Raw genomic sequence first — 72,089 nt, 5'->3', positions numbered from 1 at the left:
TTCTCTAATTCATTCTGAGCTGTCCGCAAAATTCTTCCAAATTCAGCTGACTTGCACAGGCAGTTTTGACGAATTTGTTACTTAAAATTCCACTTGTGCTATTTTTCTATTCTTTACTTGACAAATCCTACAAAACACAAAAACAAAGTAAATAGCTCAAAAATATAACGAACTAACTAAGAAAAGACAAGTGAATTTGACGTAAAATATATATATAAATGTGAGCTTATCACCTAACTCATTTTGGCCTCTATTTGCACTGAACTTGCACTCCATATATTCTGTTTTTGATCAGCTTAGGCGAAGATCTTTAGAATCCAACACTTCTCTCCAAAAGTTAAGCTTCGCATTTACCCCTTCCTGAGTTTCATCTATCAACACTATATCGTCTGCGAAAAGCAAACACCAAGGAATATCATCTTGAATATGTCCCGTTAACTTATCCATTACCAATGCAAAAAGGTAAGGACTTAAGGATGAGCCTTGATGTAACCCTACAGTTATGGGGAAGCTTTCGGTTTGTCCTTCATGAGTTCTTACGACAGTGTTTGCTCTATCATACATATCCTTTATAGCTTGGACATATGCTACTCGTACTCATTTCTTCTCTAAAATCCTCTAATGAATGTCTCTTGGGACCGTATCATACGCTTTTTCCAAATCTATAAAGACCATGTGTAAATCTTTTTTCCTATCTCTATATCTTTCCATTAATCTTCGTAAGAGATAGATTGCCTCCATGGTTGAGCGCCCTGGCATGAACCCGAATTGGTTGTCCAAAACCCGTGTCCCTTGCCTCAATCTATTCTCAATGACTCTCTCCCAGAGCTTCATTGTATGAGTCATTAGCTTAATACCCATATAGTTCATGCAATTTTGTACGTCGCCCTTATTATTATAAATAGGCACCAAAGTGCTTTTTCGCCACTCATTTGGCATCTTCTTCGTTTTCAAAATCCTATTGAAAAGGTTTATGAGCCATGTTATACCCGTCTCTCCCAAGACTTTCCACACTTCGATCAGTATATCATCTGGCCCCACTACTTTTCTATGCTTCATCTTTTTCAAAGCTACAACCACTTCTTCCTTCCTGATTCGGCGGTAAAAGAAGTAGTTTCTACACTCTTTTAAGTTACTTAACTCCCCCAAGAAGTACTCATTTCATGTCCTTCATTAAAAAGATTATGAAAATAACCACTCCATCTGTCTTTGATTGCATTCTCTGTAGCAAGAACTTTTCCGTCCTCATCCTTGATGCACCTCACTTAGTTTAGGTCCCTTGTCTTCTTTTCCCTTGCTTTAGCTAGTTTATAGATATCTAACTCTTCTTCTTTGGTATCTAGTCGCTTATACATATCGTCATAAGCTGCTAGCTTAACTTCTCTCACAGCTTTCTTCGCCTCTTGTTTCGCTATTCTATACCTTTCACCATTTTCATTGATCCTATCCTTGTATAAGGCTTTACAACATTCCTTCTTAGCCTTCACCTTTGTTTGTACCTCCTAATTCCACCACTATGATTCTTTTGGTATGGAGCAAAGCCCTTGGACTCTCCTAATACCTCTTTTGCTACTTTTCGGATACAACTAGCCATCGAATCCTACCTTTGGCTAGCTTCCCCCTCTCTACCTCACATGCATTGGGTGATTACTTTCTCTTTGAAAATGGCTTGTTTTTCTCCTTTTAGATTCCACCATTTAGTCCTTGGGCACTTCCAAGTCTTGTTCTTTTTTCTCTCTCTTTTGATATGTGCATCCATCACCAACAAGTGATGTTGATTAGCCAAGCTCTCTCCTGGTATAACTTTGCAATCCTTACAAGTTATACGATCCCCTTTCCTCATTAAAAGAAAATCTATTTATGTTTTTGACGGCCCACTCTTGTAGGTGATCACATGTTCTTCTCTCTTCTTAAAGAAAGTGTTGGCTAAGAATAGATCATATGGCATTACAAAATCCAAGATGGCTTCCCCATCCTCATTTCTCTCCCAAAAACCATGGCCACCATGAAAACCTCCATAGTTGCCTGTTTCCTTGCCCACGTGTCCAATTAAATCTCCTCCTATAAATACCTCCTCTTTCTGAGCAATTCTTTGCACTAAGTCTTCAAGATCTTCCCAAAATTTCTGCTTCAAACTCGTATCCAACCCTACTTGAGGTGCATACGCACTAATCACATTGATGAGTTCTTATCCTATTACAATCTTGATTGCCATAATTCTATCTCCTACCCTCTTGACATCTACAACATCTTGTGTCAAGGTCTTGTCCACGATGTTGCCAACACCGTTTCTCGTTCTATTTGTGCCTGAATACCAAAGTTTAAAACCTGTGTTTTCTAGATCATTTGCCTTAAGACCAACCCACTTAGTTTCTTGTAGGCACATAATACTTATCCTTCTCCTCATCATAACTTCCACCACTTCCAAATATTTTCACGTTAAGGTTCCTATATTCCACATTTATAAACGCATTCTACTCTTTTGAACTCTACCCTTCTGTCCTAGCTTCTTCACCTTCGCCCGTCTAATAGGATCAAAGTATTTCTTTTGTGTGTCCTGTGTAAAGTTGATAGAAGCATATACTCCCAAACAACTTCAAGTGGAGTCGTTCAAAAAGAAGTTTCTATGACCCCCTTGCTCATTTAACATTGCATCCGGGTGCCGATAGAGATACAACGAATCTTGCTCACTTATCACTGTGCTCGGGCCACACAGCGTGCCACTTACGAGTTACACCCTAGCTTTAGCGCGATTTCGTTCTGGATTCATTTTCATAAGGATTCAATGTAGCCTAGGAGTGTCGGCTGTCGACTACCAGACGCCTTCCCCTACCTCCTTTATTCGAGCTTGGGACCGGTAATGTAAGATAAACTTACACAAATGGAGTTACCCCAACAAAAGCAAATTCAGGAAAAAGTAGAGAGTCTCTTGACCAAGGGATTGTGAGATTTCTAAATCAACGAGGTCACCGACGAGGCACTATGACCGTAAATGACCAACATAAGTAGGTCACCCTTCATAGAAGAGATCGAGCAAGTAGAGCATCCACACAAGTTTAGCATACCATATTTCACATCCTTCAAAGGAGATGAAGACCGGGAGAGACACTTGAAGCACTACCGAAGTGTAATGATCCTCTATCAAAACAACGATGATCTCATGTGCAAGATATTCGCTACCACTCTACAAGGCGAGGCACAAGATTGGTTCTACACCCTGCAGCCACAATCCATCCGGAGTTTCAATGAACTTTCTTTGGTTTTCACCAAAGAATATTCATCTTATCACTCGATCAAGAAGAAGTCCGACCGCTTGTTCAACGTCAAGAAGAGCCCAAATGAGTCGTTTCGCGACTATGTGAAGAGGTTCAAAGCAGAGAAGGCAAAGATAGGTAGATCAACCTTCCAAAAAGGCAATGACTCGATAGGTAGAGTAGCCTTCCAAAAAGGACTTCCAGCAAACCACCCACTGTTCAAAAAATTAATCATGAAAGAAGATCTAACTCTGGCAGACTCTTTCGCTCTGGCAAAGAAGCATGCACTTTGGGACGAAGCTCGTCGATACACATTCAAGGACTTGAAGAAGTACCTGACATCACCCCCCTGTTATTCAAATCAGAAGCAGCGGAGGACTTATTCATATGTTTGATGGTATTTGAAGCAGCAATAAGCTCTACCAATATAGAAGAAGAGCTAAGGGCCCGACCATCCAAAAGCTCTCCTCGATGTTGCCAGAAATTCAAAAGCTAACTTTGACGACAATTGTTGCAACCCGGAAGCTCAAGTTTTACCTTCAAATGCACGTAATCATACTCATGACATACTATTCCGCCCAATCCAGACTCATGACGATAAAAGCGTAGACACTAGCGGATGCAAAGTTTTCTTACGAAAGCAACAACTCGGCCCAAAAGGCGTGCTAAGGGTAGATGAACACTAGAAAGACATACTCGGTAGCAAGTTTTGTCCTTGTTGCCCCAAAAAATTCTACATAGAAGCAACATGTACCGGCAGTTGAACACCACCGCCTGCTACGTGTCACACGGCCCTAGCCAACCCTTGCTCTATAATTCAACTCTAAAGTGACCCAACGACGGCTCCACGGCTCCCTACTGCGCCTTCATGCCTAGCCTAGGCAACGCAATAGAGCAGCCTAAAGATACTTCGGAGGTAGCCGAGCATGCCCTAGCCACGCCTGCTCCACCCGATAGAGACTTCTGGCTTTTGCATGTCGATGGCGCATTCAACTACAAAGGTTCGGGAACAGGCGTGGTCCTTGTCACCTCAGATGGTTCAATGCCTGAGCAGTCAATCACTCTAAACTTTAAAGCATCCAACATGACGATCCTCAACTACCTCAAGAAGTCCCTTACTGACAAGAAGGGAAAATGGCTAGACGAACTCCCCAAATAAATATGGGCATATCGCACCACCAAAAGACAAGCAACCGGTGAGACTCTTTTCTCTTTGGCATTTCATTCAGAAGCAACCATTATTCTTAAATGCCACCGTGCCAAGTATCAGCACTCTACTGCCAATCATTAAGCAGAACAGTAAGGAAATGGCCACAAGCTTAAATTTGGCAGATGAGAAGTGCTAGTAGACCATCACCTGCATCGCAGCCTACCAGCAGTAGTTCATCTCCAGCTACAACAAAAGGGCCAAGATCCGACAGTTCCAACCTGGAGATCTAGTCCTAAGAAAAGCCTTCATCACAACCTGCAAAAAAGGCTCCAAAAAGATGGATGCCATTTGGGAATGTCCGTACAAGATTAATAGAGTAGGCGGCAAAAGTAGTTACACTTATGCCACCATGAACGACAAAGAGATCGAAAAGCAGTGGAACACCTACAATATGAGGAAGAGCCATGTATGACCTCCTGCAACACCATAGCCTGAAGACTCAAGCAGCTCGATGGGCACCACCTCACCAGCCAGGGATTATCTAGTTATTACACAGTTTTTACCTTACAGCTAAAATTCTCATTCATTTCACTTGTTTTTCAATGAGGAATTCAGAAGTAATCTACAACTTGGCTCAGCTGCATGCTTACGACAACTGATCACTTATGTACTTCAAAAGAAGACCATGCCCTTCTTAGAGACCAACCATGCTATCCAGTATGAGAGGGTAAACCAATTCCCGACATCCACATGGATCTGCTTTTCAATATGAGATGATAAACTAATTGCTCTCCAGTGCGAGAAGGTTAACCAATTCCCCGACACCCACATGGGTCTACTTTCAAAGGCGGGAGGATAAACTTATACTCTAAATATCCTGACGTGGATGAGTCGGGCTGCCATGGTATAACTAGATGCATGATGGCTTGCGCTAGGATTCCTAGACGTAGCCACAATGGCTTTTTTCAAGGCTTAGCTAGCTGAAGAATTTTGGGTCTCTTGGCCTAATCCGCGGGGAACCGAACCTCAGAGACAGATGAGGCACATTACATAGTACGCTTCATGAAAGGCTTCCCTGGAACCCTAAAGCTACTGCTAAGTGCACTAAGGTAGCCTACAATTTCCAGAAAACTGTCTGCAGCTTGCCTTCGAGCAGTAAAGCCACGTTAGACTTATACAACCACACATTCTTGTGAATGTTAAACAAGCTAGTGTGCATATACGAAGCTTTATCCACTGCCGACATGCTACGTAGTCAATAAGCTTCACCTTTGCCAAGGGCGGAATGACCTACACCAAGTCCTAAAATGTTATGATACTTGCTACACAACCTACGGAATTGGAGAAAGCCAAGTTAACAGCTTAGTGGTCACGCAGACTTGTCTGCTTCTGTAAGTAAGGCGTCTGGCTACCAACCCGATGGCTAACAACTTTGCAAAGTTCTACACCAACACCTATGGCTGTATAGGCTAAGCGACCTGTCTGCTTATAGAAAAGCAGCACTTCTGTCACTAGTCTATAAAGTCTAAAGGTTAGAGCATGAACAAAAGAAGCAAATATAGAGAAAAGCGAATGAAGCAAGTTTATTAAATTTTCAAGCAAGATTGATAAATGACTAGCAAAGACCGAATAAGTTCAAGCAAAAGCAACAAGGAAAACAAAGAAAATCCTAAAGACTACACAGAAGGCTACTCTTCAGCAGCTTGGACGCTCCACAACTGCTCGGTCGCCACATCTTTAGTAGCCACGACACCCTTATCAATGGCACCATCCAGCGGTTTATCTCTGACTGCCTCAACTTGGACACCAACTTCTTCGACTACTTCACTAATGGAAGCCACAAAAGAATAGGCAAACAAGTATTCTAGAGAAATAAAAAAGGTTTTGAAGTCTTTCCCAGAAACTCAAAGTTAGACGGCCTACCAAATAGATGATCTACACAACCCAGCTTGTAGAAATTAGCCTGACTTTGAACAAGCAAAGCCTCGAGCCCAGCTTCTCACCTTTCATCTGCTCGTTCTCCTCGAACAGACCAACATGGACGCGTTGCAGCTCTTCCACTTCTTTCTTCAAACTTTTGTTGATCTTCAGCACACCTTGGAGTTCCAACACTTGGGGTTCAAGCCTATCAATGACTTGCTTGAAGTGGATCACTCGGTTATAAGAAGCAGTCAACTTTTCATCCTTTGCATAAGCAGCTGAACGAAGCTCTGAAACGACACACTCAAGATCTTGAATATGAGGTATGTAACATCTGATCTCATTCCCTGCACTTTCATACTTAACTTGGATCGTATCAAGCCTAGTCTTCAAGTCAACGATCTCTAGGCGAGCGGTCTTAAGCTGCAGAGAAGTGAGGGCAGAGATATTAAACCTCTTCAAAGAGACGAGCTCAGATTCCAACCTCTTAATCTTATCGGTAAAAGAATAAGCTTCAGCTACCACAGCCTTTGCCACCTCATTGGCAGCCTTGGTATCCTCTTGGTCAAGGAGCATAAACTCAGCTGCCAGAATAGTCGTTTTCTGCATCATTGCAAGTAGAGCAGTCTTCCTATACTCGGCCATATGTTTCACAAAGGAACTTGGGCAAACAACCTTTTCTAACGTCATCGACAAACATGGCACAAACTTCCATGTCTTCAAGCAAATCTGGTTTCAAAAGCACATAGATCTCAGCAACCTCCTTAGAAGCAGGTTTAGTGGATTTCTCACAGCTACCCACGCGAGCAGTCTCCTCCTTCCCAGCAAGTGAATTAGTCTCAGCAGCAGGGGGAGTGGGCCTTGGCACCATTTTAGCAGTAGAGTCCACCTTATTACTCTTCATAATAGCAAGCCTTTCCAAAGGTGAACCGGACTTAGCTCTCAACGGATGTCTTGGTATAGACTTCAGCACTAGGGGTATGATAGGACCTCTACGCTGAGCAATCCTAGTAATAATCGTACTAGTCATTCTTGACACGGCAGGTGCCACATGCTCAGATCTAGCAACCTCATTTTTCTTCCCATTGGAAGAAGTCATGTCAATTACAGGTTTTTCGGTAGCAGACGGACCCTCACGAGCAGTGAAGGAAGTTTTCAATTTATTCTTAATTGGCATATGTTGAGCAGTCGAGGAAGATCTTTTCTTTCCATGTTCATTCATAGTAGGCTCCATGACGCCTCAATCTGCAGCCCTAGCTGCACAAGCTGCCCTTGGCTCTAGCCAAGCTAAGTAGCCCAACCAGTGATCCCTGCCATAACATCTCCTCGGCCCATGCCAAGCCGACTCCTGGCCTTTGCCAGCCGACTTGCCACACCACCCCAACGGCTACCCCGCGACAGCATTATCCAAGGAGAAGACGAGAAAAATTAAATTTTTCTTACCTCAGTGCGGCGCGGAGAAGACGAAGAAAGCAACGAAAGACGGTTCTTTGCACGAGCAAGTGTAGAAGATTGCTAGGGGAGGGGGAACAAATATCCTCTAGCTATCTCTTTCTTGTAGGGTAGAATAAATCGCTCTCCAAAGTTGATTTAATAACCCACTTAAGGTGGACTTAAATAGGCTTTGAGAGAAATTTATTTCCCTTTCCTAGAAGGATCTAATTTCCTATTAAAGAGGGAATCTACATCAAAATAGGAAACAAGCCTAAGTTTCCTAAAGCAAGAAGATCTCTACACTTGCTACCCTTTCTTGCGAGCAGCCCAACAGGTGTAGGGGCATTTGTGGAGCCAAAAATAATCAAGAAGAATATGGAGGTGACACGTGGATTCTTGGGTGAAAATGACAAAATTACCTTCGAGGCACACCGAAATTCCTACGCGCGAGTAGTGGACAATCATCTCTCGATCAAGTCAAAAGTGCCCAAAATAGGTATTTATTCATAACCTATTTCATCCATCCTCATCATATCTTCTCCACAAGGTAGCTCCCAAATCATTCCTCTTTATTATATTAATTAGCTGATTAATTAATTAATTAATCCATTAATTAGCTAAGTAATCACAAATCAAGAACCTAACCCATAAAACCATCCAAGTGGCCGATCCTTCCTCTCCTAAGGGGGCCGGCCACACCCCTATATAAACCCCCACATTCTCTCCAAAACTCAATTCCAATTCTCTGCTAAATTCTCTAAATTCTCCAAACACTTTTTCCTCAAAATTCTAACTTTAGCATCGGAGGTTCTTTGGCCAAAGCACCCCCCCTAATTCATCGTGAGCGCGTGAGGCTCTTGGCCTTGACTTAAGGTGTTATTTGTTTTGTAGGTGCAATTTTGTCCAAGAGCAAGGAGGAAGAAATTTGCATCCACAATGGGCTTATTCTTGGGCCTTGAGCTACTGAGAATTTTAACCCAAATTTTATCATTAAGGTCTAGGCTTAATCTTAAATCTCTCTTAATTCAACATTTGGGTTATGATGATAACCCATGCTATAGATTGCTACCAGATTACAAATACTTATTCACACTCCTAATTTGTCATCATACACTTCCAAATTCAATATTTGCACTTTCCCACACCCAAGTGCCATTAGTTGGCTAACTTGTGAGTTGTTAAGAGAGATGGAAATTGATGGGACTGCATTAGAGTGCATAAGCATGATTGCTTTTCACTACTGCAGTAACCGTCATCTGCCAATATACTAAATTCTTCAATAGCTTTTGTTTAGTGGTGAATAATATTAGGGAATTATTATTAGCAGTCCAAAATTCTCATTTTACACTTCAAACTTTGTATATTTAGAAAGAAAAATATACTTATGAGGAGTGTAGAATGAAATTTTTAGAGTGTTAATAACACTTTCCTAATATTAAAGAAAGACCAAATCCCAAATGAGTTCCTTTACACGTCGAAAAGTAGCAGTTTCATCTTCCGAGGAATAATAATTTCCAAAGGAAGTTATTGGGGTTAGCTCAATTGACGAGGGAGGCATGAGCATATGGAAAGTTGTTTATATCAGAAAATTAAGGAAGTTTACAGAAATTAAATGAAATTGAGCATTTTTTTCATTGTCAATTGAATTAAATTCAGGGTGCCATCTCAATTATCTTATGATATCAATACAAATTAGTTCATAAATCTGCACATCACAAGCTACGTATTTTTCAAGTGTTTGACTCAAGTATTAGGATGCGTGAGAAATATGTAGAAGTATCCCATATCGAAAAGTTAAAAAATCTAAAGGAGTCAAACCACTCTTCAATTACTATGGATTCTAAATTGGAACCCTGATCTGATCTCCTTTGTGTGTGTGTGGGATTGGGCGGTTGTGGTAGAGAAATATGGTTGGGTGGGCCGCGGGTTGTGGTCAGAAAGTAGACAGTGCCTAATATTTTTGGTCAAATGTAACTTTATTTTTAGGTCATATATATGACACCACAAAATCCAAAATTACATTCAAGATGGCTAAAGAAGGACCCCATTAACACAGTCGAGCCTGCTAGCTTCTTATTTTATTTATTTTTAATTATTATTATTAAAGAGAGAGAATGATTTGAAACTATTATAATATTTACAGAATAGAGAAAGTTTCAAACCTACGACGTATGAATAAAACTTAATACTCTATTTACTAGAATATTAGATCACATGCAACTATCTTTAGCAACTTGTATTCATATTGTTGCATCGTTTTGTGGCTTTAATTACGTATTGCACGTACGATGGCATAACAAAATTGTGACCCTTGTCTCCCTGATCTTGAATGAATGAGCACCATACTCTTTGATAAGGGATTTGTGTTCGTTATTGATGCTCATGGTTCTCAAAGAAATCAAGTGTGTGCATGCATCTCCATTCATCTTGTATTGCTTGCATGCTTCATGTATTTGTAGACTAATCGTTGGTAGTATACATTTGTTGTGTGTACGAATGTTAGCGATACGCATTGGGTGAAAGTAGCAATGCATAAGTAAATAAAGTTTATTATGCGTTCTATTTAATCAAATGCCAAGACGAATGAATTGTCGATATAAACATGCGAAAAACTTACAAAACTCTAAGAATATTGAATGCTTCCTCACTTAAATCAACTCCAACGACTATAGCATCGCCCATAAACATGACAAGAGATGTACTTTTAATTGGTTCTTTTTTTTTTTAAATTTATTTTTGGGAAGGAGGGTTGTTGGAGAGTTAAAACTTTGAAGTTGCATGGATGTATATTTTGAATGAAATCCTTAAATTCGGAATTAGATCTTCTCCGGATCTCCTCACTGGGGATCTCGGGATCAATTACTAACAACCATCCATAAAAAAAAAAAAAAAAAATTCTTTTTTATTTTTCAACAATAAAGCAACCTCGTTTTGCATAAACAATATAAAAAAGAAAAAAACTATGGTCACACAATTTTTTATGAACGGTTGATATTAATTGATTACTAGAATCCTTAAGAAGAAGATCCGAAGAGGATCTAGGTCCCTAATATTCTACGCGGGGAAGATTATAGAGACCAATCATCTGTTTAAATAGGAGAACAAGACAAAGCTATATTAGGCCAAACCATTAATGCCAAGTACATGGTAAAATCTAAAAGATCTTTCGCTGAATCATTCTCCAATAATGTCTTTGTATATGCAGGAGAGAGAGGGTAAGTAGTCTGAATTCAATAAATTAGCTACAGAGAGACATAAAATTGGTCATTTGAAAATTGCAACCAAGTTTTTCCGAAGGATCCTGAACATCCTCGGAAAAAGCACCATTTCGACGGCCAAACATCATCCGTCGGAAATAAGTCACTACAGTTCATATTATTTTGAATGAGTTTGGATGCGATTCCTATTTATCAATGTTTTTTTATTGAAATATTGTTTATTTTCCGTATTTGATTGAAGTCCTTGAAATTAATACAATAATGCATTTCTAAATAGGTTATTATAATTTTTAAACTAAAATTTGAAATTTATAGTTACTTTATATTAATGAAATTTTAAATAAAAATCCATGGTTTGTGGGATTGAAAATATTAAAAGATAAATGATACTCTCCAACATATTAGACATTCATATATATATATATATATATAAACATGGGTACATTCAGCAAAATTAACCAAAAGATTATTGTACCAAAACATGAGTACATTTTATATTAAAATAATAGTACATTGTACATATAACAAATTGGTATATTTCAAAATGGGTATTTTTAAGATTAAAGACTGAAAAATTATGTGAATGGGTACTGTTTGGACCCAAAATTACACCATCGGCCCGAGTAATCAAGGTCGTTGGGTAAGCATATTTCCAACCGTCGGATGAAAAGTGGAGGTAATTTTGCTATTATTGAAAGATATATTGTGGTTTTAATCATGGCATTATCTTTTAATATGTTTTAGCCCTTCTCTGCATGGGATAATATTAAGTAGAAGAATTGCAATTCATTTGCAATTCTTTAAGTCAGCACATGCATATACGTGGAAGGTTGGGAGACTATTTCCTAGGTAATTATACACCACAAGTTGTGATGGTTATCTCCAAAAAGCAACCAACCACATCGGTGTACATGGATTGGTGGTTATTTTGATGGGCATTATTTGATCAAATCCAAGCATGCAGGCTATCTTGGGATTTGATGTGATAGGGCTGCAGAAGGATTGAATTAGGTTGCAATTTTGACTAAATTCAGAGTTTTGGGAATAGGAAGGCTTATCTGACGCAATCAGTGGAAGAGTTCTAATGCATGGCGGAAGCCTATATCAGCTTATCAACCAACACGCATATGTCCCTATAAATACAGAGGTAGTGGCAATGTAAAAGGGACCTCCAATTCAACACACAACTGCCCTGCGCAAAACCTCTTAAACATCTTGAGATTTTTTTTATTTTCTTTTTTTCCGCCGACACATCTTCAGTTTGGATAAACAGCACTGTGAAGGCAACCGGCGAACATCTTCAGTTTGGATAAACAGCACTGTTGCCGTAGAATCAGCCGTTCCCGAAGCACCTTCAGTTTGGATAAACAGCACTGCGTCGAGGCCGACTGGTTATCTATCCAAGTCTCGGTCGAGAAGGATTTTCAAATCCTTATTGGCAGAGGTCATCTCATTAGCCTTCTCGGCGAAGTGAGGTGTTACCAGGTTACTACATTCGGCACCTTGAGAGCCGAATTTGATATTGAACTTCGTAGAACTAGCAGCCTTGTCTTCAGGCTCGAGAATCCAAAGGCCGAGATTTGTTCATTCCTCGGCCGCAGTCGCAAGATAAAGAAGTCAACAACGCGCTCAAGGCAACATCAACAAATTTTACTCCTCGGCCGACGAGTTGGCACGCCCCGCATTCAACCGAAGGACGTAGTTAGCTTATTAGTTACTCGGCCTGCGCGCCACATAGGCTTTGTAATTTTTAGGGTCAACAGGTACATTTAAGATTAAAAAATTGAAATTCATTTTATAAAAAATTAATGAGTCCAAACTTATTTTTATTTTATCTTGAAAATGTTTTGAATTGAAATTAATTAGGAGTTTAATAAATGTGTGAGTAATAAAACCCTAAATCAATTACTAATTTTTAGTTTAAAAAAATATGTAATTAACATGTAAATTCATTAATATATTACTATGAACTTCGATTAAAATTTGAAAATAAATAAGACCTCAATCAATGAACATTACTAACTAAGAACCGAATACTAATTTTTTATATTATTTTCGGTGCGCAAAATGCGCTTGAAAAAGGGCTTCATTGTCTGCGGAAATGAATATGTTTTGGCGGGAGTAGTTGGCGCCAGTACTATTCACGATCAATTTTATAGACCAATTTATAGTCGTCACAAATAACGAGTGTTATTTCTAAGGATATAGCCTGCCGTCCAAAATGGCCACCTACTTCCAAGGGGGCTTAGTATTTTTCGGAATGTCTACGTACCTTTGAGGGGGAATTTTATTTGTCGGAAATATATATGTAATATTTGCAAGGCAAATTAGAATTTGTCAGGAATGTCTACGTATTTCTGAGAATGGTTAGTATTTGTCAAAAATGTCTATTTATTATTAAACGGCTGTTGTAAACATTCCTAGTTTAAGTGTGATTATGTAAATCCTATATTAGACTTGTATTACTTGGGGAAGAAGGAATATATTCTTTCCTTTTACTACTATAAATAAAGGCACAATGTAGGAGAGATAACAACACATATTCCCCTACAATTCTACAAACACATCTCTCTCACTCTCTCTTCTCCTTGCCGCCGGCCACCCTAAACTTGTCAAATAAAATAGGTCACAACAGGTTATCAGCGCACTCCTACCGTTGCGCTTAGGAATCTGACGTTGAATAATTTTTTTTCTGCATCAAACCAAGTTCAACCATATCATCACGCAATCAGGTTCTTTCAAAACAACGGCTTTTATCTCGGTATTTTTGCAGTCCTGATAGCATGAACATTCACTATAATGCATGACCCAACTTTACGTTTTCCGAATTTTAGATTCTACATAAATTGTGTATGCATTATATTCATAATTGTTGAATTATGTGAATTTGATATTTTCCATGAATTGCATCAAATATATATATATATGTGCATCAATTGAATTATACATGAATTACATTAAATTATTTATTTGCATATAATTGGATTGAAAAAAAAAAAAAAAGCAAAAAATGGAATCGGGAAACCTAGGGTTCTTTGAACCCGTGCGTTGCACTACCCATGGCGATGGGCCATACCGTGCAAGCCACCAGTAGCCTGCGACGGCTTGGCAAGCCTAACACGAAACCACACCCAAGCCGCAAGCCTTGAACCGAAATGGTGCGTTTGATGCACCACCGTCCTGACCCACGGCTTGAAGCCCAGGTCTTCCATGTCAGTTTTTCGACGAAACACAACCGACAATTATGAAAATTGGACAAAACCCATCATTTTCACCAACGATTTCTCGAAATTCCAAAAGAATTCAAGTTTTTTTCTTTTTTTTTTTCTTTTTCAAATTCAATTGCATTCGTTTGGTTCTCTCTTTCTCGATGTTGAGAACTCAACTCCATCGACAAACATATGGTTCTCGGACGAACCATGGCTTGCCCCGACCCTGGAAACGCCGTCTGACGCGGCGAAACTAATTCAGGCATTCTTCCCTGGCAAAGCACACCTAGCACAGCTGGGTTTGTGACCCACGACCTTTTTGGGCCTGAACCTTCCTCGACCTGCTTTGCTTTCCTCCTTAAGCTCTCCTGCAGTGACCTAGAAATCCTTTGGGCCCACCTATCTTAGCCTAACTGTTTCCCGGGCTTGTAGAAAAAAAAAAAAAAAAACCACAATCCATGTGTGTTTTTTTTTTTTTTTTTTTGTGAGGGCTCGCTTTCAGCGACCCAATCTTTCTTCTTTTCCCCGTGCCCTACAGCCTGCACATGAGATCCCCCAGCCCAATTCTTGGGCCTAGGTCACATGGGCCACATTTTTTTCAAGCCACATGTGGCTTAGCTTTTTCCTTTGGGCCTCGAGTTTTATTCGCCTAATCATTTTAGACCCAATGGGTTTTATATTTTTTCACCCACACTTTAATTTGGCCCGAAGTCCAAATAATTTAATTCAATTATAATTATAGACCTAAAAATCCTTCTTTTTTTTTTTTTGGCATATTCTTGTTGCATTTTTCTGTGTATATATTTGTGTTTGCCTATAGGAATATATGAACCTGAAGTTCATAATTATATTTGAAACCTGAAGTTTCTTATAAATATGCCTTGTTTGAAAACTTGAAGTTTTCACTTTAAAAACATCACCCATGAAAACTCGAAGTTTTTTTATGCAAAATTAAGCCAATATATGTCTGTTAGAACTTGTATGTTCTACTCCTATGTGAATGGATTGATTTTTCTCTATTACACTAACCACATCTTGTCCATTTATTTTATGATAGGAACATGTCAAATTTGAACAAACTCGACTTCACCGTTTTAGAGGTCTCTGGCAGAACTACCTTAACTGGGTCCAAGATGTGAAGCTCCACCTCACTGCCAAGAAGTTGCACCCCGCTATTGAAGAAGAGACGGACAACTCTGTTGGCAAAGTTGAAAAAGCCACTGCTATGATCTTCATCCGAAGACATATCTATGATGCTTTATAAACTGAATATCTTGCTGAGGAGGATCTACGTGCACTCTGCGTTGCTTTGGCTGATCGTTTTGATCACTAAAAGGACATATTCTTGCCTGAAGCAAGACACAATTGGCAGCACTTGCACTTCCAAGACTTTAAGTCTATGAATGAATATAATTATGAAGTTTGTTAAATTTGATCACTTCTCAAGTTTTGCAATGAAACTTTAATCGAAGAGGATCTCCTGGAGAAGACCTATTCTAACTTTTTTGCTTCTAATATTGTCTTGCAACAACAATATAGAGCTCAGAAGTTCACTAATTTCTTAGATTTGATCTCTGTCTTACTTCTCGCTAAAAAGCAGAACCTAGTTATTGATGAAAAATCATTAAGCTCGACCTACTAGGGTAATTACTGTGCCTGAAGCACATTATAGCACAAACCAACACCTAAAACGCTGAAAAAAGTGTGGTAATGGTGGCTAGAAGCCATCCCACCAAGGTCAACAGAGTGAAAGCCTATCTAGGGAGGAAACAAAGCCTAGAAGCACCCAAACCTCGCTCTCAAGGCCCTAAACTTCAAGAATAAGGGCAAAGCACCTGAAACCATGGACGCGGATATGTGCTATTGCTGTGGTTCAAAGGATCATTGGTCCCGTGTTTGCCCTAGCTCCCAAGAAGGTTGTAGAGAATATCACTCTCGTCGTAAGAAGTTTGAATCAAACTTTGTGCAAATGGACAAACCAAAGACTATAAAGATGGAGGTTTTAGATTTTCAGGAGGATACCACACCTATGGAAGATTAGAATTTAGACATAAACAATTTTAGTTAGTTAAAATTGCACATTGGGGCCTAATTCCACCTAGTGGCCGAACCTTCCTTTTTTTGGTTGATTTTTGAACAATTTTCCTTTATGTTTGGATTAATTGTTGGTGATTTGTTTTTGGATATTGAATTTTAATTAGTTACCATCCTTGAATAAATGAAATTATTTTCAATTGATATTTGTTTTATGTACTTTTATGCATGTGACCGATTCAAATTAATTTTTCATTGTAGGTATGATTAGTGGGAAAGTTAGTTGTTTAACAGATAGTGCACATAGTTTTGCATGAACGCATCTATTTCACTAACTTCATGCCTAAGAATGCACCTCTGACAACCCTCTCAAGCTCATTTAACTTGATAGAAGGATACGGTAAGGCACGTATAATGTTGTCTAATGGCACAATCTTGACCATTGCTAAGGCACTCTATTCTCCATGTTCTGGAACAACTTTGTTGAGTTTCAAGGACATTAGAGATAACAATTACGACGCTAAAGCCTACTGTAGAAAACGAAGTTGAATTTCTGTGCATAACTTCTACGAATATCGCCAAAAGCGTATTCTAGAGAAGATGAAGCATATCTCGGGTGGTTTATGTACTACAACCATACACCCTATCGAATGCCACTATGTGGTCCGGCCCTACTATTGGGACCGCGCACGAAATTACACTTTGGCATGATCGTTTGGGACATCTTAGACGAATAACGATGTGCCGTATCCTCAAATCTTCACACGGACATCCACTAACCTGAAGTTTAGGTTCGATCCAAGGAATCGCATGTTAAACATGTTCAATAGGAAATCTTATTACCAAGCCTTCTTATGACAAGATTCGTTCGAATCCTCCCATTTTCCTACAACGGATTCAGGGGGACATTTTTTCCCCTCATTATGCAACATTTAGATACTTTATGGTTTTGGTTGACGCTTCCACATTTTGGTTACACATGTACTTGTTGTCCACAAGGAACGCTGCATTCTCCAAACTATTGGATCAGGATATCAAGCTCAGGGCCCACCACCCTAATTATTCGATCAAATCTATTTGATTGGATAGTGCTGGAGAATTCACACCTAAAATTTTTTATGACTATTGCATGTCGGTTAGGATTGAAGTTGAACATCCTGTACCCCATGTTTAAACCCAAAATGGCCTGGCAGAGGCTTTCATTAAGCGCTTACAAATGATTGCTCGATCATTGGTTATACATACCAAGCTCCCAATCGTTGCTTGGGGCCATGCAATATTGCATACAGCAAAATTGGTCCGCCTAAGGCCTATTGCGACATGACTATTTAGTGCCCTTCAGTTGGTTACCAGATACGAACCCGACATATCGCATCTGCACATATTTGGTTATGTGGTATATGTGCCAATCTCGCTGCCCTTATGTACAAAAATGGGGCCTTAGCGAATGATAGGAATCTATTTTGGATATGATTCTCCTTCGATTATATGTTACTTAGAACCTTTGACAGACAATCTGTTTACCGCTCATTTTACGGATTGTCACTTCTTTGAGATAGTCTTCCCGTCATTAGAGGGAGATAAGAAAGTCAATGTTCCTAAAGAACGACGCAAATTATCGTGGACGTCTCCCACTTTGTCTCATTTAGATCCTTGCACCGCTCAGTTTGAAACTGAAGTGCAATGCATATTAGATCTCCAGAGCATAGCTTAAAGCATGCCAGATGCTTTCACTAATCTAGCGCACGTGATATGATCACATATTCTAGTTGCGAATACGCATGCAAAGATGGATGTACCAAATTTACAACGGACTTCCCTCCTAGAGGTCCAGGACGCTAATATTGGTGATCCACGTACATTAGCGACTAGCCAATCATCTGCCCCTACACAAAAGTGTGGCAGACCCCTTGGTTTAAAGGATTCATACCCTCGGAAGATGAAACCCATGACACAAGGTCCCAAAGAGTCTACTGTGAATCTGACTATCACTTACTCATTCTATTCAACTCATGAGGAAATTCTAGATTATGGAAGCGTCCTTAAAGAGACAAATCCTCCTCCTAAGAATCGTGAGATTTCGGTCTATTATGCTAGCTTAGATGATGTGTGGCGTAGAAATGAGATGATTGTTGACAGTGCATTAGCATATGCAGTAGCTACTGAGATTATGTTGAGTGATGACATTGAACCGTGTTTCGTTGATGAATGTCAACGTAGAGTTGATTGGTCAAACTGAAAACAAGCAATCCAAGTCGAACTTGATTTGCTTACTAAACGTAAGGTGTTTGGACCTGTAGCTCCTACTCTTCCACACGTGAAACCCGTTGGGTACAAGTGGGTTTTCCTTCGGAAGTGTAATGAGAAGAATGAAATTATGTGTTACAAAGCTCGTCTTGTTGCACAAGGCTTCTCACAATGCCCCGAGATTGACTATTATGAAACTTATTCACCTATTATGGATGTGATTACTTTTCGCTACCTTATCAATTTGGTAGTTTCCGAAAAACTGGATATGCACTTGATGGACATAGTAACTGCGTATTTCTATGGGGACCTTAATACAGAAACCTATATGAAAGTTCTTGAATGACTTATATTGACTGGTTCAAATATTTCCAAACCCTGGAACATGCTTTCAATTCAGCTGAGGCGTTTACTCTACGGTTTGAAACAATTCGGAAGAATATGGTATAACCGTCTGAGTGAGTATTTGACTAGTCAGGGATATGTGAACAACGAATTATGTGTGTTCATTAAGAAGTCACATTCTGGATTTACAATTGTTGTAGTATATGTCGATGACATGAATCTTATCGGAACTCTTGAAGAGTTTGCGAGAACTGCCACACGCCTGAAGTTGGAATTTGAGATGAAAGATCTAGGTAAGACTCGATACTATCTCGGTCTTGAGATAGAGCACTGTTTGGATGGAATCCTAGTACATCAATCCTTATCTAAGTACGATAGGCGCTTTATTATACTTAGCTCAATGCACTAGACCCGACATCTCCTTCGCTGTTGATCGTTTGGCAAGATACAGTAATGCACCAACACGCAGACATTAGACTGGCATGAATGACATCTTCCGTTACCTTAAGGGTACTACGGATTTAGGTTTGTTCTATCCCTACGAATCCTCGAATAGTGCCGTAACCTATGCTCCTCGAGTCGATTCTCGCCTTGTTGGCTATGTCAACATTACTTATCTGATCCGCATAAGGCCATTCTCAAACGGATTATGTCTTTACCGTTGGAGGCACCGCAATCTCTTGAAGCAACTCGGGAATGCTTTAGGTTGAGAGCAGTTGTGGGCTATATTCAAAGGTCATGCAACCTTTATCCCGTCATTGATATCTCGACGACGATCTTTGAAGACAACGCAGCATGCATCGAACAGCTCAAGAAGGGTTACATCAAAAGAGACAACATCAAACACATTGTACCGAAGTTTTTCTTTTCACATCAACAACAAAAGCATCAAAAGATTGAAGTCACGCAAATCCGTTCACAAGACAATCTGGCTGACCTCTTCACCATATCACTGCCGAAGACGACGTTTCAAAAGCTTATTCATGGAATTCGTATGCATAAACTTTCTGAGTTGTAACTTTGCTATTTCTTTTTGGAATTATGTCAAACTCAGGGGGAGTATCCTAAAGATGCTTGATCTTAATGTACTCTTTTTCCGTACGATTAGTAGCATTTTTCTCACTGGGTTTTTGCTACCTAACTAGGTTTTAACAAGGCACCCACCTTGGGTTAGTCATATCCCTGATGACATCCCGTAGATGTTTCTTTTGACTTTGCATTTCTCATACATTTTTCCTTAGACTATGGATTTTGTCCCTCCTCGGGTTTTTGTCATAGCTTAGGGTTTTTTTAGAGAGACTTACTACTTATGCAAGTTCCTACCTTATTGAGAATAAACGTTGTTCCTTGGAATTAGTGCCGACAAGTCGACTTCCTCAACTTCTGCATGATGCTAAATCTACCTTGAGTATTTAAACACTTAAGGGGGAGTGTTGTAAACATTCCTATTTTAAGTGTGATTGTGTAAATCCTAGATTAGATTTGATTCTATTTATCTTTTCCTATTACAACTTGTATTACTTGGGGAAGAAGGAATATCTTCTCTTCTTTTACTACTATAAATAAAGGCACAATGTAGGAGGAATAACAACACACATTCCCCTACAATTCTACAAACACATCTCTCTTCTCCTTGCCGCCTGCCACCCTAAACTTGTCAGATAAAATAGGCCACAACAACGGTATATTTTTGCAGAAGTTGTGTACAGAAACTTATTAATAAACTTTGTCATAAAAATTTACATATTCAGCCATTGGTAGCAATGCTATATGGATGGTGTTACTTAGGAGATAGGATCCTCACCGGATCCTCTTTATGAGGATTCCAAGGATTCTTTAATCATGTTCGTTCATTGTACATCGTGCGGTCAGTTTTTGTTAGGTACTGTTTGTGCTCAATTTTAAATAATATAATTTAAAATAATTTTTGACCGCACGATGTACGATAAAATGACAAGATTAAAGGATCTCTGGGATCCTAGATCTAACGAGGATCCTGCAACGTTACTTAGAACCATCATGGGTTCAATTCCCCAGTACAGTTTGATTATCAATTTTTTTTTCAATATTTGTTTTTACCTTCAATTATTCCCAGCCTAGATAAGTAGTTAATAATTTTTTTTAATTAAAACAATAATGTCACATCCTCTCCAACATTGCTATCATGAAAAAAGACATTATTGTGAAAATATTTTAAAGAAAAAAGTAAATATATAATAAGTTAGAGGCTACATGAAGCCAAACCCTAACAAGAAAAAGAAAATTATTAGAAACAAAGAATCAATTAAGGGAACTTCTAAGAGAAATGAAAATTTGGAATCCCTGAAAGATTATAAACAAAAGCTGCAATTGCACACGGCGGACAAGAATCCTACCAATGAACCCCAACATGATTAACACCATAGTTTGCCAAACAATTTGCCACCTGATTTCCTTCTCAATAAATGTGAGAAAACAGAACTTGCATGGAAGAGAGGATGGTACAACAATTTGTCCAATCAATCGATAAACGCCAAGGCACCTAAGAAGATCCATTAGAAAGAAAATGCATTGCTAAACAAGAATCATACTCAATCCAAAGAGAATGCCAACCCCTCTCCAAAGCCATATAAACAACATGAATAATAGCTTTAAGTTCTGCCTCCAAGGCAGTAGCAATACCAAAAAATCTGCAAAGCATCCAAGACAATGACCCAAGTGGTCACGGAAAATACCACCAAAACCAACCATACTCGGAGAACCACGAGCCGCACCATTAGTGTTAACTTTAACTTGAAAAGAATAATGAGAAATCCAAATAACCTCATGAATTCTAGGTGCCCTTGAAGGCCTTCCATGCACTCCAAGCATTCTAAGAATGCAAAGCTCATCAATTGAATTTAACATAAAACCCAGATCCCAAGAATTCGCCTCACAAACTTGCAAGAAAATGCCATTAACCAACTGATCAATAGTAAACATTTTTCCTTCAAAATGGATTAAATTTCGAGCTTGCCAAAGTGTGTAAAAACCTGCCCCAATCATACCCCACCACAATAATTGAAGTTGAGTACCGAAACCACGGTGCAAAGGATAAGAAAAAATGATGTGATATCGGAGAATAATGTAGAAACTTGAAATAAGGCTAAAACCCTATGCCAAATTTCCAAAGAAAATGAGCACTCGAAAAATAAATGTTGAGCTGACTCAATAGCCTTATAATACAAAGAGCACCTCGACACAAAAGAGAGAATTCCTGATGAAGCAATAAATCATCAGTTAAAAGTTTACCGTGAAGAAAACGCCATAATAAAATAGAATTACGTGGTCGAAAACATCTACGCCAAACTCATCTATTCCAAAGAACAATTAGTTTATCATCCAATCTTGACAACGGAAGCTTAATTGTCAAAATTTCGGACCATATAGCAGAAAGGGTGGCACTAGTTATATCAATAGGGCAAAACCAATTTCCATTATGAATGAAGTCTGAAACAGGTGCAAACAACAATTTACCAAGAGATTGCGGAATATCCAACCTTTTAAAAATTGAATCACCAATCCAATTTGCATGCCAAAAGTAGAAGCACCATTGCCCACCAGCCATTTGGAGTTCTGACTAATATCTACAAATAAAGGTTGCAAATCACGCCAAATAGAAGACCATTTATAATAAGAGCACACCTGATTGGCACTAGTAAAATATTGTGCACGAAAAAATCTAGCAGTCATGGAAGAAGTAGTCACAAAATCCCAACATTTATAAATAATAATAATAATAATAATAATTAAAAAAAAAAAAAAGAATGTGCTGAAACAAAAAACTTATTAATAAAGTTTGTCAAACAATCACGCTCAACAAAGTAATCTCATGATCTGAAATGTTTTTTGTTTTTTGTTTTTATTCAATGATATATTTTCAATAATGAGGTGGGGGAATAAATTAGTTTCGAACTCGCCGTCCATGAGATTTGAATCTAAGATATCTTCCTTACAAGTAAAAAAGAATACCACTATATCGTAATACTAAGTGGTTCCGAACCATTCATTAATTTTGTAGAACATCCTTCAAATAGAAAATTATTGAGCCCCACTGTTAACAGTTCATGGGACATTGATAAGAATAATTGTCACACCCAGATTCCGAGATACTTCCAGGACCAACACGTGACGTCAAAATGTAACTATACCACAACACGCCTCGCTCCCAAGGCATGACTAAAACGACCCAATAGTTCAACAACGCGATATCATTTCCTTCTATTTTATGGCTGCATGTAACCTTTAGGTTAGATTGCCTACGTACTAAACAAGGGGATCAAGCCATTTATAGTTCACATTTTTGTTAAGCTTGAAATTTCTCATGACATCACTGGACAAAGACATAGAGTTCCAAACAACTCCTAACATGCGTGATGCATCAATATGTCATTTCATCATTCACATATATCACAACATTTTCCATCAACAAAACCACAATCAACAACATATAACATTTCAATGAACAAGCTATGCACAAATTACCCTTAACCACATTGATTAACCAATCAGATAAAAATAATTCATAAAACCATACTTTATAAAATCATAACTAAACTCCCTGGAAATCCCAAAGGAATCACACAACATCCATTGGCTTTTCTAAAACGGTTCACAAAGATTCTCAAATATTTCGTTCAGAAATATGCTAAAAAACAAGGGTTAGAGCAACACAATTCAGCCAAAGCTTATACATCCTGAGTTTTCGTTTCTAGACCAACTTAAGGGGACCCAAAAAGATTCCTAGGAATTTGGTTCCAAACCAATTCAAGGGAACCAAAAGACAATTGGATTCCGAACAAGCTCAAAGGAATCCATTGAAGACAGGGTTCCAGACCATTTAACCGAACTAGATAGGAAATGGGATTCCAAACTAACTCAATGGAATCCAGATAGTGGAGGGATCTAGACCAACTTAACTAAACCAAATAGGGAATGAGATTCCGGACCACAACAGAATCCTAACAGATTAAGGTTCTGGACCAACTCGCAAGAACCAAATATGAAATGGGATTCTGGACCACTTAATGAAATTAAATGAAGATAGGTTCCGGAGCACTCAACGAACCTAATAAGAAAAGGGATGTCAGACCGTTCAATGAAATCCAATGAAAATAGGAGATGAGATTCTGGACCACTTAATAGAATCCAACAGAGTTAGGGCTCTGGACCACTTAACGGAACCAAATTGGAAGACGGATTCTGAATCCTAACAGAACACAATTCTGGACCACTCAATAGAATCGTAGAGGAAGAGAGATTTCAGACCACTCAACAGAATCTAGATGGAGCAGGATTCTGGACCACTCAACTAAACCCTAGCGGAACACGGTTTTGGAATACACAACGAAACTGAATAGAATTTTAGGAATATAGTTCGTAAAAACTCAATGAACTAGACATGATAAGAGTTCGATGTGACAACTGCCCTTGACATTAGGTTAACGATCCTTTACTAACCTCTCGTTTCACAAACATTTCAGGTATGTATAGCAAACCACATTTCATAAAAATAGATCTATAAATGAAAAAGCAACGATTTTGCAGAAAACACATTTTATAAATCCATGCCATATCCATTAAGTGTACTAGCATGAGAATTTTCAGGGTATTAACAATTCCCACATATTTTAAAGTCACTCAAATAGACGTATATGTTCTAACGAATAATTCTATTATAGTTCCCAATTCCTCATTTCTAGCAATCGGACATTACCGTTACTCTCATTTCTAAGCCTAATAAACACATAAAGCCCGATAAGATGCCACTTGCATGCAAACCGAGATACACATCCCCCGACGTTCATCTTGCATTGCTTAGATGTTTCATGTATTTGCAGACTAATCGTTGGTTGTATACATTTTTTTTAAATATAAGAGTGTTAGCGATAAGGATCGGGTGACAGTAATAATGTATAAGTAAACTGAAGTTCATTACACGTTCTATTAATCAAATGCCAAGATGAATGAATTATATATACAAACAAGCGAAAAAATTACGATACTCTAGGAGTATTAAATGGTCCTCCATTTAGATCAACTTCAACGACCATAGCATCGCCCATTAACATGACAAGGGAGATACAATTTTTTTTTTTGGGGGGGGGGGGGGGGGGGGGGGGTGGTGGGGAAGGAGGGTGGTTGCAGAGTTAAAATCTTGAAGTTGCATGGATGTATAATTTGAATGAAACCCTAAATTCAACGAGGGGAAGATAGAGACCAATCATCTGTTTAAATAGGAGAACAAGACAAAGCAGTATGGGGCAAACCATTAATGCTATGTACATGGTAAAATGTCAAAGATCTTTCATCGAATCATTCTCCAATGTTGTCTTTGTATATGCAAGAGAGAGAGAGGGTAAGTAGTCTCATTCAATAAATTAGCCAGATAGGTAAGCTACAACATTAAACAGCCAAACCTAATTACTTCCTAACTAGAGAAAAGGGAAAAATCATCAGGAGTTGTTGTATCTGTTATTGGTCGTCTTAAGCTCTGTTCTTCTTCTACTTGCAAATACTTCTCCATGTCTCATTAACCAGAACCTCTCTATTTCTTCCGCTTTCCGGCCTGGAAGCCTCCCAGCTATAAGAGCCCACCTGAGCTATATACAAGTCTAGTTAGAACTCTGCAGAACACTTACATATTTTCCACTAGTTAAGACCAAAATAAGAGAACAATCAATGTATGATTCTTGCACAATCATTTGTGGATAAGTATATGATTCTTGCACTTGCACATTGTAATAGTAAGAGAATTATATATTCATGGTTCTTAATTTGTATGTTCATGTCACTGTTCTAAAAATCCCCGCCTAGACTGCCTCGGCATCCGCCTAACCCGCCCAAACCTGTCTAGGCACTCACCTAGGTTGTGACTCACTTAGACAGAAAATAAATAACTTTCATTTTGCATTTTATTGTTTTCAATAAATTGTAAAAGACTTGTTGAATACTTAAATGAACACACATTATATGTTTGTTCCCCATGCCTTCATTATGTTCCATTACTTCATAATATATATGTCGTTCTATTTTATAGTTTTTGCTGTAATTATATACATTTTTAAGGATAAAGAGACATTTGTTTACATGAAATATAATAAATTTACTTAAATATGCCTAGTCTCCTTAGGCACTAAGCCCCAACCTGCCGCCTGACTGGCACCTAGTGTCTTTTAAAACCTTGGTTCATGTAAATTGGTCCAAAGGTACTTCTGTCCCCTTTATTGGAAGAAACTCAAAATTTGAATACTCTCTCTACAATAAAATAAGAAGTTACACAACAAATATTTTGAAATTGCTATTAGACCCATTGCTTTCAGTGTTCTTTCGAACGATACAAGTATACAGGGATTCTCTGAAGGATGGGGGTGAACCAACTTAGGCTCGGAGGGGCACGTGCTTCTTCTGACCTACGGTTATTTTCCACTCTCTCAGTTAAATTGGTGGTCGCGTAGTCAATCAACCATGTTAGTGCTCCTCTCTAACTCTAGGGTGGAGAGAGATGATCCCCTAACCAAGATGTCTCCTTCCACCCAAAGTTCTTCTGCAAAATCTGCGAAAGAGCAGGGTTCTAACTTCTAAAGCATTTTCCTTAGGATTATGGATATAAGAGAACGAATTTTTACCTTTTGTCAACGAGAAAGTATGTTCGAACTGATGATCTCTTAATATTGATAAAAAAGTCACTAGACGAATAAAACTATTAAATGGTGAAAAAAACTTTGTACTAGGATTTTTTCCCCTCATTGTTTCATCTCTTCCTTTCACATTCTCTATCTTGTCTGTCTTTTTTATAAAAAAAATTAATATAAAATGTTAACGTAACTTAACCATAACCCTTCAAATAGAATCGGAGAAAAGACGAGGAAAAAAAAAGAGATGAGATAATCCTACTCCTAAAACATTAACTATGGTGGGTTGGTTGCGGTGGAAGTACTATGGTTTTAAAAACTCTTGCCTTTCTCACCAAACCATGGGACATAACTTTTGCCAAAAAATACTTAAATAACAATCGCAATCACATGATCAAGAACTATGGTGACCACATTTCAACAACCAAAATGATCTGCTTCTCATATATTTTTTGCCTAAAAAGGAAAAATAAACCCAGACTTCATAAGGGTGAAACTCAGAAAGAAGATAATTTGGCACATTCGTACTTACCTGTCTCCGACGAGCTTGTACATTCTGCAAATGAGATCTTCTTCTTGTTCAGTCATGTTTATGAACTCCCACTCAATACTGCTCACCTCTGCAAATTACATGCAACAAACAGATACAGAGACTTTATATATTGGAAATACCCAATAATGTATGAAAAACAATGGTGTATCATGTTAAAAAATTAAGTGGAAAAGATCAAAGAAATTAAGCCTAAGTTTTTGCTTCTTTTTTACTTTTTTTTTTTGAAAAGAAAAATTAACCAAAAGAAGAGTGAAATTTGAGCAAAAAGAAGAAATGAAGAAAACCCATTAAAGATTGACCAAAAAGATGAGAACCCAGAAAGTTATTTTTGTGAAAGCGAAAGAGTTGGTGGGTTTGCCTTCAGAGCAAGAAGTGCTAGTCTTGGCTTGTTTTCTGCGGCGTCTGTCCATGCCTTCTTTCTTCTCTTTTCTTTTCAAAAAGTTGGTGGTAGTGAATTTAAGAGAATTTTAGACCGAACAGAGGGAGAGAAAACCCAAGTAAAGTTTGATGAAGGACAAAACTAACAAGAAGAATTGGATTTTAATAGTTTCCCAAGAGGGATTTCAGGAAAAACAGATTCCTGGATTTTTAAGGAGCTTATTTTTTCAAAAACATGTTTCTTGAGAGAAGAGCTTGAATGCTTTGGAGAAGAAACCAATGGAAATATGGAATGGCAGGTCCTACCGAACAAACAAAATATAATTCTGTTGACTTGTAGTTGTCCCTGGAGTCTGTAGACAAGAGTTTACAAGGTCAATGGGTTGTTGAATCCGCTCTTGTTAGCTCTTGTTAGATTTACGTCAATACCCTTTAAATTGTAGGTGTAAATCTTTATTTTCTTGTGGTATTTGGGGCTTATCCGTATTTTGCCAAAGGGCTTTCTGATGGGTAATACTTATACAAGGTGATGTGTCACGCTCCCAAGCTAACTAGTGCCGCATAATTCCCCAGGGTGAAACATGAATGGCCAGATAATTGGAAAATAATCACCATTAACTAATTAACTGATAAGATGTTACTCCTTCAGGTATTAGTTAGTAGTCTGGACATCATTAATTAACACGTAATTCGATGCGGTTCTTGATTAGCACCATATCTAGTTAATCGGCTACTAAATTTATAGAAGTCTGATATCCACACATCCTATTTTACTTTCACACATTTTTTTTAATTTTCAACCGTCGAATTGGATGAACTGAAGAAGATCCACGGATAAAAATTATCAACAGATGTATGAGAAGTAAAATGAGATATGTGGATAGCACATCCTAATTTCTAACAGTGAAGCTGTCTTGACAACTAGTTATTGAAATTGACTGGCACACAAAATACCTATAAGCACAAAAAGACTACTTGCTAGAAAAGCTATCACAAAGAGAATATGTGCTCCCTGGGTTTGTATTGTGATCACATGAGGTGTGTCGTAGTTTGTTTCTTTTTGTTTTACATTCGTTGAGTTTGTGTTTCGTTTTGGTATTTTCTTTAATAGGTGCATATATGGTGAGGTTTTTTGTATGTTACTCCAAGTGAAATTTTGTGTTTGTGTGTTATTGGCTACTTCTGAATCTATTTCATTGTTTTGGTAAATATGTGATGGCGTTGAGCACATAATTCATGTTGATATTAACAATAATTCTTCTTTCGCAGTTTCTCTTTGGAGACAGCGATGCTTATATTCAAAGATTGTTATCTAGTTAGCTATGTTATGAGTATTGTATGCATAATCTCTCAAGTGCCAGTTCTCCAAGTGCTTGACTTTCTAGTCAAGAATAGAGTTAATGTTGACTTTAGAGTGCCGACTTAATCTAGTGAGTTCGGTGATTGATGATTTTAAGACTTTGATGTGTTTCTTTGCTTCTTATCCGATTCGTCATACCCACAAATTCATCATTATGGTAGCTACTAAATTGGCCAAGTTGGCTTGTCTAATACATAAGTCGAAGCCCTTTGATTTGAGGATCTCCTGAATGTTATCCGTAGTGTTCTTTTTTATATTTACATTATTTTTTAATGTTATAATAAAACTACTATCATTTCGCTTAAAAGAAAATTTCTATCATTATATATAGTGGGGACAATATCAATGGTATTAATGGTAAACTGCGGCTAGTCCCTCTAAAACTTTAACAAATTTTCAGGTGTCAGCTAGTGTATACAATTTTGTATTTGATTTACTATATGACTGGAGAAATGCTAAGGAGACTCTCAAAGTGAGATTCTCCACCACCTCATGTTTTCAGAACATTGGTTTATAATGAAGGCACGAGTATTGTGCCAAAACCATGAGGTTACAGGGACTTCATGAAAAGTCCCACTTTTAAGAGAGTTTCCTTAGCGTTTCTCATGTGACTGACTACAAATTCAATCACATAATAAATGAATCAAATACAAAGTAGTATACACTAACTGACACCTAAATATTTGTTAAGGTTTTAGAGAGACGGGAAGCAACCTACCACTAATAGCATCGACATTGTCTTCGCTAAATCACCCATGCAATTGTTGATGTGAAATTTTTATATAAAAGACCTCGTTATAATTAAAAGTAAAATTATTTGATACAAGTCTTGTGAGAAACGATGTGAGATTGTTTGACTTATTCAACAAAATTTCTCCTACAACAGCCACGCAATTTGATACTGTTTTAATCCAATTTGTTTGTGTAAATAATCTCTCTTTATTTCTTTTTCCTTTTTTCTTCCGGATGTTAATCTGTCAAATGTCTATACTGTTGTAAGTTGTAATCATGTTTTTTTATCCTAGTCAAAAGGACCAAAGGAGGGTGTGGTTGGCTGTTTTTTAGTTAAAACTTATTATCCACTTTGTTTGTAGTGTATTTTTGAGTAGTTGATCTTTGTTTTATGGCAACATCTTTTCCAGAAAATTGTACACTAAAAAAGAAAAAAAAAATAAAAAAAGTTATCACCTTCATATATATTAAATGTAGTTTACTTCTACTCTACTTTTTCACTCAGTGATTTAGTCGCTCCCCCTTTTAGCTTCTTTCTTCCTACTAGCTGACACATTGGGGAGCCAAAAAAAAAAATTGCATAAATCATGATAAATCATTCAGAAGAGAAAAACCAAAAAAATGATGTCTTTCTTGTTTGTTCTATTTGGTGAGGCCATCACTTTCAAGAATTAAGTATACAAAATTATGAATTTAATCAACAACATTTGATTCTGAATGCTGGTCACACTCTCAGTCCAAAAGGTAAAAATCAAAAGCATATCCAGTAATCTGCAAAAGCATTGTTGTTTTCACTCAATAGGAAGGGATTTTAAATTTTACCCAAAAGTTGAAATTTGGTAGGAAAGTTGATAAAAGTATAACCCTAAGGTTTGTGCATCACTTTGTAAAGTTTATACATTATTAGGATGCAGACCATACACAAAACTATATATTCCAAAATGTCTTTATAAAAGTTAAGGGTTAAACGTAGAGAAGGAGAAGATTCCTGCATGGGTGAATGTTTGGTAGGACAATTAGAAACGTCAAATGGGAGAGGAAAAAGCCGTATTAACTTTTAAGATTGTCTTATTCCTTCGATTTTATGCTGGATCTTTGTGCAAAGAACATCATAAATATAAAACCCTTGGTGGTTGGCCTTGAAAAGGGCTGCCTAGTGGAAATCACATTCGACAGCTTTTGCAAATCTTAATTTAATACCTTTCTGAGCCTTTTGAAGTTAAAAAGAGTCCTTGAAGTAGGTTTCTTGATGCATTTTCATGTTCTTGTTTCGAGCTCAGATCTTCGTGTTTGTTCTAAACCTACCTAACTGACACCAACATGTTTTTTCATCTCATCATAACTTCATATGTAAATTAATGGATAGCTCTAAAAGTAAATCTGTTCTGGTTTGAATTTTGGAATTTGGGTCGAGGGAACATAAATCAAGAGGGAGGGCTGATGGTCTCGGCCCAATAATGAATATTTAGTCCGAGTGACGTTTTCAGCCTAGAAATGAAATGCCAACGACTCGATGGAGTCCTAGTGGAATTGGGTTGCTAAAGGATCAGATCTAGGTGTGGCTCGGTTGAGTTCAAGATGAATTAGAATTCTTAAGGATCAGGATTAGTTTTGATAAGATTCGAATCATTTCAAGAATCAAAGCTTGTGGCTGATCAGATAAGAAATGAATTGGATGCATAAAGGGACTAGATTTAGAATCCTAGTTCTAGTCGATGTGGTCGAGACCTGATAGAGATAGTCTCTGTAGAAAAGGGGTTTGATGAAACAACATCAAGAATATCCAGGTACATGTTGAGGAGTCACAATTCTGATAGGGTTCTACCACTCAGCAAACTTGTTCATCACGAAATTCACCCCTATAAATAGAAGAGGTTTTGTAATGTAAAGAGGACCTTCAAAACAACACACAAATAGATGTTCGACTAGAAACCCTCTCCCACCCTGAGAAAATAACTAACTGCTTCACTAACTCTCGTCAGCATATATTCAGTTCGGTTGAACATCACTGAATTAACAAAACGACGACAAATGGAGTTTGGTTGAACATCATTGGAGTTGAAGAATAGTCGATCTAGGAATACCTTCAATTTGATTAAAAAACCCTACTTCCGTTTCGACTGATTATTTATTCCAATTCTTAGCTGGCGAAGAGTCTTTAATTCTTTCGCCGAACGAGGTCACTTCATTGGCTTTCCCAGCGATGTGAGTTGTTCTATGATTGATTACTCGTAAGTGCATTTCAGAGTTCGAAATTTGGATGGCCAAACCACTTTTACCTTCAAGATGCTCATCTCCCTTGAGTATCTTTATCCATACAACTTGATTCATGTTCGGAGCACCTATATTTTCACCAATTAATATAGAGTGGAGGATGCAAACCCGGTGCAGAAGATCTTGAACTTGGTAGCGATTTGCATAACCTTATCTTCAGATTTTATAACCCTAGGTCGAGAGGCCTCAGCCGAAGTCCTTGTCTTCAGATTTGCATAACCTTATCTTCAGATTTCATCACCATCACCATCACCACACCACCACATTCATTTTACTCTCCCGACTAAACTTGGCAACTAATTAGCATGCCAGCATCAGCAATCATTCACAACTCGTAGATTATTTCGACCTAGTCCGTATAATTTTCAAGGTTAACAAAATCAGTGAAAGCGAAGATTGGATTGCAAAATAAAACATAATTACCAGAGAATGCCAAATGCAAGTACACAAGTGGATATAAAAGATTTGATAAAAAGAAATGCACAGAAGAACATATCACTTCCCTAAACTTGATTTGTGAAACATATGTAAGATGAAATTCACTCCTAAGGTTCTGTTTAATAATCATTTGGTTTTCAGTTTGTAGTTTTTTATTTTATAGTTTTTACTTTTTTGAAAACTAAAATCTTGTGGTAATATTTTCAGTTTTTAGTTTTAAAAAAAATGAAAATTGAAAACCAAAAAGTGCAAACTCAATAGAAAATTTTGAAAACTTCAAAACGTAGTTTTTAGTATGAAAGCTAAAAGTAGTAACTAAGGAAGATTTCAGTTCTCAAAAAATGAAAACAAAAACTGAAAAGCGAAATGGTTATTAAATGGCTCCTAAATTTCAATACTCATGTAATCAAATAATATGTGGGACCATGATTTTTTAGGGCCAGAGTAAGGCTAATCCAATACAGTGACCTCAAAAATCTAGTTATGGACTCACCAACCCTGGGCGAACGGTATTAGACGAAGCAGCGGTGCCACCGTTACCTTATTTCGGGTTAATAGGCTGAGTCCTTATGACTCTGCTGGATGACCATGCTTATTAAGCAAAACATACGATTTGATCTGGATGGATTCAATCAGATCCTACAAGTCTTAGAGTTCCTACAATTTAAGGATTGGGGTGCGTTGCAAGTAATTACACTCCTAAGAGGGTGCAATATCTACTTCTAGATATCCTCTAGGATTCTCCTAACTTGGAACGAGGATTCCATCCTAAAAAGTCTCTCTTCCACAATATAAGTATACCCATCTAGGCTTTATCTCTGGTAACGCTATCTAAACACTTCAATTCTCTTGCCCACTGCTTGAGTCTAAAATCACTCACTAACTTGACCATTGGACAGCCTTTGGCCTGCACCCCCTCCCCCAACCATAGACTTGTTCATGGTTGTTTACTATTTTGCAGGTTGCTCGAGTTTGTGCACAACCACCATCCACGGCGGTGCACGAATTTAGTTTCAATATAATAATATTTACACTTTTCTATGCGCTCGGTTTGAAAAATTATTTGTGTAAAACCTTAGATTCGTCCCAAAGAATAACTAATCTCTATATGAGTTATCTGTATAAGAGCTATGTAAAAATGAAGTATGAAAAATAAATATAAAACTAAAATTTATCTTAAATGGTGTTTCTTTTTTTAAATTGTTAGATCATTATAATGGTATAATGAAGCGAAATGCAAAAATTTATATAGAAGAGAAATGTGGGAAAATATGTAGAAGCTAAATGCAGAAGTTCGGGATTCAATATTTTTCCTGCACTTAACGTATTATAATGTTTTTGAGCAGTGTTTAAAAATACCTTGGTTGCGTTTTGTGCAGCCTGACAACCACATCCATTATTTGGTTTGATATATAGATCGAGTACAAGAGAATGTCGGATTATCTAACACCAAACTCATATGTATGTCAAGTTTAATTACATAATTGATTTATACTACCCAATCAATCAGCCCGTGAATTCATTGATATGATGTGAAATATAATTTCAATATAATCTCAATATTTCTCTATTTATGTGTGTCATCTTGCGTAGGAACCATGCTAATTTTATCGCTCCAATTTTGTCGGATCAGAAATATAATCTTCAATAGCATCGGGTTTATATTTTTATGTTGTGTGCACAACTAAAAAATTAGTTTTGACTTTGGGTTTTGGGCAAGCAGAATGGTGGATAGAAAAGAGGGAATGCATGTTTTGCTCTAGCCTTTAGGAAAAATGTATACCTGTCATTGTTGTAAGGTTTGCAATTTGTAGTTTGTGGTGGTGTACTTTTATATAGACTCGGTCACCTGGAAGAATGAAATCACTGGTTTGGATTCTCAAGTACAATCTTTTCCCTTATTTATCTTCTGTCTTTTTATCTTTTACTCACATCCATTCTTTATACAATATGTTTTCTGCTGGCGTAGTTTTGTTCGATCTATCCAAGTCATGACGTGTTTAGTCTCAAATCCAATCAGAGTACAACAACAATGTAAAGTTCAAACGATGCTAATGTGGAACTTGCATATCATGACTTGTTATTGAGCTAAACTATACCAATAATTCTTATACAATTAAAGTACAAACAAGGGTTGAAATCTGAGCGTGGTTACGGGGGAGAAGTGATTAATTATAGAGAAATGAGAGAGAAATATATATATATATATATATATATATATATATATAAAATAGTGATCGGGAAAGACACTTTTATGACATTAACCTCCCGCAACAAACGACCAATTGGACCACGACCTTGCAGCTGGGGACTATAGGATTCAAGAGGGAAAACAAAATTGTGTTCAGGGATAGACATTAGAAGTTATGTAGTTGCTTTACTAACAAAGAAAATCATTGGTCGCGTTTTAAGGAAGAAATGTTGTAGTGTGGCATAAAGGGGAACATGAATATGTTGGCCTATAGTTTTGTGGCACATATGAACAATCCAAATGCTTGCCCTTGAAGAAATCTAACAAAGCACATAATCGCTTAGCCTGTTGGCCTTATGCGGTAGATGTTTATTGATTTTTGTGGATGTGGTTGGAGGAAGATCATATTTTTTAGATACTGCATACACTCTCTTGAAGTTGTATTGATCGTTTATGGTTGGATTATGAACGCAATTTCAATTGATAAGAAAGAACATAACTTTTAGGGAAATTTTGAAAAATAATCAAAATTTGAACTTCATATAGAATTATAGCCAACTTTTAAAATTTATGATAATTATAACCAAAAGTTGATATAAAAGTACTAATATACCCTTAATGACTATAACTTTTAACAAAACAAATCCAAGGACTCTCATAACCCAAATGGTTTTGCTGCTCTATGCTTCCCTATCTTCAATGTTTTCCTCCACACTTGATTGTTTTTGTTTTTTAGCACAAAATTTAGTCCAACAAATAGAAGAGTTGGATAAATGTGGGTTCTTGGGTAAAGCGAATGTGGTTCAATTGACTGAGGGTTTCCTCATTTGACTGAAACTCCTTATGCATATTTGAATCTTGGTTGCTGAGTTCGGAAGAAGCGTGGGATTTGAGTGATTTTCTAGTCTACATAAGGAAAAGAAGAATAGAGATTATATTCACATATCCCAAATTACTTCCCTCACACCTTTTTAATTTTTTAATGTTTTTTATCAAGTGTTAGTGGCGTGTAGAATATCTAAAAAATATTTTAAAAAATAATCTCTCAAGAAGAAAAAGGAGTGAACTTTAGAGTGTGGAAAACAAAGGAGTGAAATTTAGTTGTCCCTCAAGAGCAAAACCCGCTTCTCCTCCATCGACAAAGCGACGGCAACGAGGAAAACTGGTCATTGGAGAAAGAAAGAGAGAGAGAGGGGACGATTCGAATGTTGAGCCATAGGAGGAGGCCAAGGTATTTGTTGGAAATTTAGCTTTTGATGTTGATAATCAGAAATTGGCTGAGTGTTTTTTAGAGGGCTTGGTTTTTTTTTTTTTTTTTTCCCACCAAAAGCATATTTGCTTTAAAGTTAAGCAAAAAAGTGTTTTGTAAAAATAAAAGATCATGCTTATTTTAAAAGCAGTGACCTTCAGATAGGTTAATTTTAAAAGTTGTTTTCATAAAGAGCAAAGTTGAGCCTGTAATGAATATTTTCAATTCTTGCAATATCCTTTTTAGTTTTTTAAAATGACATTATTTATCCTTTTACACATTTTTTCCAATGGAGAATAAAGTGACCACTACTACCTTCCACTATAACCACTAATCGTACACAACCACCACAATCGTTATCATTACTGTCGCTACCACAATAATCACCACCGCCACCACCACACAACCATAACTATTGCCACAATAACCACAATCATGTGCCACCACCATCATGACCACAATCATGACGACTACCACCATAACCACAACCACCGCCACATGCATTACCACAAGTATCATTGCCGCCACTGCCACCATCACCACAACTACCACCTCCGCCATCGCTACCCTTACCTCTATCACGATTGTTACTTTTGCACCCCAACCACCGTACTCCGCTATCACCACCATACCCCCAAATATTGCCTCAGCCATCCCCACCACTGCTCACATTGCCTACACCACCACCACCATTGTTGCTACCATCTACAATTATAACCACCAACCACCAACCTCACACCATCGCCATCATCACCACCACCATATTTCAAATGCCACCGCCAACAATGCAGCGACACCTAGTGTCGTTGACACCATTGCTACCTCTATACCCCAACGTCCACACTCTACTATTGGCACCACCACCATACCTCCACCATTGTTGTTGTCATCACCACCACTACCCCAGCCAACTATTGTCGCCACAGCCATCACTAATGTCCATTTTTGTTATTATATACAATTTTAGCACTTTTACGTTAAAATTTACTAAACGCTTTTACACTGCTTTTCTTACTCGCATCACTTTTAAAATTAATTTTATCAAACACTCAACAGCTACATTTTACAGTTGATTATTATTAAAGCACATCAAAAGCAATTAAAAAAAAGCACAAGTCTCATGAGTTCCCTCGATCAGTGCTCAAATCCTCCTCGAGATCTTTCGAGCAATGCTCAAATCCCTGCTTTGAGAGGTTAAAATTAAGTAACAAAGATTGTGCATATAATTTATATAAGAAATGATATTCACACGCTATTTGTTTCACTCAATACTATTGTTTATTTTTTTGCCTCAATGTTTAATGAAACAAAAAAATATTTATGGATTAATAAACATGATCGGAAGGTGAAAAAAAATGTTGAAAAATTATTACCAATACCCCTTGGTCCATGCATTTATTGGCTCATCATGAACTTATCAGCAACTACGGATAGGTTAGGCAAAACTAGAGAACTGTATGAATGCCGACACTGATAAAAATTCAATCATAACTTACATACATGTTTTGGCGTATCTTTTCATCATTAAAATCTAATAAAAAAGAAATATACATACATGATGAAAAACCAGTCACAATTATTGATCAGAAAAGACCATGAGGTGGACCAATTCATGGCTTTATCAATAGAGGATTTGGTAGTTTAATTAGGTCATGGAATTCAAGGCTTACCAGCTTGAATCGACATATATTGAAGAAGCCACTTTGCATTTTATATATGGTGGGAGCTTAGCTCTGATTAAATTTATGAACACAGATAAATTATATATTGTGGAATCCTGTCACAGAATCTTACCTAACTGATGGGGGACTATTAAAGGGCAGAGAATAAACTAGACGAACAATAGCACAACTAGAGAAGGAGACTAAGATAAAGAGCCAAGCTCTATTCATAAATTCATTCAAATACCTCCCCCCCTCAACCTCTAGAATTCTAGCATTTTAAAAGGCCTAGCCAACTACTTAATTAAACGCTAACACAACTTCCTAGTCCACTAAAACTTCATAAATGATAATAAAGTCTCAACCCAAATACATAATTAAACACAACTTACCAAAATACAAATTACTAAATTATAAATTAGCCATTTAAATATGAGAGCTCAATGAATTTCTCTTTCATGCACTCCATCACTAGCTCTTAGGAAATCTTATGAATTTGTATTAATATCTATTGTGCTTATTTTACATATTCGTGTATGTCATAAATTTAAGGTTACGAGTCCACTAATATGAACTGACACACTTAAAATGTATTACGAACTTATCTTCTCTTTACTTTCTCGCACACCCTTATGTTTATAATATGTGACTAAGGTTAAAAGTCAAGAAAATACAAGCAGAGGATTCTAATCTCAACAAGACATATGCAATTGTGATACACATCATAGCAAAATCCTCTTTTCCATGAACACAATAGTTTTGTCTTGTGTCTCTAATTGTTAGCTTGTCCCCAAATGCTGAATCTGTTGATTGTCCCAATGTAGGTTTGCTTGCGCACATGGTGTACCACCAGGGCCAGTTCTGAGTTTTTGGGTGCCCAGTGCGAAAGCTCAAAATATGCCCTTTTTTAACATGGAAACATATGTTTAAAAAAAAATATTTAACGAGGGTTGGAACCCAGTCGAAGCTGGGGGGCTAGGCCCTCACGCCCAAATTATATTACTTGAGAAAATATACAACAGGGGGGACATAGTACCTAAACACCGACAATAAAAAATACAATCATATACAACCATTCCTAGCAAAATTCCTTGAAATTTCAACATTTAAGAAATTGTCTTTTGGCTTTTTTTGAAGCAAAATCATCAATTATATTATCATACTCCAAGTCTTCAATCTCATCCTTTCAATACATAAGATTGCAAATCCATTTAGCCTATCTTGAGTCATAGTGGTCCGCAAGTAAGATTTTAATAATTTCAATTTTGAAAAACTTCTTTGTGCAGATGCCTTGGTCACAGGTACAGTCAACAGTACACAATAAGCAATCAAGACATTAGGACACATGTCAGTTTCTTTTACAAAGTTTGCTATTTCCATGGATGTCCAAGGGTTATTAGAAAGAAATGCTTCTTTAGGTAACATCATTTGCAACACCTGTAATTCGGAACATAAGTCGGCTCCATCTACATCCATGGTATTTCCATGTTTCAAATGTGCTTCAAGATTCATACAATTTTCTTTTAGCTATTGATCATCCAATGAAATTTACTTTGGTGCATCAAACAAGAAGCCAAAAATAGATTCAAAAGCCTTTAACTGTTCAAACCTGTGTTTCAGTTGAGAAAGAGCAATATCCACTATAACAAGAAAATAATCTGTTTTAAATGATTCTTCAGCAGACTATTGTTCCCTCTCACTACCATCAACTTCATCATGATGTCTTTTTCTAGTTCTATGACATTTAGTTTGAAAAACAAGGTCAATTTCTGAATCAAGTGCAATTTCTTTAGCATCACGCATGTAGAAGCAAAACCAGTTTCTCTGTAGTTTCAAAAAAGGTAACAAGTGTTTCCAATGCCTTTACAGCAACATCAAGTCTCATGTCTTCAGATTGTAATTTTTTGCTTACCATGTTAATCTTCAACAAAATGTCATACCAAATAACCAAACTTAATACAAAATCAAAACTAGCAAGTTCTCATAATGCTAAACATTCTGCATCCCTACTCAATTGAGGATTCTCAGTAATTTCCACCAACGTAAACAAAGCATTTCTAACTTGGGCTATTTGGGATTTAATTGCTTTAACACTTTCAATGTGACTTTCTCATCGAGTATTTGACAATGACTTCAAAGTGAAACCATCAATAAGTTCAAGAAAAATATTCCAACGCTTTGTAGAGTTGGAAAACACCATATATATGCATTGACATGCTCCAAAAAAAGATTTTGATTTAAGACATGAACTTGCCATATCACAAACTATTAAATTAAGACAATGAGAATCACATGACATATAAAAGGCTTTGGGATTTATGTCCAACAATCTTTTCTGGACACCTTGGTGTTTCCCTCTCATGTTAAATCCATTATCATAACCTTGTCCCCTCACATTATCAATATCAAGATCAAGAGACTTTAGGACATCTTGCAACTCATTAAAAAGTCCTTGTCCTGATGTATCTTCCACACTTAAAAACTCCATGAAATACTTCCTTATATTTATTGACCTACTTGACAAGTCAACACATCTCAAAATTAAAGTCATTTGTTCCACATGACTTGCATCAAGAGTACATTAAAAAATGACAGAAAAAAATTTGGCTTTTTTTACTTTTTTAATGATTGCAGTTTTGACTTTTGAAGCTAAAGTAGCTATCAACTCATTTTGGATTTTATGGCTCAAATAGTGGTGATGAATCTCTTTATTCTCAATGAGTCGAAAATGCTTTTGCATTATTGGATCAAACTCCGCAATCATTTCAAGTAAACCTAAGAAGTTGCCATTAGAGTCTTCATAAGGTCTTTCATTTGTTCCATGAAATGCTAAATTACGTATGGCAAGACATTTCATAACAGCAATAATTCTAAGCATCACTTGTTTCCAATGATTTGTCTCTTTCTTGATTCGCATTTGAAGTTCTTTATCAATTGTTTGATTTGTTGTCAATCTACTTTTCAACTCAACCCAAGTTCTTGAATTAGTGAGATGCTCTTTACTTTTTTCATGTTGGTCAAGCTTCACACCAAGATGTCTCCAATCACTAATTCCATCTTTTGCTAACTCACTTTTTGAGGCAATTGTTTTAAACAATTTACAACAAAAGCAAAATACTTTATCCAACTCTTTTGAGTACACGAGCCATTTCCTATCATAAATTTCACCCGTTGGTAATTTTCGATCATAGTAGTGTGAGGAAAATTTTCTAGAGAGTTTGTCCTTAGGATAAGTGAGATTAGTTTCTCGAATTGGCCCCTTTTCTACAAGTAAGTCTTTCATTTCTGCATTAAGATCATCCCAAACTCTTAGATCATAAATGTTTAAATGGAAAATAGGTTCAGGAGATTCAATATTTTCCTCTACACCAATATGATCATCATCAAAATTCAATCCACATCACCACCATTTTCATGGTCTTGAGGCTCATCACCAACATTTTCTTCTAAATCACTACCATTTTCATGATCATGAGACTCCCCAACAACATTTTGTGGTTCTTCACCAACATTATTTTCTCTCAAATTTTCAACTGATTCATTCTTTGTAGAGAAAAATTTATTAAAAGATCCTCTTAAACTTTCAGCAATTTCGTTATCCTTTGCTTGTTTTTTCCTTTTCATATTACCAGAGAGTTATTTCCTAAAAGACATGGCTTTGCTAATTTGTTTGCAAAAATTACCTACACATAATATAACAAAAATTTCCTATCAAAATTATCATTCCAACACATTATATATTATAAAAACACAAACACATAGTCTAATATATTATAAAAATTGAACCTAAAAATTAGGTTTGAAATGAAATCAAATAATTCAATTAGTCAATAATTCAATTCATCAACAACAACAATTCTATACATCAATTATCAATTTATCATATAATTCTATATCAGGTGTGAGGTTTTATCACAAATGGTCTCAGTGTTAGTTAGAGTGGGGAAGGATATTTAAACTATTAGTTATCTTTTATTACGGCTGATGTAGGATTCAACATGCCCCCTCACGTGGGACCCAATTAGTGAGTCACACGCGGGAGATCCACACATCGGTAACCATGTGGAGTCAAGGGGGCCAAGGGACCCGCCATCATCGTGTGGGGTCTAGAGGACCCACCACTACAAGAAAACATGGAATAGATGACAACATTTTTTGTGACTCCCATAAATTCATCACATTTTAGTATAATAAGTGAGGAATTTTAAAAAAGCGTCATATACATACTAGTGTGGGATACGAAACATTTTCGGAATGTTGTTCGTCACATAGCAATCCTAAATTCCTCACAAATTTTTTGGCGCCAAATTTTGCCAGCCAATTGTTTTCATTTGGTGACAAAAAGATTGGGTTCTTCACAGAACCTAAGATTAGGCCATCTAGGTATGTGAGAAAAGTCAATTCATCACCATTTGTTTTACTAAAGGCAGAGGGAAAAAATTTAAAAAAAAAAACATAAAAACAATTAAAATCAAAAGCCCCAATTAGAACTCATATATTCTACTCCCACCCCACTTCGTCTCTTAGTCTCTCAACTTTGCCGACGACAGATTGTTGGTGGCCCAACTGCATCGCTCTTTCGTCTTCCTCAAACCTCAACTGCTTGCTCTCATACTCTACTCTCTTTGATTTAAGAAGACCTAGTTTCTCAACTATCCTTTCTCCCAATTTATTCCCAAAAGGTACTCAAATCTCTCTCTGTCTCTTGAAATTATTGTATTTTTTTTTATTTCTCTCGTACATTTGTCTCGATTGTGAAAATTTGAAATTTTTCTTATTTTTTGTATTGAGTTTTCAAGATACATAGAAACCCAATAGTAGAAATGTCACTTGTGTTATTGGGGTAGAAGATTTTTCTACTTTTGTTGTTTAATTAAATTTTAGGATGATGTTGATATATATTTATAAATTAGGGTTTACAATGTGGGAGTGAATACTTAAATGGCATGCTTTCTTTTCTTTTCTTTTTTTTTTTATAAAAAAAAATTGTAGTTAGATGGGTGCGAATGCTTAATGGTCAGCTTTCTTTGTTTTAGCATCTTGCTGATCTTGAATTTCCAATTATATGAAATTCATCTTTACTGTATTGTATGCCTATCTTAACAAATTTTTAAAAATTTCTTATGGCAACCTATTAGAATATATCAAAGTTTGTGCCCAATGCTAGTATTGAAGCGATTTGACGTCATGGATAGACAATTGATTCATTGTCGGAATCGCCTTAGTTCCGAATATAGAGAAGGTGTCCAATCATTCATTGACGGTGCTTGTCACCATGTGAACCAGAATAATCAGATACTATGTCCTTGTAGAGTTTGTCATAACATATTTTTTCACTCAGTTGAAGATGTTCATCTCCATTTATTGAATTCTAGTATGGATATGAATTATGATATATGGATAAATCATGGTGAGCATATTAATCAAGTGCAAGGAGAGTCTTCAATGTCTACGAACAACAAGCCGATCAATAATTCTAATGTCAACATGTTTAATATGATGGATGATGCATTTGGAAGAATGGATGATGACGATGATGATCTAGATACAATGGGGGTCCAAGATACCATGTGGGGCGGAGATATGACCAATGCTCTTATGGTAGATGTTGATACTTATGATATGTTACTTCGTGAACCACAAAAGGAACTATACCTTGGATGCAATCAATATACAATTTTGTCTTATGTTGTGGAGTTAATTCAAAACAAAGTTGATAATCACATGACAAACATGGCCATTGATAAGATGCTAGCAATGATGAAGAAGATGTGTCCCAAACCAAATAGTGTTCCAGAATCGTTCCGTGCGTGCAAGAATATATTGAAATGTCTTGGATTGGGGTGTGAGAACATACATGCTTGCTATTATGATTGTGTATTGTTTTATAAAGAATATGAAAAGATAGATAGATGTCCAGTTTGTAATGAGTCAAGGTAAAAAAATAGTTATTATGAGCAAAGAAAAAAGGTTCCAAGAAAAGTGTTACAATATTTTCCACCTAAACCCAAGCTACAAAGCTTGTACATGTCGAGACATACAAGTGAAGACATGAGGTGGCACAAGGATAAAAGAATTAATGATCCGAACATAATGAGGCACTCACCAGACTTTTATCACATGGAAAGAATTTGACCAAATGTACCCTGATTTTGCTCAAGACCCACGAAATGTCAGATTGGGCCTTGCAAGTGATAGGTTTACTCCATTTTCAGATATAAGTAATCTATACAATATGTGGCCAGTTGTTATATTTCCATACAATTTGCCCCTTTGGAAATTCATGAAAAAACCATTCTCTTTTATTAACCTTGTTAATTTTTGGACCAAAAGCACCTAGAAATGAGATTGATGTGTATTTGCGCCCATTAGTTGGCGAGCTCAAGGAATGTGGGAAAATGGCTTTCAAACTCATGATAAGATGACTGAGAGTACATTTAATTTGTGTGGAGCTGTTATGTGGACCATTAATGATTTTCCCGTTTACGAAAATTTATTAGGTTAAAGCACTCACGGTAAGTTGGCATGTTCGGTGTGCAATGAGGATGGATCATACACTAAGTTAAGAAGTAAGTATTGTCATATTGAACATCGTCGCTATTTACCTATGAATCATTCATGGCAAAATAATACTCAAATGTTTAATGGTCACCGAGAGATGAGACATCGTCCACGAGAATTCTCAGGCGATGATATACTTGATCAATTTGATTACCTTGTACCCCATAAGTTTGGTAAACATGATAGCAATAAAGACAAGAAGAGGAAGCGGAATGCTGAAGAATTCAATTGGATAAGGAAGAGTATTCTTTTTCGAGTTGGAATACTGGTCTAAGTTAAAAAGTAGGCATAATCTTGACGTTATGCATATTGAAAAGAATATATTTGATTATTTGATCGGGACATTGTTGAATACAGGGAAGTCAAAGGATACCCTCAAGGCGATGATGGATTTACAAGACATGAATATCAGGGAAAGTTTGCATTTGAAACTAAATGCACGTAATATATTGGATAAGCCTTTGGCTCAATATGTATTCAAGCTATCTGAGCGTAAAGATTTCTTGCATCAGTTGAAATCAATTAAATTTCCAGATGGTTATGCAGCAAATATATCCCATAAAGTGAGTGTGGATGAAGGGAATGTGTTAGGTTTGAAGAGCCATGATTGTCATGTGTTGATGCAACGTGTGCTTCCAGTGGAATTAGAAAACATTTGAAAAAGCAAATATATGGCCCACTTGTTGAGCTGTCAAGTTTCTTCCAACAAATATGTACAAAGACACTGATTGTTTCTGATCTTGACAAGTTTCTCCCGCCTGCATTCTTTGTTCCCATGGTTCACTTAACAGTGCACTTACCACATGAAGCAAAATTGGCAAGACCAGTCGGATACCGATGGATGTATCCTATAGAAAGGTAAAATGCCATCAGGTTTACTTTAGTTACATTAAGTGTGTGTTTCTACATATGATAATTGTTCATTTACTAGATTGTTTGGCTCGTACAAGAAATTTGTACATAACAAAGCTCGCCCCGAAGGCTCTATTGTGGAAGCACACTTGGCATACTAGTCTTCAACTTTCTGCTCAATGTATTTGTATGATGTTGAGACAGAATTCACTCACCAGAAAGAAACGATGACGGTGGTGATCCCAATGTGTTGCTCTTAGTGTTTGACAAAAAGCACATCCATTTGGAGCTCATGTATTGGTTGAACATTCGAGGGAAGATATAGAAGTGGCATATTGGTATATCTTAGACAATTGTGAAGAAATAGAAGACTTCAGAAGGTATGTGATAGTAATGGTTTTATATATATTGAAATATTTATAATTCTACAACTTTAACTTCTTTTTTTTAAGTATACAGTAAGCATATCCAGATTTTGGAAAGAGATAATCATGTCAATATACAACTGAGACATAAATAGTTGTTTCCTGAATGGTTTTGGCAGCGGGCCACGTCATTGTATTATAAAGAACCTAGATTGGTGAGTGAAGGAATTTTTTCATTAGCCCAAGGTCCGGATCGACGTATTGTCCAATACACAAGTTGTATTGTGAACGACATTCGTTATTTGGTCGCACAAGTTGATCAAAATCCTACAACGCATAATAGTGGGGTAATGACGCCAAGGTTCACACAATGGTAAACCATGTAACTTTTATGGCAGATTAATTAACGTCATTAAAGTACAATTTATAAGAGGTTATAAGGTGATTCTTTTCAAATGTCATTGGTACAATACAGATACCAAAGAAAAAAAATTTATTTAGGATTATCATCTTACATCAATCAAAGTAAGTAATCAATGGTACGATAGTGATCCATATGTGCTAGCTAGACAAGCACATCAAGTATTTTACAATGATGACTTAAAGTTGGGCCATCCTTGGAAAGTTGTGCAGAAGATTCAACATAGACACGTTTAGGATGTCCATGAGAAAGACGATGATAGTGAGGACCATGATAATGATGAAGACGTTGATGATTATGTAGATGAAAATGAAATTTTCATGAGACCAATCCTGAACTGATGATGATGAAGTTAATATTGAATTATCTAGAGATGATGTTGATTCTAAATCTTTTGATGCTAATGACAAAGAGGTGCGAAGAATGTTAGGGCTAGAGAAGGAGGGGGAGGAGGAGGAGGAGGAAGAGGTTGCAACTTGTAATACCGATAGTGATTAATGATTAAGGTGAGATCTGTACATTATAAATCAATATTTATATTCTCCTATAGTCTATTTGTTTATATTTTTACTAATAGTCATATTATTTATAATAAATTAATGTTTATTAGTTATATGGTTATAATGATAATTATTTATGATGTTAGTCTATTACTTATTTTTCTATTTCTTTTTTTAATTTATTAGATGACAACTCCTACTTAACGAGGAAAAAGGGTGAAACAGGTGAGGGATGCGCCGCCACCACCTCTTCCGCCACTACCACCTCCTCCACCACCTGCTTCTTCACTGGAAGAGCCAAAAGACATGAACTTAGGTTTTTGAGAAATGCTACTTACAATTATTTCAACGTTTTTTTTAGAAGTAGATCTTTTAATGCTGTTTTAAACAAGTTATAAAATTAATCAAACACATATATTCTTTTTTAATTTTTAGAGACAGATTTTAACTTTAATGCCAAAAAGATGACATGTGGAAAGTCATGTGGGAAAGGCCTCCACGATATTTTAGAGGTAAATAATGGAATATTGGTCAGACTCACTCACTAATTTGCTACAAGAAATGGATGAAGGTCCACCTTCAAAAAAGAGGACACTGCGCGAATAAGCTGCGTGTGTTGTGTTTTCTTAAGCATATTATAGCTAAAATGTTTGGAATGAAAGAAACTGAATTGTTTCTATTTAATTATGAAAGGATAACATGAAGACAATGAAGGATGAAATGAGGGAAAAGCTGATCCAAGAAGCACCTGGAGGTACACCATCAGATTCCGTACATGTGCCATTAGATGATGAGTTTGGAATCATGGTTGAAAACCTTGGGAGGAAGGGAAAATCGGTTAATGGTGTAGGTGTTTTTCCTCGTATGGATACCTCTAGTTGCATTTCTTCTATGACATCAAGTTTCGAGTTAACTGATATGAGATCTCAAATCAAGCTTTTGTCAAATGGTTTCCTCAAATTGCAACAAGAGAATGAACAATTGAGAGCTTGATTGGATTTACATAATGATGATGAAAATCTGTTCACAAAAATCAAGGCATTTTTTGCTACAAGTCAGGAGAAGACCAACAACTCTACATAATCTAATGGTTATATTTTAGAGGGTGAATATACTTATCCTGAGCTAGAAGAACATGATTTGGAATAGGAATGATGTCCATATTGTGTCTTTTGCAGTTAGTTTCAAGTATGCACATGGTACACCTCTTTTGTTATCACATGGAGCACCTCTTTTGTTAGCACCTAAATGTGCCTTGGACTTGTCATTTGTTAATACCCAAGATGTCTATATATAGATGTTACTACTCTTGATTATTCTGTCTTAGACTTCTCCTTTGTTGGTACCTCAAGCTATCATTTGTTAGGCACCTCAAGCTATCTTTTGTTAGGCACCTCAAGCTATTTTAAACTTCTCTTTTGAGATAGGTCACCAAGACTTTAATTTTTGGGATGGTACATTGGTGAATGTATTCAACTTATGAGTTTTAATTGTTGATTAATGAAAATGTGAAGTATTACCTTATAATTGTTATGAATTGCAATTCTAGATTACGAAACGAGAAAAACAATTAGTTCATCATTATTATTTCTAAAAAGGTATTTGATTTAAACATATGTGATGTAAGTTGCGCCACATATCAAATGAATATGTGACCTTTTTAGCATCACTTAGTGTAAACTATATCATCTGGTATCATATTGGGTGACTACAAAATCATCACTTATAAACCTGATACGAGATGAAAAAATAGGTCACATTGATAGGAGCATATTTATGCGACTTTGTTATCTTATTTCTTTGCATTTATTTAGTTAATTCCTATTTATTGTAGTAATTTAAGTTATTTTCGTATTATTGTAGGTCCAGTTGGTAAAGATGACAATAAATAGCAAAATGGAGCAATTTGGAGTAGTTTTGGACTTGGATTGGATAGCATGCGTGGATAGCATATGGGATGGACGTTTTTGGTAAATGGCGTTAGACATGTGCTAAAATCTAGAGAAATTAAAGTTGAGGCTTGGAAGGCAAGGAATTAGACAAGAGAAAGGAATCCTAGTTGGAGAGGAACATTATCTTATCCTATCTTATCTTATCCAACCTTATCTTATCTTATCTCCAGCTGCAAGAAGGAATCCTAATCATATTCCAACACTTTCTACCTGATTTTTAGAGTCCTAAAATAACTTTAAAATGCCAAAACCCTTTCCTCCTTGGATTTAGCCATTTCCCCCTATATATATGAAATTCTTGCAGAGATTTAAGAGTGTGCCATGCCTACCATTCATCCATTGAAGTTGCTGGAATTTTTAGAGTTCTTTCTATCTTTATTTTAAGTTTCAATATTTATTTTAGATTGTTTTTTAGTTATGATGAACATGTGTAACTAAGTTTCTTTTTAGCTAAAGGTGAATTCGAAGCCATAATCATATGTTTTATATAAATTGATTACATCCAGTTATTGTTTCATAAAGCATGAATGCGATTTACTTATTTGCTTTATAGAAAACTTATTATTGTATGTTTATTAAGGGTGCACACTTAGTTTGCATGCAGGGATTTGATGTTAGAATATAAGGGAATTTCACCTAATCGTTATGAACTTATATTTGTAAGTACTAAAAGTCACTAGTCATGATTGAGTTAAGTAAATTCTTGGCAGGAGTATCATGTTTTTCATAATTACGAATGCTTTGTCAATACTTATGATTTTCACAGAACTTCATCTTTGAGATGTATCTCTATCATGCTTTTCATAGTTAGGGAACTCGAGAAGAATAATTTGATTGCGTCGCTGAGTCCAATTCCATGAACTTAGGAAAATTAATTAGTATTGTTCACATTTAATTTAGGGCATTGTCATTCATGGTTTATAGGAAGAATAACTGGAAATCGATTTGTATGCATAGGTTTCATGTGTGGAGAAGAATCCTTTAGCTATCCTTTCATCCATATTTCATTCACAACTTAATTTACTTGCTGCCCTTTACTTTTGTTTTAATTAAATTCGTCCAAAATATCCCCCCTCATTGTTTTCATGTTAGTTTAACTTAGTTTTCAGTTTTATAAGTTTAGTTTGTGTTGATTAGCATCCCTTCTAATCCCCGGAATAGAACGATCCCTACTTACTCATACTACGATTGCATAATTTCAAGGGTTTAATTTGTGTGTTAGTTTCTACCACATCACACATAATTTTGTATTTTGTGATGTATAATTTGTCACACATATTATTATTAAGTGACGTATAATTCGTCACACATATGGTTAATTTGTGATGTATAATTCGTCACACATATTGTTATTAAATGACGAACGTTGTGTCACGTATGCTAAAAAATGTGGCGAAAATAAAATTCATCACATGGACTATAGGTGACGCAAGTGGTGATGCTAGAATTTCGTCACATATAGTCAAATGTGACGAATTTTCTTGTTTATGTGATGAATTTCTGTCACCACCTAAGCCATGTTTTCTTGTAGTGCACCCATCACGAGATCCACACATTGGCAACCACATGGAGCCAAGGGACCCACCATGGCTGACAGGGCCTAGGGGACCTCACCCATCACGAGATCTATACATCAACAACCATGTGGAGCCAAAGGACCCATCATCACCGACGGGGCCTAAAGACCCACCCATCACGTGACAGTGCAATACATGACCACTCCCTAGCTTTGATACCATGTAGAATTATAAGATAGATGGGCCGAAGGCCCAATTCCAACAACACCGGTACTGTCTCCAACTTAGAAATTACCACCTGCATAATCCGTCAGGTGTGGAGTTTTATCATAAAAGACCTTGGTGTTAGTTAGAGTGGGGTTAAGATATATAAACTATTAGTTATCTTTTACCACGATTGATGTGGGACTCAACACAACCCCTCACTTGAGTTTTATCACAAAAGACCTCAATGTTAGTTAGACTGGGGTTAGGATGTTTAAACTATTACTTATCTTTTACTATGGCCGATGTGGGACTCAACACGTCTCCTCATGTGCTACCCAATTAGTAGGTCACACGTGGGAGATCCACATATCAACAACCATGTAGAGCCAAGGGTCCAAGGGACCCACCATCATTGCGCAGGGTCTAAGGGACCCACCCATCATAAGATCCACACATCGGCAACCATGTGGAGCCAAAAGACCTACCATCACCGGCGGGGCCTAGGGGACCCACCCATCATATGGCGATACAATACATGCTCGCTCCCTAGCTTTGATAGCTTGTAGAAATATCAGAGAGACGGGCCTAAGGCCCAATTCCAATAGCATCGATAATGTCCCCCAACTTTGTAATTACCACCTGCACAATCCGTCAGGTGTGCAGTTTATCACAAAAGGTCTTGGTGTTAGTTAAAGTGGGGTTAGGATATTTAAACTATTATTTATCTTTTACTACGGCCAATGTGGGATTCAACAGGTACCAGTTGTCAAATGTCCATTCTGACCATCCTATTTCAAAGTTCTTTACTAAATGAATCAAAATCTTATAGCTAGAATTACATGAATAGGATACCAATTTCCGGTATGCAGTATCAAAACATTCAAACTCACGACCAAGCAAGGCTATAAAAAGATGTATAAAGAAATAAACCAGGAAAACGTTCTGGAAAATGAGTTTCTTTTGAGCCAACCCATGAATCTAGCTGATTACTTACAGAGCAAGTAACAAATACGCGTATGTAATTGACAGAAAACTTCTAATGCCTTGAAAAATTAAAAAATAAATTAGTTACGTTTATGGTTATGTGGAGAAAATTGAAAATAAATTGAATTAGGGGTATAAATTTTGAATGGGGAAAATGCGAAATCCCGTTCCTTGATTCGATTATTATTTATGTTGTATAATTTTTTGTTATGTGGAAAAGACGAAAATGCCCTAGTTGGTTTAACGTAATTATACGAGGATGTATTTTATCCTTATATATTTTAAACTATTTCTTGTCATATTTGGATAGAGCTTGGTCCCACAAGCGTGTAGGCGAAAATCGTTCGCCAAACGAAGTTATAATGAATGAAATGGAAACGAATGAAGATAAGGGCAAAATGATCATTTTGCCGTGAATCTAGAATGCTCCAGATTTGCTGGAGCTTCTTGGTGTAGAAAAGCCACCTAGCGGCTGTGGGAAAAAGAGGGGTGGAGAAAGAGACCAATTGGGGAGGGGGTGAAACAAAAAAAAAAAAAGGAAAGGAGGAAGAAAGGGAGGGGGTTGCCCAATTGGGGAGAAGGAAAAAGAGAGAGTGACCAATGAGAAGGGGGAGCAAGGAGGGAAAGGAGGGAAAGGAGGGAATGAAAAAATAAAATAAAATAAAGGAAGAACGGGTGTTCTTCCCGACTTGATCCGGCGGCAAACAACCCGACGCCATTTGCCGCATTTCACTACTAATTGCCGCCATCCATCACTTGGGAACACCTACCCAACCTTCCCTCTACCATTTTTGCCCAAAAATCAGAAGAAATTCAGTTGAAGTTTGGTGGAAAACCCACCCTGGGTGCCACGGGAAACCTTGGCCGAGATCCTCCATTTATGAAATGATTTCCTTCAATCACCACCATCAAGACACTTCTCTTGAGGCTTGGAACAAAGCCCAAACAGCTATAGGGGTGGCGGAGCACCGGAGGTGAAGGATCGAAGCCACCTATTTCTAGGGTTTTTGACGAGTTCGAGTGAAATTAGGGCCCTTCCCGGCCGAATTGGACTTCGGCCCAGGTATGAAAGTTGTTCCACTCATTGAACTCTAATTGCCTATAAAATTTGGTAATTTTTAAAGTTAGTTGGAAAATTGGGTATTCATTCGTCAGAAACCGCCAACTGTGGAGGCACGTGGCCAATGGGCCGATGCTGCCTTTTCATGCAAATTTTGATATTTTAAATCCATAATTGGTACCCATTTGAGGTGATTCAATTGTGAAAGCTAATGTTGAATATTTCCATTACTAGAATATTTTTAGAAATTGATAAAAGAATGAATGGTGAACTACGAAATGCTTGATCCCGCATCAAGGGTACATAGGCAGTCTAACAGGGGCTAGATGCAGCCTTAAATAATTGAGATTAATCTTTTGTTGGGAATTTGATTGAAGAAGAGAAATTTTGCGGAATTATTTGAGATTTTAATCTTAGGTTTTTGGTAAGTAAATTATGGTTATAGATTTTGTGAGTGATTAATAAATTTAAATAAAGAATTGTGATTAACGGTAGTTAGTTAAACAAGAGTTTAATTTTGGCCTATCACCAAAATTAGTTTCCGAAATAAAATTTTCAGGTCGGGGTGTTACAAAACTAACAAGATCAGGATTAACTTTTATAACTAATAAGTTGATAACGAACCACATAAAAATCATACTAGAAGGTTATAAATTCATCCTCATTCACATTTTGAGGTCCACTATCGGAGGGAAATTACAGGGAAAAAAAAAAAGACTACAGTACAATCACATGCCAAAGATGTCATAGTGCAAAAATGTGACGATTAGCAACACGGTGTAAGAACACGGATGCTTAAACTAGAACCTGGCACATGAACCATCCTTCCGGATTTATACAGATATGATACGAGATTGGTGAACTCATTGCCACAGGCCCACAATGGGATAGAGGGATATAAGGTAAGCCATCAACATTCTAAAACGGCATCAACTCTATTCATCCATCGAGATTGTACGATAAAACATGAACGAATTTGCTAAGCCATCGGCATTCTAGCTTATCCCGTTAAGCCCTACTTAAATCAGTTCGCCGTCTGCAGAACCAATCTCACACATTATCAAAGTTTTCATCCCAACTTAATAACTTCAAACTGACTTAAGCCTACCCCTCAAACCACTCAATTTAACATACATGACACTCTTGTGCCCGACACAACAAAGAAAACAAAATTATCCAACAATCCTCGTTCTATATGCGATCAATCAATTCGACGTCAAAAAATGCAGGATCATCACAAAACAAACTTAACATATAAACAATGAGACCCAGATAGTCTACCAAATCAAATCATCTCATAACAGACATCATCAGAAAAAAACATAATGGTCAACCACATTCCAATCCTAAATCACTGATTCACTACCAAAGCAAAAAGGTGTCTTAATGTTCTAAATCACCTTCTGCTAAAAGGGGAATAAAAAAGAAATCAAAACCAAATAAGAAATACTGACAGACATCATCCAATCTTAAACATTGCCTCCACGAAGACGAAGCACGAGGTGCAGGGTAGACACTTTGTGGATGTTATAATCAGCCAGCGTACGCCCATCCTCAAATTGCTTCACAGAAAAATGAGTCTCTGCTGATCGGGCGGGGTACCCTCTTTATCTTGGATTTTAGTTTTCACATTGTCCATTGACCTCAAGAGTGATTGTCTTCCCAGTCAGAGTTTAACAAAGATCTGCATACCACCTCGCAGACGAAGAACCAAATGCAAGGTGGATTCCTTCTGGATGTTACAATCTGCCAAAGTCTTTCCGTCCTCCAACTGCTTCCATCAAAAATTAGCCTTTGTCGGTGGGATTCCTTCTTTATCTTGAATCTTCGCCTTTACATTGTTTATAGTATCAGAGCCTCAAGAATGATAAGTCTTTCCAGTAAAAGTCTTGACAGAGATTTGCATCCCACCCCACAATCGAAGAACAAGATGCAAAGTAAGCCAAAGTCCTACCATCTTCCAATTGCTTTCCTGCAAAAATTAGCCTCTACTGATCAGGAGGAATTCCTTCCTTGTCTTGGATTTTCGCCCTAACATTGTCTATAGCATCAGAGCTGTCCACCTCAAGAGTGACAGTCTTTCCAGTTGATGTCTTCACAAAAGATTTGCATCCCACCGCGCAATCGACAACAAGATGCAAGGTGGATTCCTTCTGGATATTGTAGTCTGCAAATGTCCTACCATCTTCCAACTGATTTCCGGAAAATATAAGCCTATGCTGGTCTGGTGGAGTCCCCTCTGTGTCTTGGATCTTTGCCTTAACATTGTCTATAGTATCAGAGGTCTCCACTTCAAGAGTGATTGTCTTTTCTGTCAACGTTTTAGCAAAGATCTTCATTCCACCACGTAGGCATAGTACAAGATGCAAAGTAGACTCCTTCTGGATGTTATAATCGGTGTCCTACCATCTTCCAACTGCTCTCCAGCAAATATGAGCCTCTGCTGGTCCGGTGGAATCCCCTTTTTGTCTTGGATCTTCATGTTAACATTGTCTATGGTATCAGAGCTCTCCGCTTCGAGAGTAATAGTCATTCCTCTCAGTGTTTTAACAAAAATCTGCGTTCCACCACCCAGACGTAGAACAAGATGCAAAGTCGACTCCTTCTGGATGTTATAATCGGCCAAGGTCCTTCCGTCCTCCAGCTGTTTTCAAACGAATATGAACCTTGGTTGGTCAGGCTGACTCTCCTCCTTGTCATGTATCTTAGTCTTGCATTATCGATAGTATCTGAGCTCCCTCCCAACCTCAAGGGTGATAGTCCTGCCGGTAAGGCTCTTCACAAATATCTGCATGCCGCCCCTGAAGGGCAGAATCAAATGCAGAATGGACTCTTTCTGGACGTCATAGTCTGCCAGTGTCTACCATCTTCGAGTTTCTTCCCGACAAAATAACACTGCTGGTCTTACGGTATCCCTCCTTATCCTTAACCTGGGCTTTGACATTGGCTATGGCATGGTGCCTCTCAACTCCGAGAGGAATGCTCTTTCCTGTAAGCGTTAACCCGTATGCTTGCATCTGTAGAAGAGTTTGTTTCTCGCTTGCGGTTATGAGGTTTTGGAGAATCTGGGGGTAGAGGCGTAGAGGTCTGGTACAGCTAACTAGGGTTTGAGTTGGATAGCGCTGGCGGGAACTCAGGTCTTTCTGGACTTTCTGCCAAGTATTCTAAACACGTTTGTACGCTTAATTACGTTTATACAGCAAATATGTTTATACAGGAGTTACCTTTGTACCCAAGTTACAATATCCTTTCGAAAATTACCACATATGTCGAATTCAATAATACTTATAATCTATTAGCAACTCGAATAACACTTTAATCCCAAAACGATGAATGATCGGTCCACCAATTGCAATAACCGTCCTATCATTGAAATCTGACATGGAAATACAGATGATTCGAACTACTATGAATGAAATCTGCCTACTTCCTAGTTCTGAGAATTTCTAACTGCAACGAGAAAAACAAAATACGGCTACCGTGAGAGAGCAAATGCTGACTGTTTCTAAAATTGTTACGATTAGTGATTATGGAGTCAGTTACTGTTGTCATGCTCTCACCAGATCCTCCCCTTCCCTCCAATCCGACGAGCCAACTCAAAATCCTTCTTCACTGAGGATACGAAAGTAAAAGAAACAGGTTTGTTAACAATTATATTGTACAATAATGGTAAAAACTGTCAAAGACTAACTGAAACTTGAAGTGGAAGATGAAACAGTAAACAGACGGTTAATCCAAGACATACAATAAGATAATGCATCTGAGGACAACCCCTTTGAGTTTTGTCAAAATCCACTACCCCAAAGAGTGCAGTTTTTTTCATTGTTTAGGTGTTATCTCACTACAAGCATCAGTTGGTTGCAGCTTGCAAATTTACATAGCATTAGGGGATTAGGGGAAAATAACATTTAGTTATGCAGATATTAGATCTCAAGTTTACTTACTAAGAGTGACCCGCTTTGCATGAATTGCACAGAGGTTGGAATCTTCAAACAACTGAATGACATAATCTTCTGCTGCCTGCAAAAGAACAAAATTCCAATAGGTATGACTGATTTGTCTCAAATAACTCATAGTAACTCCTCCAATGGACTGCAATTTAGAGGGTGATGGTTAGATGGTATGCTTGGATTGGGATAACAAGACAAAATTCCGGCAACCAAATCCAAGCAATTCATTCTATAGGCTTCATTTGTTGAGTTGATTTGATGACGAAGTAGAACAATAATGGTGGTAACAAGAAACTGTTGATTGTTATCAAGAACAGTTTTTATTGCAATAGAACGAGTAAGTCCTCAAAGATCTTGGGTTAGCACAGCAATGCCATTGTGTGATCAAAGCATAGCAAGAAGCAGATGGGCAGCTGAGGAAGCATCCAATGCACTTCCATAGATGTTAATAATACTTATGGCATTATCATCACTCATCCAGCCAGCATATTTTAACGGATGGATAAACAAAGATTATGGTACAACTCACTAAAATTACAATGCAGAAACATACCAGTTTATCAAACAGACAGAAAAGGAGGTGGGGTAAGAAAAGTAGTATTTGCAAGGTTAATCTCTTACATACAACTAAATTCACTTGCCATAAAATAAATAACAACATATATTCACCTCTTGAATTGCTAGTAAAGCATCAGGCGTCCAACGCTTAGGCTCTCTAGACACAGAGTTGGTGATTTCTCTTACCTACAAGGAAATAAAAGATTGTCAACTTTGTGTGATCAAACCTTGCGCATAACTAGTGCTTAAAATCTAATAGATAATATCACCAGACGTGAACCACACAAAAACGAAGCACATTCCATTTCACAATCCAATTCTAGCCTCACTTAAAAAAGCTTAACTCTGAGATTGCCAAGATGTCAAGGTCAACTTGTTTATACAATACGAAATGAGTTAATCAAATCGACATCAATAAATTGGAACTATGATTCTGGGTTTCCATGCCAACAAAAAAATACGTTCTCTTGATTGTGTGAAGAGAAAATTGCCAGAACTAGCAATAACACTACCCAACATTTCTTTTCTGTTTGTTGATATCCTTCGGTGCACGCCCTCATGTATATCTATGCGCACATGCATGTGTGGGTGCAATTCTGTATGCATAACAAACAGGGAGATAAGAACTCACAGTTCTGATGAATGGAGCAGCTGGGATAATCATCTCAACTGTCTTCTGGAGGTGACGAATCTCCCGAAGAGCCACTGTTCCTGGCCTGTAACGCCGCTTCTTCTGCTGCGTTCCTGGACCTATAGACATAACAACAATAATCATTCAGAAACAACTTACTTCCACTATAGCATCATCACCACCAGCACCAATGAAGAAAACATATATACTTGTCGGATTTGCCTTGGACCTCCTCGTGCCTCTAGAAGATTCCTTCAGTTTATTGAAACAAAAAGTGTTAAAATAAAACACATTAGGAATGCCAGATTTAAAGATATGAATTGTCTTCACCAGATTACAGATGAGTGACAAGTTTAACAGTTTCCTGCTATTTTCAAGAAATTAAACAACAGAGAAAATAACGAAAGGGGTAAGGCTCCGTTTGGCTGATAAGAAATTTAAGCAAAAAAATTAATAATTTTCAAATTTTCCAAATCAAATTTCTCCCAATTCCCCTCCTCCCAATCCTCATTCCCACAGTTTCTCAGTAACCAAACATAGGACAATAAAAAACCGAAATTAACGAGAAATTGAAGAGTGAGAAAGATAGAGGGAGAGGGGGGAGAGAGAGAGAAAGAGTACCGGTTGAGCAGGTGAGGCCACCGAGCTTCGGCCTGCAGCTGAAGGCAGAGAAAATTAGGGTTTTTAAAAGCGCAAAAATCACAATCGTCAACAAAATACACATACATGCATACATTGTTGAGAGAGAGAGAGAGAGAGAGAGAGAAGTTTGTGCGCGAGTAGCTTTCTTGCCTTTTCTTCCGGCGGTGTGTTTGACTCTCGCCATTGAAGTTCTGGTCAGAAGGAGGAGGAAGGAGCTTCTTCGCTGGTGTAAGAAGCGACGTCGTCTCGCTGATTGTTTCTAACTGTTGCAGATCCAGAGATGCGTCGTCGGCTCCGACTATAAATTTCAGAAAAATTATAAAGCTTCCCGCTCCAACTGTGTGTCGTTTCGTAGCCGGTGAGGCATAAAACGACGCCGGACGAATTATTTGGGAGCCACCGCAGCAAAATCGTCTCCAACGGTAACATTTGGACGTTGTACGAAACGACATGAGTCAAACGGTAAGTCTTTTCAACAGTGACTACAGCAGGAATTGGATCCGCCCCAGACTTTAATGTCCAGAGCCTAAGGAACAACATATCTAGGTCATAAAAATTGAATTTGACGGTCTCTAACTCATTTTGCTGGCTCACCACACACAATTAACAACTCTGATTTCTTTTACAAACCAATCATCGACCCAGATGTATTGATCCTTAGGCTTCGGACACTAAGGATCCAATTCCAATTTTTTCAAAGTTTGCATTCACAACGTTGTAAGCTTATTGCGGTAGAAAAAATTGAATTACTGACACGTGATATTATTAAATTATTAATGTTGTAATACTTACTATATAATAAGCCTCAGAGTGTGTAGTTCATTCATTCATATTATAAATTTGAATTAGTAAAATCATGCGAAGATATTTCAAAACTTTCTTAGTCTCACATGTGACTTGGTTGAATTTACAGTTTGAACTGCTAACATGCAATTGACATTAGCAAAAATTCTTTTTTCAAAAGACCAATGCCTCGTTTGGTGGCAATGATTTGATTAAAATAGATAATTCACTAGATTCATTATATGCTTACTGAAAAAAAGAAAAAAGAAAAAAAAAAAAAGAAAAAAAGAAAAAGGAAAAAATAAGCTTAGTTCCCAACTTTTCCATCTTCTGCTTTTCAAGTTAGACAACATCAAAAAGTTGGCGTTCATTTCTTCATTTAACTTACGCTGAATCTCATTTCTCAAAAGTTGGAGCTTATTATTTGTCTTGATCCAATAAAATATTGTTGTACTTCTTATTATTTTTAGTATTGGACCAGAATAACAAACAAACTAGCTCTTAGGCTAGCAATTAAACACACATATACATTCCAAAAGTCCTAAAGATGTCATATTTATAGTCAATCCAAACAGAGCTTACCCATGAATCACATCTACCCAGAGATCCACCTGATTACAAACAGTACATTTGAAGTTAAGCAGTAAAAAGTCAAAAACAAAAGGGATACTTGGGGAAAACTATTTTATCCAACTCATGACAGTGAATTATCTTCAGACAGATGTAGCCTCCAAAATTTCATGTATCACACTATCAGGAGCAAAGCTAAGAGTGTAGCCTCCAAAATCGTTCGTAAACAGCTTGCTGTCGAAGAAACAAGGTTTAAACAACGCCTCTAGGGCTGCGACGGTCTGGGAGATGCCGGAGGCTTGAAATCCGGATACTGCAACCATAAAAAAACATGAAAGAAAGAAAGATTTGGTTAGTTCTTGCACAAAATAATTGATCATGAGGGTTGATATAAATGAACATAAATTCAAATAGAAAATAAAGTGAGCAATTACATAAGGGAATGGGGAAAGTGGTTTCGAAATCCCAGGAAGTGATTCTGCTTTAACTTCTGGTTTTGGTACTGAATTTGGTTCCGGGGTGGCTTCTGTAGCTGCTTCTACTTTTGGTTCGACCACAGCTTCTGCTTTCTGTACAGTATCACTAGCAGCAGTAGGCTCTGGAGTTGGTTCTGCAGGTGCAGGAAGAGCCTTGCTAACAGTTACTGGCAGAAGAGCTGTCCCAATTTGCTGAAATTCAAGGCGGTTGAGGATAAAAACAGCGGAGTTTAGTATATTGTAATTGTCAAAATAACTAGTCTGTGAGGCAGTGATGAGGGAATCCGTCATTTTTAGTCTCATACCTTTATGTCATCGACGAGCTCCTTAGGGGCAACCTTCGTGGTCAAGAACTTATCAACTTGTTGTAGAGTTTCTTTTCGATCCTGTCATAAAAGCAACTTAGGTTATGACAATGAAGTTGAATGCTAATCCTTGGGATCAGAATGTAATATGTTTTCAAGGCCGCGATGGTTACAGATGTTTATGATTAATAAACCTTCATATTTATGACGAGCTAGACGTGTTTCACAAAAATTACTAAAATGCAAAGGCTGTCTGTTAGAACAAAATAACTAAGAGGAAACATGGAATAATATAACTTTTGGCCACTACGCGTTATTTCAGAGACGTAAAATTTTCCTATCGACCCCGATAAACATTCCATCAAAATAACTTCTTGGAAGTATAAAAGAGAATAGGGGACTCACCTCAGCAAAAAGGAGTTTCTTGCTCGCAAACTGAACTAGTGCAGCTGAGCCTAAAACTTGGAGGATTGTTTCTAACTAAAAAGATGAGAGTGCAACAGTCAGTTCGAAAGATGTTCGAGAGGGATACATGTTACACCAAAAGGAAAACAAATAGATCAGCATGGATGGACTTTACTTCAGTAAAAGCCAATAAACCCAATCCGGTTGCTGCGGCAACCCCAAGGGAAAGAGACAAGGCATCTGAGTCCTCCTGCACATAATTGACCACATAAACATATAAGAATCCTGTTAAAATCATATAAGTACATCAAAATTCTTTCGAACATAATCATCAACAAGGGAATCCATCACTGAAAACCAATAAATTTGCTCGTCCCAACCCATTTTCAGAATGGCACACATCAACAGCTTTCTTGTCCCATCTTGATGAAATATGTAAGCTAGGGGCGGGGGGATGTTTCAAATGTTTATATACTTCTATCACGATCAATCCGGCTTTTCGTTTATGATTTTCTACTAAACCTTTTAGACTAACCAACATGTTGTTATTTGTGTTCAATATATAAAGTTCAATATAACATCCTTGCTCGAAAGTAGGAGACCAAATAGCACCTTACTGTTCAATAAGACAATAGATTTTCACATGTGAAATATCAATCAACATATGGAAGTCAAGAAAATTACTCCAACTGCACCATTAAGAGCATCTGTTAAATTGCCAAAATCAAAACTCAGTGCTTTTGTTGGTGGTGTCCAAGGAAGACCGCTGTTCTGCAAAATGATATTTCATGTCAAGTACTAAAGCTCAATAAGACTCGTATGGAAACAAAGATTAGATGTAGAAGGGCAATGGGACTGACCACCCATCCTCGTGGTCCTTCAGCACCATCTTTAATAGCATAAGCAGCTTTGAACCCATTTACAGTGACTAATTCTGCAACCAGCTCGGAGTTCCCATCAAATCTGGCTTCCATCAGAACATTTGCAGGATTAGTTTCACATATTAGCTTTGGGAATAACACAAACGTCACAAGCATGTGAAAAAGGAACGTCAAGGAAAGAACATTATAATCAGAATCGATTTTACGGTAAACTAGAAATGGAAATGTCAACAAGCAGTTTCTACATGAAGTTATTCAATTAAGCTTTCTTCCGCCCCCTTTCACGCCACTGAATAGAAGCATTGTTTTCAAGAAAGGGATTTGGAATGTGCACAAACCGGAGTTGATATTTTTGCGCTAACATATGACAATTTGTATGAAATTCTAGGAAAACCAACGTCTTCTATGTAATACTGGTAACTGAGTTTTATTGTGAGAATTCTCTACTTCGAAAGTAAATGCTAATGTGAACTGAATTTTTCTTTCGCAGTCCAAATAGTGATCTCTACATAAACCAATTGAATAATGTACACATTCTAAGGTGATGTCAATTCTAGGCACTTGATAGTAGCTCTTGATTGTGAACAACTGCTTCGAAATAAGCTCAGAAATTGACAATTCATGATTTGTAAAACAATGAGGAACGAAAACTAAAGAATCGGGTTAACAATCTTACTTATCGAGGATGAACAATGTGGTATTTTCCGGCTCCTTGAACTTCAAAGAGAGTTTCTTCAAGAAACCCGGCTTATCTTCACCTTTGTAAACAATCGACACCGCCTTCTTCCCCAGACCCTTGACATCCGGAGTACCAAACTGCCTAAAATCCGCTGGCGATCTTATATCAAGCAACTGAGCATTGGCCTCCTCACCCAATTTTACATAAGCACTTCTGGCAGATTCAACACCGAACGGCTTAGGCAGAACCTGAGACAGAATCAATGGAACCGCCAAAACTGCGAAACCGCCAGCGACAACTGCAGGATTATCAGTCACAAAACTGATAACACTGTCAAGAACCCCACCTACTTCCAAGTCTCCACCTCCACCACTCACAGTCTGCCCCAATGCTTCATATGTCAAAGCCTTGGCAAACCCGGCATTGAAAACTGAAGATAAGAGCAGCAAGCCGCCATGGAAACTCCGAGATGAAGACTCTTGTGAAGCTTTCAAACTTGTGGGATTAGAGAATTTGGGAAGGGAAATGGAAGGCAGTGATGGGATTTTTCTTCTGTCACCAATAACTGATCTTATGGGGGTCAAGCTTGCTGCATTGAAGGCCTCCATGGCATAATTCTAGCGAGAGAATCTAGCGAGTGAAACAGAAGAAAAAGACACTTTTTGGTCTCTCAGAAAATTGATGAAAAATTGAGATTGAAGTTTCTTTGGGTGGAGGGTGGTGGTGACGTGTCATGCAAGATGAGAGGTTGCCCATTGAGCGATTGACACGTGGCGAGTAAGGATTGCGAGGTTGTTGATCACTTTATATTGTTTGATGGCTGGGATGATGACTTTGGGTTGTAAATGTTTTGTGTGGCTGAGAATAATGTCACTAGAAGTCTTGAGAAACTCCGCAAGGAAAAATACGTTTAGAGTACACTCCGCGGGTGCAGTACGGACCACGGTACAGTCGATGGTGGCTGCCTGGTGGAGAATTCCCGAAGAACGTCCATACAACTTAGACTCGTTATTACAGCATTCCAAGTTAACCACATACCAGCATACAAAAAGATTAAGATACATGACAAGTTTGGCAATCCATGCTCATTTGGTTCACCGAATGAATGTTTTTTCTTTTTCTTTCAAATAACGGTAATAGAAACGCCTTTTGAAGAGCAAAAATAAAACAAGTTCATTACATGCACCAAAATGTCGCAGGTAGTTGCAGTAAGCTGTAATCCTAGTGTGCTATTTTTCTTGAAATGTCGAACCAGTTATAGATGATAGATCGAATTCTTCAAATTCTTGTCACCCCTAACTAAAACTTTGTCAGACTGAGCACATACCCAAAATGTATAAATTATGTTACATGTGGATGATCAAATGACCGCTTTACAGAAGATCGAAAAAGTAATCCAAACCTTGCCCAATTTCCCAAATTGAGATGCCGCATCCCCATTTGCGAGCTTCCTCTAGCCGCACGGAGATTGACATTGGTGATGGATAGAACACAGCGTGGTAATTACTTTCATCATCGGAGTAGAAGAATAAATGTTCTGCGCTGTTCTTTTCCCATTGCAACTCGGGCTTGTGCTTCTCCAACAAGGACAGGTAATCCCTTCCAGTGATAGCACCACCACCTGGACCTGCATTTTCGATAACATTAAAAGACTCTCCCTAAAATGTCGAACTACTAGAGAATTCAAACACATTCAAGCAAAAAAAAAAACTTCAAGAGATGTCCTCGTAAATGAATTACCAACGATTTGGAAGCCGGAGACAATAGCAGATGCTTAGATAAAATTATCAAATGCACAATGTTAAGATGATCAATCCAAACCCCATATAGTCGTCATACAAGACTTGTTAAGTTTATTTACTCACCTAGGTTCAATTCCTTTCCAATTCTAGAACAACCGCCAATAGATCCATAGGACAAACAGCATGGGAACTCATAATGAGTTGACCCATCATATTTCACTCCCCATGGGCAATAACACGAAACCGTAAATCAAATATAGATTCTCCAACGCCAATGAATAACACAAATTGTACAAGTAGAAAAGAAACAGAATAATACCTCCTGTGAGGACGAAATCATTGCCGTAGAAATTGATGCCAAGAAATATCTTGCGGGCTAGAGCACTGTTTTTATTGGTACCAAGGAGCAGCTGCAGGGTAGAATGAATCCACTTCAGAGGTGCATTGGGACCAGGATTATTGGGTCCCGAGAAATCATACGTCATAAGTGAGAATCCATCCACAGCATCATCCACGCTCTGAAGATCTTTAGGTCCAAAATCATGCGGTTGGAGCTTCTCTGAATGTGGCGGACCAATAACATAGACTAATTGCAACCGTTGCTTAGCATTCCTCTCTAAGCTCACACCATGTAATGCATCACCAAGCTCTTTTATAAACTGCAATGCCTGCACGGGCAGAATAACAAAGATCCTCAGATGTTATATAATTTGAGGAGAAGATGCATGGTATCACTTTCTAGAAAACAGCACCAATGAATAGCCACAACAAATAAGTTCATTAGGCAACATCTACACCTCCAAACAATAGTGACTTTCAGCAAACTTGGATGTAGGTACAAAGAAGACAAGGTCTTGTTATATTCGGTAACAAAGTGACTCCGACCAAAAGATTTCATTAGCCCGCTAATACAATTCCATATATCCTTTATCTTTGTATTGAGGAATGTATATTAAACAGTTGTATCTCAAAATAGCAAATGGAATTCTAATTTGGAACATTGCAGTTACAGTTGATCAAAGTCCTGACACGTCAACATATATGAATACTATACACTTGTGAAAGGTATAAAAATATTTTCAACAGACAACAAACATGACTTTTATGAAACATTGCCATCATTTGCCTAGTTGGGTCATGCAAAATTAGTACTTTACCAAATTCCGCAAGCTTGGATCATGCAAAATTCTGTAAGCTGCCCACCTTGACCAAGATTCCAGCACAATACCGTCATATCCCATCTCCCTGATCAACGAAAAAGCCCCCCACAAAATTAGTACCTTATCTGCGTTAGATATAAAGAAAAATGACCAAAGTTTTGGACCTTTTGGTACATACAGACTACAGAAATCATTAAATAGTAAACAAGTTCAAAAGGATCAGAAGCCAATGGGGTAGAATTAGGACGTAATATCTCAATAAAACAAACATATAAAAAGTACTCTAGGTTGGAAGCCTACTTGCACTCGTTTACTATAAGATTAATAGCTTTACTCCTCTGCTTCTTCTTTGTAAGCAGCTCTGCTGGAAATGCTTCCAGAACAACTCTAGGCAATACCTATACATTATGGAGGTATGCTACAGATGAGATTACTAACCGATTGAGATAAAAAGTGTGCCACAACTACATATAAAAGCGCAGGACATATATCGACGACTTATAAAAAAGAATTTAAATTGTTTCTAAGTTGACTAACTGTGGAAAAAAACCTCTCAAATTTTATTACATGTCTTCCCACATTCGATTGTGAACAATTGATGTCACAGCTGTTCAATATTAGTCAAATACGAAAAAGTAGTGAGAAGGGAGTTAAAGAATTCTTCTTCATACCCAAGCATCTCCTGCCATCCTAAGATCTGAGATCCATCCCATATCAGCATTATGCCTACCTTCCAGAATTAAGCCGTTGCCTTGGCTGTTGACAAAAGGGGTGAAATACTGAAAACTTGTCCAGAAATAAAATAGCTACACAAATCTTAATTATCGCTTACGACTTACTGAATCTTAACAGATATTCCTACCATCTCTAGAGGTTGAAGGTCATAAATGAGAGGATTATCCCCAACCCCCAACCCCAACAGCCAAAAAGTAATCATACATTAAGTTTGATTCCGAGCCAACTTTATTTAGCAGACAGTTCTAATCTAGAGTTTTGAGAATAGACACCTCAATGGTCACGTATATAATCAAATAACTGAGCAGAGTTTTGACAGTTACCATCGGCTTATTTGGGCAATGATAACAATTAAAAAACATGGCACCAAACAGTACATCAACTACTCATATCACTTTGTCCAACCACGAAAACTGGGAGCATACCTCTTTAGGTCATACCAAATTGGAGATAGATGAGTAAACTTGGAGTTGAACCATTTGGCCATATCATAGCCCTTAGAATTCCTGTATAATTTGACATGTGAGAAGGAGTTCGCAAAAATTTCAAGCTAATTAATGCAAATACGTCTAATATGATTATATGAGCAACCAACCAATACAAATTACTAACCTAGGTATTATAGAACAACAAACTTTACATAATCACATTAGATCCACCAAGCTACGTTAAACCAAAAGGACCGGCACTTTGTAGTTTGTATCAAAGAGAGACTAATGGATCAGTTCAAACTCTACTACTTTCTTTACTATGATTCCGAGTGTATTTCGTTACCAAATGAATTCCTCAAATTTTACATATACTTCAATTCCAAGTAATTTTTTTTCTCATATTTGAAACGTTAACTGAAATTCTCGTTGTATTTCATTCCAATCCAAACAGCTTGTTAGAAAATAATACAATCCCATAAATTATTATATAGCCAAACAGACTGAAAGACATGGCATACCATGGAGTAATGTAGGCCAATACAGGATATGCAAAGTGCCTGCCACTCGTATTTTCGGAAACCTTTCCATTTTCCTGAATTTTTCAAACCACATTATCAATAAGAACACTGTAAGATCATAAATTTTCTGTTTGGCAGCTGAGAAAAAGTTTGAATCGAAGCCAAAAATAATTATAAACACTAAGGTTTCGTATCATTTCGTGCATTTCTTGACTAATAACAGCTAAAATGCAGTAAACGATAACTTCAATTCGTCTTAATTTTTCCCGCATTTTCTCGGCAATCAAACAGACAAATTGCAGAAATCAGTAGGGAGGGTACTTGCAGTGAGGATCTCCTGGTAATTCACATCAGGTTTCACGATTCCTCGCTCGTAGACGGCGTAATCCGTCGGGTTCGCCGTCGGAGCATATTTGATGCGGTAGGCGAGCATGGCGGTTGCTACAGCTACGCAGAAGAAGAGGACGAAGGTGACTATGTGCTGCCGGTTTGCGTCGCGGAGTTGTCCCGAAGGTTCTACTCGGTCTTCGCCGCGGTTCGAACTCGGTGCGACTCGGCGCTCTCTTTTCTTGGCCATTTTTGAGTCGGAAGGCCCAGAAAGTTCAACGGACGTTTACAGAAGCACGAGCAAGAAAGATGGTTTGTAGACGATAAATGACATGTCGTTGTTCATGCGGCTGTGTGTAGGTACAATAAAACGCCCTGTCGTTGGAGTTCAATCCATCCTCGTTGATGATTCGTAGAATTACAAACTAAATTAACAAACGAACAAAGTAATGTTGTTATATATAAATCAATGATCACCATTATTGGATGTGTCATTATTAAAAGTAGGGTGGATAACAGCTCAGCTGCTGTTGGTGTTTAGCTGTTGCTTTCGGTCCTCCATCATCTATTGTTTTTATCCATTGCTTTCGGCCCTTCTTCACTGTAAAGCTAAAGTTAGATAATAGATTAAGATTAGTGGGATTGGAGGTCATCATTATGTTGGCTTAGCTGCCATGGTCCTCCTTTCTTCTTCACGTTTTTCTTCTCCCATATATGTTGCATCGTGTAATGTTTTTCAGATATGAAATATACATCAAACATTCAACATGGTATCAGAGCGGGCATCATCCTGAGCCAGTTCTGTATATCGAACCTGCTGTGTTTATTTTTCAAAAACAATGGCAGATGGAAGTATCATTGCTTCTTCATCTGGAAGCGCTTCTGAAATGGATATCAATCCAAACCAACGACTCAGTTCAGTATTATTGAATGAGTTTAATTATTTGCCATGGGCAAGGGCTGTTAGTCTTGCTCTCGGTGGAAGATCCAAACTCGATTTCATCAATGGCAGTCAACCTGCACCAGATGCTTCTTCTCCAGAATATGGAGGGTGGCTATGTAAAGATCAACTGGTCATGTCATGGTTGTTAAATTCTATGGAAAGGAATATTGCTGAAATCTTCAGCTATTCCGAGTCGTCTCTCATCCTTTGGACCACCGTGAAGGAGATGTATGGAAATCAAAACAATGCAGCTCGCATCTTTCAACTCAAGAAGGATATCTCCAACATACAGCAAGAAGGTAAAAGCTTTGTTCAACATCTTGGTTCTTTGAGAAGCATGTGGAATGAGTTAGATGTGTACAGACCTCACACAACTGATCTCTCTGTGCTCCTTAAAAGAACTGAAGAAGATAAAAATTTTCAATTATTGTCTAGCTTGAGCTCAGAATATGAGGATTTGAGAAGTCACATTCTCATGAACTCGGAGCTACCATCCTTCACTAGTATCTGTGCAACTATCCAACGTGAGGAAGTAAGGAGAAAAGTCATGAACAATGGTATAAAAACCAACGTGACAGAAGCTAGGGCTTACCTGACAAATGAAAAAAGATATAAAGGAAAAAACCCTCATTTAAAGTGCCTACATTGTGACAACATCGGGCATGTGAGAGACAAGTGCTGGATCCTACATCCAGAACTCAAACCTGACTTCATGAAGGATAAATCCGCACCAAAGACAAGTCGAGCACACCCTCGTGCCAACACTGCAACATCTTCATCTATCAACAATGTTGATACCTATCAACAGTTCACTACAAATCCTGCCATCCTTTTAAATGAGTTCGCAGCGTATCTCCAACAAAAGAAGGGAAAAGAGGATGGATCGGTTGATCATGAAGATGGAAGTACTACTGCATTGATGGGCAAATTTGCAGGTTTTTTAGCTGATGCTGATTATGTACCTCAGACAGACTTGAAAGGTATCGTAACTGCTTTCCAAACTGCTCTTAAAATAAATGAGTTACATGATTTTTAGGTTGTAGATTCTGGTGCCACAGACCATATGACTAATCAAATGTCAAAGTTACATAGATTTGAGAAACTACATAATCCTTCACATGTATCTGTTGCTAATGGTGAAGGTGCTAGGATTGTAGGAAAGGGAAAAATCCACCTGATATCTGATCAAATAGAGTCTATGGCCCTATATGTTCCATCATTTCCATTTTAACTTCTCTCAGTGGGAAGAATCACAAATTCCTTAAATTGTTTGGCCATTTTTTCACCAAAAACTGTCATTTTTCAGGATTGTATAACCAAGAGGACGATTGGTGAGGGGTTTTACCTTGATGGTCTCTATTACATATCAAAAAGCTCTTCCTGTGGGTTCCATGCCAAGTCAAAGTCCATCCATACCTCCATTCAAGCTTCCACCTTGTGACACCAACGACTAGCTCATCCATCTCAACCTATCTTATCCACCTTATTTCCTGACTTAGGCAAAGAATCAACCCACTGTGAAACTTGTCATTTGTCAAAGGCAACAAGACTACCTCTAGGGTCTTCGATGTCTAGAGTTTCTCATCTTTTTGAACTTGTACACTCTGATATATGGGGACCAACAAATGAATCTTTTGATGGTTATAAATATTTCATAACTTTTGTTGATGATTATTCAAGAACCACCTGGTTATATTTGTTAAAATCAAAAAGTGAGGTGATGGAAGTGTTTAAGGACTTTCACAACCTTGTCAAAAATCATTTTTCTTCTCAAATCAAAACCCTAAGGTCTGATAATGGCACAGAATACATGTCCCAAGTCATGACTCAATATTTGAGCAACAATGGCATCATACATCAAACTAGCTGTGTTGGCACACCTCAACAAAATGGTGTTGCCGAGAGAAAAAACCGAGATCTCCTTGAAAAAACTAGGGCATTGATGTTACAAATGAATGTACCAAAACGTTTTTGGTCTCAAAGCGTCATGACAGCAGCTTACCTGATCAACAGATTACCTAGTAGGGTTTTGGGGTTCAAATCCCCAATGGAGATAGTCAAGAACAGAAAGGTGGACTTGTCTCACCTTAAAGTCTTTGGATGCATCTGTTTTGTTCATATTCAGTCATTACATCGAGACAAACTTGATCCTAGGGCAACTAAATGCATTTTCCTTGGCTACTCGTCCACACAAAAAGGGTATAAGTGTTATAATCCACAACTTAAGAGATTAATTGTTTCAAAGGATGTTCAATTTCATGAAACTAACTCTTATTACAGTAAGTCTCTGGATAGTACAAGTCAGGGGGAGATTATCTTGGACATGTTTCCACTGCCAAGGACTAAGATACTCAACAATGCGGGTGATCAAACTCACACAATGGATCTTGTGGCTCCAAATCAACCGGATTCATATGACGACAGCAACATGCCTGTAGAAGATGAAACTCTACGTAGTATTGGTCCTGAAGAACCTTCAGAAGAGTCTCTTCCTACCATACCTCGACGAAATCCAACTCGTGAGAGGCACCCACCAGCAAGACTGCAAGACTTTATTACGTACAAGCTCAAGCACCCCTTATCCAACTACTGTTCTTATCAAAAGTTGTCACACAATTACACTGCCTATTTGAGTAATATATCTGCGCATGAAGAGCCTCAATCATTTCAAGAAGCTAACCAATCCCAAGTGTGGCAGCAAGCAATGCAGGATGAACTGCATGTACTCGATCAACATAAAACCTGGAGCATTGTGCCACTGCCCAAAGGAAAGAAGATAGTAGGCTGCAGGTGGATATACAAGATTAAATTCAACTCGGATGGGTCTATTGAAAGACACAAGGCACGATTAATGGCCCGTGGCTTCACTCAAACATTTGATGTGGATTACAAGGAAACCTTTGCCCCCATTGCAAAGATGAACACAGTGCGCGTACTCTTGTCTGTGAGCTTGAAGAAGACGTCTACATGAGATTACCACCGGGTCACTCTCAAAGTCATAAACAGGATGTTGTGTGTAAACTGCACAAATCAATTTATGGTCTTAAACAATCACCGAGAGCCTGGTATGCTAAGCTCAGTTCAGTCCTTATCAATGTTGGTTTTGGAAGAAGCAATGCGGACTCCTCTTTATTTGTACGCTCAGGCACCGCTGGTACATTGGTTGTTCTTGTGTATGTTGATGACTTGATCATCACCGGAGATAACCCTGAAGAAATCAAAGAACTCAAGCACTCCCTTCAGCAACGCTTTGCAATAAAAGATCTTGGTGTTCTGAGATACTTCCTTGGCATCGAAATGGCTACATCTCACACGGGCTTCTTCCTTAACCAGCGCAAATATGTTCTGGATCTCCTTAAGGAAGCAAACATGAGTGATGCTAAACCGGTCCCTACACCTCTTGACATTAAACTTAAGGTCAGCTTAGAGGGTCAATCTCTTCCAAACATAAGTTATTATCAGCGGTTGGTTGGTAAGTTGATATACCTGACCATCACAAGGCCCGACATTACCTATGCTGTCAGTATTGTTAGCCAATTTATGCACTCTCCCACGATTGAGCACTTTAACCTAGTCAAAAGGATACTTCGGTATCTAAAAGGTTCTGTGGGACGTGGTATAATCATGAAGAAAAATGCAAGCACTCAGATTACAGGTTATTGTGATGCAGATTGGGCTGGCAATTCCATTGATCGTAAGTCTACAACGGGATTTTGCACGTTTGTGGGAGGCAACCTTGTCTCATGGAAAAGCAAAAAACAAACTGTCGTTGCAAGATCCAGTGCTGAGGCAGAATATCAGGCAATGGCATTTACTGCGTGTGAACTAATCTGGCTCAAAGGTTTACTGTGTGACTTAGGTGTTTTCAATCATCAATCCATGTCCCTTTTCTGTGACAATTAGGCTGCAATGCACATTACTTCCAACCCAGTTTTTCATGAGAGAACCAAGCACATTGAAGTCGATTGTCACTATGTTCGTACACAAGTTCAATCTCAGGTTATCCAAACGCATTTTGTAAGGAGCTCGGATCAACTTGCGGACCTATTCACAAAATCATTGGCCTCTCATCAGTTTCAGCTTCTTCTTGGCAAGCTTGGATCTATCAACCTTTTGGATCCAGCTTGAGGGGGAGTATTGGATGTGTCATTATTAAAAGTAGGGTGGATAACAGCTCAGCTGCTGTTGGTGTTTAGCTGTTGCTTTCGGTCCTCCATCATCTATTGTTTTTATCCATTGCTTTCGGCCCTTCTTCACTGTAAAGCTAAAGTTAGATAATAGATTAAGATTAGTGGGATTGGAGGTCATCATTATGTTGGCTTAGCTGCCATGGTCCTCCTTTCTTCTTCACGTTTTTCTTCTCCCATATATGTTGCATCGTGTAATGTTTTTCAGATATGAAATATACATCAAACATTCAACAACCATCTTCTACAAGATTCAAGAAGAAGGGAGAGGCTCCCCAACCTTTACAAAATACAAACTACTTCAAAGTAACAAGGCTAACCAAGAGTTTCAACTCTTTTAACACTTTTTTTCTCTAAGTTAAACCAAAAAATGTTCTCACTATCTATCTCGAAAAGAAGTATGTCGCCGTCCTTGGATAACACTAAAGGTGTGAAACGGTCAAAGTAA

At 37.6% G+C, this 72,089-nt stretch overlaps 5 protein-coding genes and 2 pseudogenes across 6 annotated transcripts; 1 reads left to right on the top strand and 6 right to left on the bottom strand.

Annotated features, from left to right (window-relative positions):
* Nucleotides 1-25,042: 25,042 nt before the first annotated feature.
* On the bottom strand, nucleotides 25,043-27,476 carry LOC125468707 (transcription factor CPC-like). Its single transcript, XM_048564945.1, has 3 exons — nucleotides 27,375-27,476; nucleotides 26,996-27,083; nucleotides 25,043-25,426 (listed from the first exon to the last, which is right to left on the bottom strand). Exons 1-3 carry the CDS (start codon nucleotides 27,424-27,426, stop codon nucleotides 25,285-25,287), a joined length of 282 nt encoding a protein of 93 aa, XP_048420902.1. The 5' UTR covers nucleotides 27,427-27,476; the 3' UTR covers nucleotides 25,043-25,284.
* Nucleotides 27,477-52,949: 25,473 nt separating this feature from the next.
* Nucleotides 52,950-53,675, bottom strand: LOC125468686 (annotated as a pseudogene).
* On the bottom strand, nucleotides 52,997-54,755 carry LOC125468685 (annotated as a pseudogene).
* A 230-nt stretch (nucleotides 54,756-54,985) lies between these two features.
* On the bottom strand, nucleotides 54,986-58,018 carry LOC103929358 (histone H3-like centromeric protein CENH3). 2 transcript variants are annotated; one of them, XM_048564883.1, is made up of 7 exons: nucleotides 57,650-58,018; nucleotides 57,479-57,510; nucleotides 57,067-57,109; nucleotides 56,858-56,976; nucleotides 56,338-56,412; nucleotides 55,663-55,738; nucleotides 54,986-55,330 (listed from the first exon to the last, which is right to left on the bottom strand). In XM_048564883.1, exons 1-7 carry the CDS (start codon nucleotides 57,681-57,683, stop codon nucleotides 55,275-55,277), a joined length of 435 nt encoding a protein of 144 aa, XP_048420840.1. In that variant the 5' UTR covers nucleotides 57,684-58,018; the 3' UTR covers nucleotides 54,986-55,274. The 2 variants fall into 2 exon arrangements, with proteins under 2 accessions (XP_048420840.1, XP_048420839.1); XM_048564882.1 differs by having other exon boundaries at nucleotides 57,479-57,516; nucleotides 57,650-58,015.
* A 747-nt stretch (nucleotides 58,019-58,765) lies between these two features.
* On the bottom strand, nucleotides 58,766-62,321 carry LOC125468683 (rhodanese-like domain-containing protein 4, chloroplastic). The gene is made up of 8 exons (XM_048564880.1): nucleotides 61,596-62,321; nucleotides 60,899-61,001; nucleotides 60,723-60,809; nucleotides 60,214-60,288; nucleotides 60,039-60,113; nucleotides 59,634-59,714; nucleotides 59,287-59,520; nucleotides 58,766-59,165 (listed from the first exon to the last, which is right to left on the bottom strand). Exons 1-8 carry the CDS (start codon nucleotides 62,204-62,206, stop codon nucleotides 59,118-59,120), a joined length of 1,314 nt encoding a protein of 437 aa, XP_048420837.1. The 5' UTR covers nucleotides 62,207-62,321; the 3' UTR covers nucleotides 58,766-59,117.
* Nucleotides 62,322-62,726: 405 nt separating this feature from the next.
* LOC125468684 (chitinase domain-containing protein 1-like) lies at nucleotides 62,727-66,930 on the bottom strand. Its single transcript, XM_048564881.1, has 8 exons — nucleotides 66,510-66,930; nucleotides 66,185-66,258; nucleotides 65,661-65,741; nucleotides 65,172-65,256; nucleotides 64,801-64,898; nucleotides 64,498-64,585; nucleotides 63,660-64,008; nucleotides 62,727-63,225 (listed from the first exon to the last, which is right to left on the bottom strand). The coding sequence occupies exons 1-8, from the start codon at nucleotides 66,759-66,761 to the stop codon at nucleotides 62,972-62,974; spliced, it is 1,281 nt and encodes a 426-aa protein (XP_048420838.1). The 5' UTR covers nucleotides 66,762-66,930; the 3' UTR covers nucleotides 62,727-62,971.
* A 3,491-nt stretch (nucleotides 66,931-70,421) lies between these two features.
* Nucleotides 70,422-71,357, top strand: LOC125468810 (uncharacterized mitochondrial protein AtMg00810-like). The gene has a single exon (XM_048565266.1). It carries the CDS (start codon nucleotides 70,422-70,424, stop codon nucleotides 71,355-71,357), a length of 936 nt encoding a protein of 311 aa, XP_048421223.1.
* Nucleotides 71,358-72,089: the final 732 nt, after the last annotated feature.

This window comes from the organism of the source record quoted next, unplaced genomic scaffold (assembly GCF_019419815.1).
Source record: "Pyrus x bretschneideri cultivar Hongxiangsu unplaced genomic scaffold, Pyrus_bretschneideri_v1 Contig4, whole genome shotgun sequence".
NCBI classification, from domain to species: Eukaryota; Viridiplantae; Streptophyta; class Magnoliopsida; order Rosales; family Rosaceae; genus Pyrus; species Pyrus x bretschneideri.
This window is presented reverse-complemented; position numbering and strand designations above follow the sequence as displayed.

Coding starts and splice junctions, on each gene's coding strand:
- LOC125468683 (XM_048564880.1), bottom strand. CDS start 62,206: ATGGAGGCCTTCAATGCAGCAAGCTTGACCCCCATAAGATCAGTTATT. Junction 61,002..61,595: donor ACATTGTTCATCCTCGATAA/GTAAGATTGTTA, acceptor GATGGAAGCCAG/ATTTGATGGGAACTCCGAGC. Junction 59,715..60,038: donor AGAAACTCCTTTTTGCTGAG/GTGAGTCCCCTA, acceptor CTTTTATGACAG/GATCGAAAAGAAACTCTACA.
- LOC103929358 (XM_048564882.1), bottom strand. CDS start 57,683: ATGGCGAGAGTCAAACACACCGCCGGAAGAAAAG. Junction 57,110..57,478: donor TGGCCTCACCTGCTCAACCG/GTACTCTTTCTC, acceptor AATAAACTGAAG/GAATCTTCTAGAGGCACGAG. Junction 55,739..56,337: donor CTTTACTAGCAATTCAAGAG/GTGAATATATGT, acceptor GTTCTTTTGCAG/GCAGCAGAAGATTATGTCAT.
- LOC125468684 (XM_048564881.1), bottom strand. CDS start 66,761: ATGGCCAAGAAAAGAGAGCGCCGAGTCGCACCGAGTTCGAACCGCGGC. Junction 65,257..65,660: donor ATTTGGTATGACCTAAAGAG/GTATGCTCCCAG, acceptor TTTTGTCAACAG/CCAAGGCAACGGCTTAATTC. Junction 64,586..64,800: donor CTTATAGTAAACGAGTGCAA/GTAGGCTTCCAA, acceptor TTCGTTGATCAG/GGAGATGGGATATGACGGTA.
- LOC125468707 (XM_048564945.1), bottom strand. CDS start 27,426: ATGGACAGACGCCGCAGAAAACAAGCCAAGACTAGCACTTCTTGCTCT. Junction 27,084..27,374: donor TAGCACTTCTTGCTCTGAAG/GCAAACCCACCA, acceptor TGTAATTTGCAG/AGGTGAGCAGTATTGAGTGG. Junction 25,427..26,995: donor TACAAGCTCGTCGGAGACAG/GTAAGTACGAAT, acceptor TATATAGCTCAG/GTGGGCTCTTATAGCTGGGA.
- LOC125468810 (XM_048565266.1), top strand. CDS start 70,422: ATGAGATTACCACCGGGTCACTCTCAAAGTCATAAACAGGATGTTGTG.